The sequence below is a fragment of the Nanorana parkeri genome, unplaced genomic scaffold (assembly GCF_000935625.1).
Source record: "Nanorana parkeri isolate BGI_ZX_2015 unplaced genomic scaffold, ASM93562v1 scaffold744, whole genome shotgun sequence".
In the NCBI taxonomy this organism is placed as follows: domain Eukaryota; kingdom Metazoa; phylum Chordata; class Amphibia; order Anura; family Dicroglossidae; genus Nanorana; species Nanorana parkeri.
The window spans coordinates 595,183-665,673 of NW_017307012.1; the positions used below are offsets into that span (position 1 = coordinate 595,183).

Below are 70,491 nucleotides of genomic sequence, written 5' to 3' on the forward strand. Positions count from 1 at the left end.
TTTTATGTTACCTTTAGGAAATTAAAACAGGGCAATTGGAACAAATGTATTAAACGCGTAATTTCTACCAAAACGTGTGTATGTGTAGCAAAATTCCATAAATGCACTGACATTTCTGTATTGTGAAACTCTGCTTCTTCCTACTAAGCTCCAACAATTTTCAACTGCAGTCTTGTGTAACGTGTAAAAGGCTTTCCTGCCAAAGCATGTTTATGTGGTACTTTAGGAACTGTCAATGGTGCATCCTGTTGGTGGGAATCTAAATTCATATACATGTTCCTACTAAAGCAGGAGAAGTGAGACCAGGGCTGGTTTCCAACATTGGAAGCTGTAGAAACCCAACCTTTTAACCCAAAGCAGCACCTGACCCCTCTGCTAGACTTACCTCTTAACCAAAAGTACAGTTTCTCTTGCTGGCCCCAACACAGGGTAGACAAAGAGTAAATCAGCTTGTATGAAATGATTGTATTTCTACTGATGTTGGAAAAAATATTGCTGATAACTGTACAAAGAAAAGATGCCTGATTGCCCATGCCACCTATAGGCACAAGCCAACTGTACCTAATGGCATATTCAGTGAGACCAGAAGGGAGCAGAGATCTGCTGCTGCCTGCCTGAAATTTAGAAAGTAATGAGTGAGTTGGCTTTTGGGTGACTTAGCATTCATTGCCTTTACTTAGAATTTATTTATGGGAGTATAAAATAAGGCAATAAAAGTTTGTTTACTGCAGGGGGTGGGGTGGACCTGGGTCATTGCCCTGTAAATCCTGACAAGTGTGAAAAAGGTCAGAGCAAATATCTTTACAGCCTCTGATAATATAGTTTACTGCTTTTGCAGCATTACATAATTTGGACTCAAGTTTCAAGTCTTGGAGCAGCCACAGGGTTGTAGCCCGAGCGTCAGACTCTGCTTTATTTTTCTTTATCTTGGCAGAACAGTTTCCGATTACTGATTTTACGGCTGCTCAGACTTATGTACTTCTGTCCAAATGAATCAGAAGCTGCTGAACCCTCTGCAGAGAAGCAGGAAACAAGCTGCAGTCAAAGGCCAAGCCATTCAGATGATGTCATAGTTTGGCCACAAGCTGTTATTTCAGGTCCAGAGTGCTTGAGGCTGTATCTAAAGAGTACCTGTCACCCACGCACAATGGAGACAGGCTTTTTGTATAGCATTATAAATACCCTTTGTTGCACCCTTTGTTAATGAAAACCCTTTAGTGTACTACATAGTTCCCAACAGTTTCTCTTTTGGAACCAAAGCCCCCTGTAGCTCTTTCTGCCTCAGTTGTTCCTCTCCCAGGTCTCATGTACTGACCTGTATGGATTAATGTACAGTTTGACTGCCAGCTTTGCCAATGTTGCACTAAACTATAGATAATGTTACACTCTTATTTATAAAATCTTTATTTAGTTCTACCACAATTGAAGAAGAACTTCGGGCAAAACAATCATTAACCCTTGCAGTGGGGCTACCCCTGCACTGCAAGGGTTAACAGTCTAGGTGCTAAAATGTAAAAATTATATTCACCCAAACTTGGAGCTGGCTGGCTGTCACATTGCTCCCTCCAGGCCTGTCTCCTTCTGCGCTGCAGTGATGGTAAGTCCCTTGTTGTCCTTGTGTCCAGTACATTGAACATGATGACTCAAGGATCCTTAAAAGAAAACTATGGAGTAAGTGTTTTTCCCCAAAGCTCTCTTTAGGCTAAAGGGAGGACATAAACTAACCTCCTCCCGTGACCCAAAGTTCAGTATATAGCGGGCTATTGCCTGCGATATACTGAGAGCACCATCTATCTATCTAGAGGCAGAGCCAGCCGTGCCCGCCCCCTCCCCCATTTGTTCGTCCTCTCAGCGCTGGAGGATCAGAGAGGGGGGGAATCCCTATGGGGAGCAGTGACTGACAGTCACCACTCTCTGCAGGGGGACGATCGGGAAGTGAGCAGATTGTTGCATGTTCCTGCTCACTTCCCGATCAATAGAGCCGACCTGTGACAGCTTCTGTCACGGGTCACCTCTAACTATGAGGATGAGTGGAAATCTCTCACCGCATAGTTCTCCTTTAAGGTGCCCACATACCTTGCAATTATCATTCGATTTCCGAACGAAATCGGATTTATCTACGATAGTCGGCTATCGGGCAGACTAGAAAACTTTTTTCGAATCATATGAAAATCGATGGATTAGTGGCGTTTTCACACAATACTGCACATGTCGATCGCCGAAATTCATTGAGATAGTATTGATAACGAACAATAATAATCGACATTGGTCTGTGCATTCTGGGTATTCAAGCGGAAATCAAAAGAGGGTTCTTGGCTGCAACGAAAATTTCCGATTGAAAATTGTAAGGTATGGCCATCTTTAGACTGCTGCAGCAGAGGGGGAGAGAGGCTACAGGGACTGGTCTAAGAGCAAGTCAGGTGAGTATAACTTTTTTATTTTAGCACCTGCAAAAAAAAGCAGTTAACCCTTGCAATGCGGGGGTAGCCCCACTGCAAGAGTTAATAAAAGTTTTGCTCTACTTTAACAAAATGTTGCTTTTGTGCTATTGACCTGTTGTATAAAGGTGAATAATTTAAAAGGTTTGTACACCTAAATTAAATTTTTTCATTTAATGTTGTAAAGTTGAGCCATCTGACAGTTTATTCTTGAGAATACTTTGGTCTTGACTTTCTGGGTGTATGCATACCTGCCATGGCCATTATAAGGGGGTCCCTCTTCCCCTATAAAATTAATGACAACTCTATACATTCTGGAGTTGTGCTCCCCAGCAAAGATGTGAGTGCAAACAAATGAATTACCAGCTATAGCAAAATGTAGGCATCTTGCCGCAGCTCTAACCATGCAGACCATAAAGAATTCATAAAAACAAGACAACCATTTATTTAGGGATACCTATAAGTGTCAATGTCAGCAAAAAATAGAAACTACAAACAAGACATAAACAACAAATCAATTTAACACTGTGGTGTTTTTATAACAACCAGTTCCTCAATCCTTTAGATTGTAAGCCCTCACGGGCAGGGCCCTCCTTACCATCTTGTCATGAATTGCATTGTGATTGTAATGTCTTCCTTATATTGTTAAGCACTGCACAAACTGTTGGTGCTATATAAATCCTGTATTACAATAATAATAATAATAATTACAACAGCTTTTAAAAAATGTTAAAGATTGGACTTAAAATTTAGAGCATTACAACTATTTTAGAAGACAAACTATACATTGCTTTATACAAATCGTTATCTGAACTGCACAGTTGCCAATATTTTGAAAAAAAGTAGACGTGTCTAATAAAGTGGGTGTTGTATCATGGCCCATGGCTTGTATTGTCACTGAAAACAGTACTGCACCGAATACAGGCCATAAATAAAGACAGTCTAGTCTCTCTATACACCACACCCATGCAGTCCTTGTACTCACAAAATACTACAGTTTATGTACTCCTAAATTAACTGAGCTACATGTGAGAGTCTGACAGACACACATTGCCCTCAGGACAAAAGATTTTTTTTTTAACATGAAACCTTTCCATTACATTCTTTGCTGCACAAAGAATACAGCCATAGAGCTAACACTTTGTCTGAGCCTACCTTAAAGATGAATTTAATATAAATAGTCAGGCACTACATAGCAGTTAGCAACTGTTGAGACCATGAATATAACAGGAGAATCTAACATACAACACAGTGCATAAAGTGCAGTGGTCAGGCATACAATAACATATTGCACCTTACAGTAATGGTCAGAGGGTGCACAAATACAGCCCATCATTGGCATCAGTGTAAGTAAACATAATACCCATCACTGGTGCCAGTGTAAGTAAAAATAAGCACCACAGTCAGCGTCAGTGATAGAAAAAACATTGTCAGTATAAGGGCCGGTTCACACCACAAACTCTACTTTCCAGTGCGTTTGGCCTCTGGAACGCAATGAAACACAAGCCAGCCGGCTCCCTGCGTTCAGAGGCGGGAGGGGGCGTGGTGGTGCATTGAAGTCAATGGCACCACAGCCATGCCCCACGCCCGCAGTGAGATCACCCACACGCAGAACGCAGGCACATTAGTGTCTGCGTTCCGGTCCAGTGCGTTCTGCAAAAATAGTGTTTGCAGTATTTTTTTTTGCAGAACACACTAGACCGGAACACAGACACTAATGTGCCTGCATTCCGGGTATGGGCAATCGCACTGCGGACGGGGGTCATGGCTGCGGTGCCATTGACTTCAATGCACCGTCACGCCGGCCGGCTTTCGTTCCAGTGTGTTCCAGAGGCTGAATGCACTGGAGCGCAGAGTTTGTGGTGTGAACCGGCCCTAAGTGTAAGTAAAAATAAGCTCCATTGTCACTGACAGTGTCTGGAACCCCCATCTTTGGGAGCAAAATGACCCCAATCATTGATGCCAGTGGCAGCAAAAGGAACCCCATTATTGGTGTCAGTGGGAGTAAACTTAACCTCATCAATGATGTAAACGGTAGCAAAATTACACCCATCATTGGTGTCAGTGGGAGCAATATTAAACCTTTTCCTTGCATTGGTGTCAGTGGCAGCAAACGGAACCCCATTATTGTTACCAGAGGGAGTAAACTTAACCTCATCAATGGTGTCAACAGGAGCTCAATTGTTCATACCTTCTGCTCCCATGCTGCTGCTATGCCTCTCTCCTTCCTTTGGACTAGAACTATATTGTCGCTGTTGGGCAGATCACCCCACCCAACAATGACATCATAATTGCCGTGTCTGCCACTGGAAAGCTCTTGACTGTTATCTGGACCTGCAGGATATAAACACCACAACGAGACAGTTTCCAAAATCCTGGCACTGTCCCACAAGATCTGGGACCCTTGGAACCAAGGAGGTGTAAGAGGGACAATTGTGGGTGGCAATGGAACCACAGAGGGACTTGGCTTTAAAGGAAGGACTGTTGGGAGCTACAGTATGTTATAGCATGTCACTTTTTATGCTTTGATACAATGTTGTTTACTGTAATAATTCTGATATTGCTCTATTACAATAATTCATTCAATTATAAGCTATGTTTCCATTTTAGTTGATCAGAATCAATTATTTTGCATGACAAATTGTAATATCAATTCTATTTTTCCAGTGACTAAAAGACTGTTACTGGAACCTCACTGTCATGAACACATTAAAACATCATCATTCCAGTTAGATTATAAATGTGCCAATGATAACATTTTGTATATATGTTTAATGGCGGCAATGGTAAGTTTGGCATTACCTATACATGCTTTTATTAAACTTGATCACTGAGGCTTTATTGCTAGGCAACATGGCTTTAAGCTGGTTTTACAGACAAAGTAAGTAATTCATAGATCTACAGTACGACAGCATTAATCTTGCATGCATTATCTACTCCAGAGTTTAGTCCAAAGCACTTCCATTTGTCTGAATGCATTTTTTAGAGATTATAAATGATTTGCTTATGCGTCTCAAAACTTGTCAACTTCAGTATGTCATAATATTCAATAGATATGAGTGATGTGTTTAAAAATACTATTACAATGATTGTGTTTTTATTATGACTTATTAATAGAATAGACAATAAAACCTACTCATAGTGTAGGCAGCCATTTTTAACGCTAAGCAATAGCCAACCTTATTAATTCACTAACAACAGACAGCAAATAAACTGTTCAGGCAGCAGGCTATACCAGGCATCAAGCAGACCCTTATTGCCCTTTTCTGTTCCCACTTGCAGGAGCTATGGTGCGGATACAAGCTAACTGCCCTCAGGTGCCACCATTGGCTGTGAGAAGCACAAGCTTAAAAGAGAAGTTTAGCTTTACTTCTCTTTTGGGTCACAGGAGTACACTTACTAATGTCCTCCTGTGACCCGAAGTAAGCAGATGGCAGGCTAAAGCACAGAGCCGAGCAGAATCCTGACAATATTATTGGGGGGCAACCAGCTGTCTGATTGACAGCTGGCTCTGCCTCTCTAGAGCCAGAGCCAGCTGTGCCCACCCCTTGCCCTGTCTGACTCTCCAATGAGTGCTGGAGAAACAGAGAGAGGAGGGTAGGGGAATCCCTGCGGGGGAGTGACGACTGACAGTCACCGTTCTCTGCAGGCAGAAGACCGTGAACTGAGCGATCAGCGTTCTCATGATTGCTCAGCTCTCGGTCGATATATAGGATGTGTGACAGCTGCAGTGTCCCACAACGGCTCTAAGTTTGAGTATATTTTATTCTGCTTTAAAATCTAAGCTTGGTTGAGTGACATATTTGTTCTCGTGTGAGAGTGAAGGTGGGGGATATGAGCAGTGCTGGCATTTATGAGGCAGATTATGTTTGTAAAAATGTGGCTAGACTACATGCTCATAGTCGCTGCTACATGTTTAGGTGTGCATTCAGCCATAGCAAAGCACTACCTGCCGCTAGGTGCATTTAGAAATGAGCTCCAAGCACACCTAAAAGCATGTATTTTAATTTCTGGGTGGATGAGGCCTGTGGGCGCATGTACACGATGATGAAAATACATTTGTTTAATGCAGGTGCATAAAGTCTAATAGAGAAAGCTGATGCCACCCTCTTGGCTGTGCTGTCTAAACCTTAAGACCCCATTCACACTGAGCGACATGCAAATCGCGCGACATTGAGCGACGTGTCGCGCGACATCGCGCGACATCTTCCTATTGGGCTGTATGCAATCAGGAGCAATATCGCTCAAAATCGCTCTAAAAAAGGGTCATGTAGAAGCGACAAGCTACCAGCGACGAGCTACAAGCAATATTGAGCGATATTGACCGACATTGAGCGACGAGATGTGAACAGCTACATTGAAATGTATTGGTGAAGCTACATAGAGCGATATAGTGCGGAAATATGAGCGATATCGCTGCAAAAATTGCGCGATAAATCGCTCAATGTGAACGGGGCCTAAAGGTGGATGAACAGAATTACAAATCATTTGGCAGACAGCACTTGTATTTCTCATGTGTGTTTAGCCGTCTCCCCCAGTTACTTATTAACATGTTCAACCATAGTATGCTTGCAAGATTTCACTTTAGTTGCCTTCATGTTGCAGTGATTTCTCTGGCAACAAGCTTTGGCATTGGGACTCAAAACTTTGCAAAAGGTAAACTCGCACATCCATAAATAGAGTCCAATCAGAAAGTGTGGTCAGACCGGCTCTTCTGCTTTTGTGGGCAGTATCCTCAGGCTACAAATGGTGCTGATATTTAAAAAATAATATATTTATCAGCCGTCAGACAGGATCATAACGTCTGTACAACCAGTAATGCAGAGCGATGTCGAATTATCACAGACCACCTTGATATTGTTGCTGTCATACGTGCAGACATTGTATGCAGTGGCAAGTTACATCTTGTAGATAACTTTGCCAGATTTTCAGAAGTAGCTGTCGTATACAGACCAGCTGCTGGGTCAATATTTATGTCAGCATAGCAGACAGTATGTACTAAGCCCTGGGCCAGATATACATCTTGAGAGACTATAAGCAAAAAAACAGACCACACCCCAAGGAACACCCTTGTTGTACCATTTAAAACATTTTTTCTCTATGATTACCTGTGTGCAGAGAAAATCCCAACATGGGGCTTTTCCATGGTCCCTGTGTGTGTTGTATTCACCCCTCCAAGCTCTCTTCTGTGATGGACTATAATCTCAAATTTACTTTACTAATTTGTATTGTGATTGTAGCCCATCACATGTTAGTTTAGAAATATGGGTGAATATTGGCCCTAGAATTATTACTCTCACTCTGTCGCATGCGCTGATACCTAACATGTGTACATCATTTTCATACGTAGGGGCACCCGATGCATTTACATTAATATGTGCACACTCATGGGAGTGGGGGACTTTATTTTTACTTAATTTTACGTACATAACTTAATTTTTACATTTATTTCATTTAATTTTTTTAAACTTTTTTTTTTTTTTTTACTTACTTACTTGTTATCACATAATGGGGCTCACAAGTCCCCTATGTGATAGCATACGACTGGTGACAGGTGCTCTTTAAGGTGACATTAGAGGTCTATTAGAAACCTAGTGTCACCTTTCCACTAGAAAGAAGTTATTGGACCGCAGATCGCGCTCCAATAGCTTCGTCCCTGGCTTCTGTAGACAGGGAATGACAGCTGAGGGACCAGAGGTTATGCCTCCAGTCTTATTCAGTGGGGAGGAGATTGGTGAACGGAAGTTTGCCGGTCTCCTTCCCCGCTTCCTGCCAACACGCGTGATGCTGGTCCCAGGGCCGCAGGCGGGGCAGTGGAGCGCAGGAAGCAAGGTGGGTGTGTCGGGCGGGGGCATCGATAGTTTTAGGACGAAATTTTTTTTTTCCAATCCAGGGAGTTGTTGAAAGTGATGGGCAGACAGAAGGCAGTACTCACTACATAACATTAATTTTATTCAAGTAAGCTTTGGTTGCATTATCAAAAACAAAACAACTCTAGTATGTATTCCTATTGCAATGCTGATGTTATAACAGAAGAGGATATGCTAAGACTTTAGAACTCCTTTCATGCCTATAGGTAGCAGCAGACAACAGTTACTGGTAATTCTTGAGTGAACCAGCAAAATAATCAGTTTTCATTCTTTGGCTAATCATTATTGTTTCCGGGTGGTTGCTGGGGTCTGTCTGGCTGCTTTTTCCCTCACCCAGTTCCTTATAACAATGCAATCTACATCTAAATGGACTGCATATGTTTATGGTTATATGGTTATTAGGAGTGGGGTAGAACTTATGGAAGTTCACCCGTTACCCGCTCCGGATGACATCCTGCCTCTGGACACCCCTGGTTCTGAGCCACAGACCCCGAACAAGTGCGCAGATGAGAAGACAGAAGTCCTTATCCAAATACTAGTTCTGGGTCAGTGAATTGAGAAAATCAGCATGACTGCCAGACAACCAGCATTTTCGGAAGGAGAGGTCAGTAATGGAAGACTCTGTGATACGCACATTACTTAAAAATAGATGATAATATAGCTTTAGGGTCTGTGAACCTATACATGCTGTCATGACTTTCCAGCTCCCTGGTTAGCCCTATAAACCAGTGGTCCCCAACCCCTGTTAGGAACTGGGCCGCAGGCCGCCTCTGGCTCCTGTCAGATCCACAGTGCAGTGGCGGTGTGATCACTTTGGTTCGGATATCAGAGCGGGAGCAGAGCTAAGGAGAAGGAGACGGGGAGACAGCGAATGTGTGAGGAAGCCCGCTGCTGTAGAGCGCTCTGTGCCCTGCCCCTCGGACCTCCCTCTGCTCCAGTGAGATGTGTGGTGGAAGGTGAGGATGAACTTGTGTCTCCATTGATTTGTTGGTGCAGTCAGTGCGGGGTGATGTGTGTTCACTTACTGCAGACAAGGAGATGTGACTGCACCATAGACATTAGAACAGGCCCAGTCCTCATACAGAAACATGCAAGTTGTGACTAAGTTCCCTATTGGTGATGGGCCGAACAGGCCCGAGTTCGGTTCGAATTCAAACTCTAGAACACATCGCCGAACACAAGAACTGCTGATGTTTCAGTAGAACTCACGTTCGGCTCGAACATCGAGCCCAACCCTATTCCCTATATGTCAGCTATGCAGGAGGTGGTAGTGAAGGGTGAATCAGTACTCATATCCCATCCAACGCCCCCAAAAAAAATTTCTTACACGAAACCGGTCCCTGGTGCAAAAAAGTTTGGTGACTGCTGCTATACACTCTTTGCCTGGCAGGGCATTCTCGGAGATCTTTGCCTGGCAGGGCATTCTCGGAGATCTTTGCCTGGCAGGGCATTCTCGGAGATCTATTGGTTGCCTCTTTTCCAGAAGAACACAAATCCCCTAAGGTTAAAGAGCCAGTTACCATATTTTCATCAGTGCGGTCATTTGTCTTTCTAAATAATGTCCTGTGCAGAGCTGTGACAGTACCAGATGTAACTATCTGCAAGTCACATACAAGCATGATGTTGTTCTCTAATGAGGATGTGCTGTCCTTAACACTCACTCTGGGATGAATGCCTAGTCCCCATACAAATGAAGGTAAGCCTATACAAGCATGGGCACAATTACACCATTCATCACTTCTTGTCTAGGACAAATCACCAAAATTAAGCATCATTTTTCGCATGAACGAGCTTCTGTGTGACAAGCCGGGAATAACAAGGAGATGCAGATGTCCATATTGAGAAGTCTGTAAACAGGAGAATCACAAATGTGATACAAATGCCACTGTGTTTGAAAACATCTTGATCAGTGACGTGGATCCATTGAAGCCAAAATACTAAAGTATTTGAAGTGTATCTGAACTTACATAATGCACTGTAAACTGTCGCCACTCGCCAGAGTGTTAGTGCAGGTACCTGGAAATGCCTCTCCATATCCTTTGTTATCTAAGACCCCATTCACAAAAACATTTCTACAGACATTTTTGTAGACATTTCAGGCTTAAGCTTTTCTGTCCAGAAGTCTCAACATTAAGTAAGAGGAGTATAGTTCCAATGTAAGAAAATCCTCTTGGATATCTGTCATAGGAACAAAAGTCTCCACTGGAAGATTTACTCTTTATTCTTGTTTTTGGTGGGAAAACCAGATTTGGGATTCGCCCTTACTTTTATACCTGGAGACATTGGTGATCAGGACAATTGCAAAGAGCAAATCTCCCTAATGAGGGCACAGACCTGGCAATAGTTCTAACCATTCACCACTCTATTTAAATCTAAAAAAATAAAAGTTTTGCCTACAATGATACTTGACCTAGAAAGTGTGTTCGTGGCCCTGCCCCACCTGTCTTTTACAGTTCTCTATTGGTCAATAGAGCCAATGAGCCTACAGAGAGCCACAGTTGATAGAGTGAAGCTCTTAATTCCTAATTTAAATGATTGTTAATTTTAGAATAGCGGAGGTTTACGGAGAACCCAAACACTCTATTAAAAAAAATGGAGAATTTGGATGAACAGCATTGGGGATCTGCACTGTTACCTGTAACCTGTGCTGGGAAAACTATACTGGCTCCCAACGCTTTTGAACCTTGTTGTCAGATTGACTTCTTTTAACACCATTCGAGTCACTGACCTGGAACAAGTATGTGAATCAGGAATTCTGCCATCTCATCCTTCACGCTTGTTCTGGGGTCAGTGATCATTATAACCTATAATAGACTGGCAGAAGGTGCAATGGCAGTATGATATATTTCCCTCAGGACAAGGTTTCTTTAAAGTAGTCAGATATAAACAACAAAAAACCCACTCAAAGATGGAACATGACATACTGTACTTGTCTAGTTATTTCCATTTTCATCCTGGTATTCTGTATCTTCCCTAAGCCCTAGTTCACAATGGGTGCTTTGTGCTATACTTCTGATTGGCCTGTAAACCAGCCTATTACAATGAAGATATTACCAGGAGGTTCCAACGTCTTCAATGCCCATTAGAGGAGGTTACAGAGCTTAGAGATATGTATAGGGAGGCTGGCATTCTCCCTGGGAACAGCGTAAGAAGCTTCTTAAAGCAGTATTAAACTTTCAAACGTTTTTCAATAAGGAATCCAAATTAAAACAATACACATTGCCCAGTAAAATATTTCTTTAAATGTTTGCCCAAGTACTTACAGTCATCATGTTTTCAAACAGTTGACTCTAACGCTCTTAGCTTGCCCTCCCTGAACTTCATGTTCAGTACAAGATCACAAGGGATATCACAGTCTCCAACAGCTGTCCATCTACTAACGTGGAGAAGGGAGGAGGAGGGCGGAGGAGTGGGACACACAGAGCTTACTGGCACACACAAGGGTGGCTCTGTAGGACCATGCAAGCGAAAGGGACCACCCAAAACAGGATATCAGGACCAGGAGACCAGAGGATTTTGCAGGAAAGTAAAAAGTTTTAAATCTCAAGAAGCAGCAGCCATTATATGTGATTTAATCAGCATTTGAAATAGCTTGAAAACCTTTTGACTTTAAAGGAGAACGATGGGGTCACCCTAAGCTCAGTATACTGAGACGCCGCAGCCGGAGCGGATCCCGACCTGCACGTCGGGATCCACCCAGCTGCGTGAGTGACAGCTGGCTCTGCCTATCTAGAGGCAGAGCCAGCTGTACCCGCCCCCTCCCCCGTCCGTTCCGCCAGTCAGCGCTGGCAGATCGGAGCGGGGAGAGGAATCCAGCCCCTCCCCCTGTCACGGCAGAGAGCCGTGACAGGATCGAAAGGTGAGCAAACCTGGTATGTGTTTGCTCACCTCCCGATCTACTGAGCCGACCTGTGACAGTCTCATTGTCACAGGTCGGTTAGAACTATGAGGTGAGTAAAAAGCACTCACCTCATAGTTCTCCTTTAATATCACTTTAAATGTGTTTGCAATTGAATATATAAAACTTAGAGTAACAGTATATAGCAATTCAGAATACCACCAGCTATAGAGGACCAGCAAAACATTAAGACGGTATTGGCGCTTATTATCTGGGCATTTTCATGAGTACTCGTGAAAATGTCCAGTATCGGCCCCGATACGAATACTGGTATCGTTATTGGTGCATCCCTATTAAACGTTTTTGGACTTTGACTCTCATTGAACCGTATGAATGCATATATCTTCAATCCTGGATTCCCTTGTATGTGAGACATCCCGTTTTTGTTGAGAGCGGCCTCATCGGAGCCATTGGGCTTTAATCACATTTTGACCGATCTTTGGAATATATGAGTCCAGCACCTCACCTGTACTTGTTCCAGTTTCACCTTTCACCCTCCCACTGTATCGGCAGTTCTCATATTTCTATCTAGACAGGTTCTGTCATCAGGAGAACTGAACCTAACTGTAGTATGGAAACTGCTGTATGTACAGTACATGAACTATATGAACATTGTTTTTTACCAATGTGATCAGATGCAAAAGGAACATTTCTGCCTTTTTCACAGCCGACAATTAGGTAGAAGCGATCTGATGGTATGCATAGATTTAAAAAATAAATGTAGAAACAGCCATTTCCCCTTTAATCACACTGAGCCTTGCCTAAAAATAGCAAAATCTTGGCTGCTGATCAGTCAGGGAAAGTTTTTCATCTTCACAACAGATGTTATTAAATATATTTTATATTTAAAAAGTGATTTGTAGATTTCTTTGCTTCCATAATCCAGAACAACACTCCATTTGTTGACAAAGTCTACCTGATATTATTTGCAAAAAAGTAGCATGGAATGTATGTTTTTTTCAGTAAACTCCAGAGCAGCAACAGAATACCCAGCAAAAATATATACAAGAGATTTGTAATTCCGTGCAGCCAGTCTCGTTATCCACGCACCCCTGCCAGATAGCATACCCAGGTCCTTCATGATGAAGGCCCCACAGCTTGTTGAGGAACACAGGCCCAACTTGCTGATTGGACAGTGAAGAAGAAGCATGCTAATGAGCTTCCCCCTCTGCTCACTTTCATTGGTTATGAAGAATTGTGTGCAATTTTTAGTCCCACAAATGGAGTGGCAGTTGACTATGTGCTGCTGAGAAGGGGGTCTTAAAGTGAACTTCTTGTTTTTCCCCTGCATCGGAAAAACATGGGTTTGCTTTAAAGAACAATTAAACCCTCACTTTTTTTTGCATATTACTACTGCTAGCAAGCAGTAGATATCGTATATGCCAAAACATTAAAAAAAAAGGTTGACAAAAAGGTAAAAAACTTCCCTGTGTTTCTCCGCCGCACGCTCCCGTCCGAAGATCTGAAGATTCTCGGGCGGCCGCAAAGGATCATGGGGCGGGCGCATGAGCGTTAGAGATATTCGGTCTGGAGAAGAGGAGAGACACAAGGTAAGTCAATGCAGGCATCGCACAGACACCGTGGGACAGGAAGAGACAGGAGTCAGCGCTAGATCAGAGACCGACACCAGCGCTGGAGGGACTCCTGAAAACTACTGGAAAGAAGAAGATGATCGGATCAAGAGGCATTACATAAGGTAAGTCCTTACACCAGTATTGGGGGGACTTTTTGACATTAATATCACTTTAAAGTGTAGTTTAACTTTTTCAGTCAAATTTGAGAAAACCTCACTATATATTTATTATGTATTCCCATTCACACATCAGAACAAAAAAACATCCTTACCTAGCTGTTTCTTTGTGCAGATTCCAAGTTATTCTGAGCAGTTTGAAAGTGGAACCAGAGGGACAAACTCAGGCATAGACTGAACTTCCTCTCAATAACATACAATGCTTCCAAGTCTTTCACCCTTTGTTAGGACAGATGGTGTTCATCTCTAGTTTACAGCTGATAATGAAATCTTTCAGCACAGAACAGACAGGGTTACTAAGAGTAAACATAACTCTGCACAGTCCCCCTCCTTAACATTACATTGGGGGGGGGGGGGGGGGGGGGGCGGAGCTAGGTAGGATTTTTAAGCAAGTATAAAAGCACCTAAAAATGAAAGCAGCAATTTATAAATATTTTTTTAAGTACAATGTGATGGGAACATGTAACAAGTATAAGATAGGTGTCATCCCAATTTGGCTGCAAAAGTGGAAATGCACTTTAAGGTCCCTGAAAAAGACACATGTGCACCCTTTGACTGAAGGAAAAGAGGTTTAACCTCTACTTTCAGAAAGGGTTCTGATGTTTTAACTTTTTCTTCCACGGGATCAGCTGTGGGTTTATGTTTCTTAGGCCTCTTTCAGACTGGCTTAACACTCCACCGTCCTCTGATAAGTGATCAGCGGTGGATTGCTTTTCAGAGGGTGGGGGAGCAGCGGCTGCTGCCCGGCATTCAGGAGTCGATACTGCCACCTCCTGAATGCAGTTTTTTTTTATCCCAATGGGATTTTCTACTGCCTGTACCCACGCAGTTCTGGAGTGGTCTCGTACATTTCAATTGTCACATTTGACAAGTGGTACTGCCTATCAAACCCGACATGCTGTATATTTATTGTTGTGACATAAAGCATTGTGACGCAACGAATATATACAGCGCTGCGAGGCTGCAGTGCTGACGCTGCAGCGGGCGGCTGGGGGGCGGTACCACCGCCTGCGTGAGTGAGGCCTTACGATGCTAGGTGTTTTTGTAACTAGTTGAATAAGAACTGAATAAGAATGAGTCTTTTTTTTAAAGAGGAATTTGTATATCACACTTTTTATTTAAGGGATCTGTTTCATAACCTACTATAAAAGTTATTTCCCCACTTATAAAGTGTCTTATGTTGGTTTATTATACATTCCCCAAATCATCCTATTAGAAAGTTCTCTAAAACAACATTAAAGTTCCCAAATATGTGGACGTACCTAAACTATCCTATTCACTTGTACACCATCAAGCAGGCCCTTCCACTAAAAAAAATAGTTGGTAGTGCTAAAGAAGGTTGTATAGTCAGATTGCAGCATTTGTGCTGATTTTCTAAGACATTGTAATGTGTATAGCTGGCTAGAAAATCTGTTCAGTAGCAATGAAATGGTACACTGAAATAACACCCTCTCCACCCCAAATAATAAAAAAAAAAAGATAAACATTAGTATTTTTAGTATTTAGAGTCATTCATTCACGCCGTCAAGGTTTTCGATCTTTTTTTCACTTTGAGCATGGCCGTCTTTTCACCCTTCCCAAGCATATTATTTTACATTAAGCCTTTTGAATAATTGATTGTAAAGAAACATTTTCACCAATTGACATTTTGAATTATTCATTGCATTGCTCCATGTCTGAAAATATACAAAGATTAAATGAATGAACGCTTGTCTAAATATACAGACAAATGAAGCTATATCGTTACATTGTCATAGCAGGATAACAGGCCTCATGATGTAACTGGAAGTCTGGGCGAAGTATGGAGTAAGTACAACCTAGGAGGCTTTTATTAGAGAGGTCATTAGCTTTATAAATTGATTCCAGAGCTTTTAAAAACATGGAGGTCCCTTCTTCATGTCCAATATTTTATCTCTTGTAAATGGTGGGCCCGATCGAAGCCTATGGCATTTTGCCGTATATATATACTGGTGAGTCATGGTGACATCATAGCACTTAATTATACTCTCTTTGTCTGCTCTCTGACTGCGACTATTTAAAAATTGTATATGACACTCATATATACCATCTGAGCAAATGTACCCTAGAGTCTGCGGCACTGTACTGTGAGGTATCTGGAGGCTGCAATTGCTGACCCCTTTCTGAAAATGCTAGTTGCCTGGCTTCCTGCCCAAGCATGATACGCCAGGCATGCAGCTAGTGAAAGTAGATCTGCTGAGCTGAGTACACTTTCCAGGTCAGTGGTTCAGAAAGCATGAAAAAATCATGTGATCAGAAGAGAAATCCAGAGAAAAATATATAAATGTTCAGAAAATAAAGGTGGTTTTTGAGCCCTAGTGTGCGGTGGATGTGGGGTTATAGAGATGAAGATCACCAATACTCAGAGTATAAAATAAATCCAAATGTTCTTTGGTCACTATGTTTGCCTTGATGAAGGGACCCTGCGTGGTTCCGAAACGTTGGCTATACTAGACATGTGACATGCTTCTTTAAATAAAAAGAACATTTGGATTTATCTTATCCTCTGAGTGCTGGTGATCTTCATCTCTATAACCTTGGATACTCACTGCACCATCCGTGGACATCACTACAAGCACCATCCTTATTCTTTATAATCGGTCTTCATTGCTGTATGGTGTGCAGGGGGTTGCTTTGTTCACCAGGTGGATGTGGGGGTCACCCAACCTGGATTTGGGCTATAGAGTGGCTAGCCATCCTTTGAAATAGCAGGAACCCAGAAACCCAGGAGTCCTCTTCCACACGTGTCCCGCATGCCTCACGTGAGGTCACTTTCAGCCTGGTTGCAGAAGTTTGGGTTTGAAAGGTACATAACCAACCTCATCTCAAGATATCACCCAAACCATCCTCTCCTCTCAAGACCTCCTGCTCTCTAGCTCCCTCATCACCTCTTCCCATGTTCACCTCCTGGACTTCTCCAGGCTGTCTCCCATCCTCTGGAACTCCCTACCCCAATCTGTCTGCTTATCTTCTACTCTGTCCACCATTAGGCAATCATTGAAAACTGACCTCTTCAGGGAAGCTTATCCCACCTCCACATAACGGTTCTATACTTCTTCCATCAGCTCATTCCACACAATTATAGCTTTTTGTATCACTTGTACCTCCTACTAGATTGTATACTCGTATGAGCAGGGCCCTCCTAACCTTCCTGTATTTAAATTGTATTGTAACTGTACTGTCTCCCTCCGTTTTGTAAAGCGTTGTGCAAACTGCTGGCACTATATAAATCCTGTATAATAATAATAATAATAAAAAATAATGTGGTAGAAAATATCTCATCCAACTGCAAAGCTGTAATGACTGCCTGATACAGTACATTGTTGTCTGCAGCAGACTTAATGCAGCTTCCCCCATCCTGGTCTGGATTGATGGAGTCCCCAGAGGTAACCAGTGTTTCTTCTGTATAAAAGCCAAGCCAGTAAGGAGACTATCTCTGAGCTATAGGCTACAAAATACAAAACAGCAAGGAATGAAGGGGCCCATGCTAATGATTTACTCATTTACAATGCATGTGTCTTGTTCTGATATCATTATTACCGTAGGAATAGATATCTGGCACAGCACATGGCGGATGCAACAAACATGATAGACTCACTGATCAATATGCCAAGTCAGGCAGGTTATGGCACCCATGCAATACTATGTCTGTTAACTTCTCATCTGCTGGACAAGCTGCAAGCTAATAGTACCGTAAATATTTCTTCTGTATCCAAACAGCTCACTGTCCTGATCAGTGGTGTATTTAGGTTTCGTACTGCCCTAGGCAAGACAAAACTCAACACCCCCCTAATCTATATTTGTCCTACCCCTTCCTGCTTAAGACATTTTGCATAACCTGTCAGTCGCTGGATACAGCTTCTGACAGGTTGAACTTTTAGAGTAGCAGGCAAGCTGGGGGTTTCAGCTGGGCTGTAAAGTATCACTGGTGTGCTCTGCAGAGAATCAGGCTGATTCCATTAGAGACCCTGCAGATCCCACCATAGACCCTGTAGAGCCCACTATAGACCTTGCAAAGACCAGCTGAGTCTCAGCAGACCCCACAGCTCCCACCAAAGACCCAGCAGCGCCCACCATAGACCCCGCAGAGCCCACAATAGACCTTGCACAGCCCACCTGAGTCCCTGCAAACTCCACCAGGGACCCCGCACTGCCCACCATAGACCCCACACAGCCCACCATGGACTCTGTACAGCCCACCATAGACCCTGCACAGAAACTTTCAGGTGGGCTGTGCAGGATCTATGGAGGCCTGTGCAGGGTCCCTTTCCCTGCACACGTGATGGTCCACTTGCTTGCAGCTCCCCAGCCTGCCTTCAGGACATGCCGCTTCTTCCTCCAGCCTGGAGTCGCCTTCAGCTTCTTCCTCCTGCCTGGAGCCGCCCGAAACTTCTTCCTCCTGCCTGGAGCCGCCCGAAACTTCTTCCTCCAGCCTGGAGCTGCCCGAAGCTTCTTCCTCCAGCCTGGAGCCGCCCGAAGCTTCTTCCTCCAGCCTGGAGCCGCCCGCAGTCTCCACTGGCCAGGCCGCATCTTCAGCACTCACCTCATAGTTCTCCTTTAAGTGGAATTCCAACTTTGTGTTTAAAGGAATATCTTTAGTATACAATATATTATTTACTATAATCTATAGTGCTTTGGCATTTTTCAGGTAAGTGAATGATCAGTCTAGTATGTCTAGGTCGCTGTTTCTTTAGAAGTCTTGAGGCACCCAGTCTAAAATGTAATAGATTTTAAGGGGGCCCCACACAAAAACACCCAAAAAAGTGGGTTTTGCCCTTCCAATCAAGATTCTCCCCTTCACACCAGAGTCACCCTTTGTATCAATAGCCCCCACTCACATCAGGAGCCACCCCTTTTCACATCAGAAGCCCCACTTTTATATCAGAGTTCGCTCCTTTCACATCAGAGTTCCCCTTTTACATCTGGAGCCCCCTTTAGATCATACTTCATTCCTCCCTTCACATCTCCGTCCTACTATCACAAAATTTTGAGGCACCCCCGAGGAGGCCAGGAGGAACACCAGTGTGCCACGGCACCGTTTGAGAAAGGCTGGTCTAGGTTACTGAGCATTCTTTACCTGACGAGTACTGAAGCAATGCATTATGGAATTTTATGGGAACCTATCAAGCAAATAAAAATAAACCAGAGTGTTGCTTCAGGTTGGCTCATGTTTGCCCACCACAGTCAGGTGCTTCCACTGCTCATCACTGGTATTACTTTTGTAATACTTTTTTACAAAAGTGTATAGCGGCACTGTGGCATATCCCAAAGTCTGCTGCTTTATTGAGTCATAAACGCAATTACACAGGAGATGAACAGAGGCTCCTAACATGTTTTACCCACACAGCCACTTTGTCATAGAATACATTCTTCATTCCCCACTATGCAATTTACCTTCATTAAAGTAGACAACACTAACCCCCCGGTGTATAGCATTCATACTCCAGCCATGCACTCTCACAAGGACGGTCGGGGCATACTTATCAGTGTTGCATGCGGAAGCCATCAAAGTATGGTTAGGGCATGCCTAGAATTGCTATGGAGCTGAATTTGGGATCCAGATGTGGAAATTAAGTTAAGGCTCCTAATGGTGGTGGCTACATTCTGGAGAAGAGATTTTTTTTAACACAGATTTGTTTTAAACAGTAAGGAAGAAGACATTGTTTTCTTACACATGAGTTGTTTCTAGAATGAATGCAAAGTCCCTTAAGAGGTTTGGTTAATGTAACTAAAAATGCAAAGCAATTTATTGTGGCGGTGATTGCGCTATTTAGAAAACCAGTAAACCTAAGATACAAGTCAAAAGAGACCTTCCCTCCTCCAATAACACTAATGCAGTGCCATCTTATTGCGTTTGTTACAAGGCAATACTAGCTTTCCTACCTGCACTGCATGAAAAGTGCAGGACCCATCTGTGTTAAGTATATGTTAAATATGTGAATATGTTTCACTTACCTAACCATTCCAGCTTAATAGATCCAAAACCTCCTCCTCTCCTCTCTGTTTCCTTGTTGTGTCAGGTGGTGTCCTCAGTTTCCAGGAAATAACTCAGGACATTGGCATGTTGCTGCATGGTGGTAGTAGTTGGCCTAGCGCTTAAGCTGAACGTCATGCTTGTGACCTGTCTTATCTGTGAAAAGCTCTGTAATTTTGTCCAAGCACTTTGGGGATTCTGCCAGCCCACAGCCTACTGATTGGACAATGAAGGGACAGCAAAAACAATGAAGTCATTAACATTGTTCACTCTGCTCTATCCGTCCGTAAGCTCATGTGCATGCAGCACACCTTACTGACTCTTTTTCTTACAGGGCTATTCACAAAAGGGTGAAGAGTTTGGAGAAGTGAACAATCTAGGGCAAAATAGCTGATTTGGAAAAATTATCCAATTCAGCTCACTTTCCAGTTCAGCTATGCTGGCCTAGATTGTTCACTTCTCCTGCCTTCTCCAAACTCGTCACTCTTTTGTGAATAGCCCTATTAGTCATAGTGCTGCTCTGTTGGGGTTGACAGCATGCTGATCTCAAGACAAATTCAGGCATTTATGCTAGTGTAGGTAAAATGCATTTAATCATTTGAAAAGGAATACACAACTGCATTATTTTTATTCAATTATTTGGTGTTGAAAGGACAGCCCTGATCCATTAGTGAGGTTTTTTGGGGGGCATGTGGAGGTCAAAGGCAAATTGTTGCTAGTACTACAAAACAGTGTGGCATGTGTGTGAGGTGCCAGACCCAGGAACACGAGGCATTATTGTGGTGAACTTCTTAGATTGGCCTGTGGTAAGGCTCACTACAGGCTCCAATGAGTAGTCAACTTACAGTCCAGATGAAGCTCTATTTTAATTTCTGTAATATAGGCAGGCTGCATAAACAGTAATAAATGTGATAATTTTTTATGCAAATTATGGCCCCAGTCACATGTGCAAATTACATGTAGCATGTGCAATCACTTGCAAACAGCGTGCCAACTATTACGGGCAGTGTCAACTGTCATTGTATTATACAATGCCTCCTACCCATAGCAGATCACATGAGTCCCACAGATGAATTTGTAAGACTCGTTCTCATTTGCAGGTGTGAACGGGGCCTACCTGTGGAAGTAGTGTGGACCCAAATAGTCTGCATCCGGGTACAGATGTGCACAGGTTCTTCCAGTATGTGAAATAACCTGTGAGCGGTCTGCGGTGGAAGCTGGCATTGTATCCTACAGCGCCTCCATCCCATAGCTCATGAGTCGTACGGAGGAATCTGTGCACCATACACAGGTGTGAGGAAGCCTATGTGGGTATGGTATCTAATCTTCTTAGTGTGATAGCAAAGCTATCCAGTCCATTGGGGTGGGTGAAGGACAGCGCAAAACAGCTGGCCAAGGATGGCCGGAAGCAAAAATCCAGTGTGCCTTTCCACCACTGCCACATGGGTTGTTGTTGGATTAAATTATATAAAAACTCAATCAAAATCTCATAAAATATTTAACATTAATTTCATTTCATGAATGATGTGAATGTGCAACTTTGTAAAGTGCTGCGTAAATTGTCGGCGCTATATAAATACCTGTAATAAAGAAATAAATACAATTTCAAATGTGCAGCTGTGACAATTGCTGTGTTTGGAAGATAAAGTAACATTGCACCAAAATTCTAAGCCAGTAATAGTAACAGAAGCCTGCTTGTGATAACATGCTATATCCTTTACACACAATGTAATTCCTTCTAACAGTAGCCTTCCTACCCTCTGTGATTACTCTTCCTCACACAGCTGAAGGGATCTGAATTTTAACCTTCAGTGTAAGAACTTCTAGAGCTCACAGCAGAAAAATACACAGCAAGTGTCAGTGGTTTGTATCCTGAGGCTTGTTCTTTAACCTAGTTTTAATATTTTAAAAATTCTAAGGATTTTCAGACAACATCCATTAGCAGTTAAGAAAGTCCTCCACGTGTGGGTAAGAGGAAGGAAGGAAACTGACACACACAGAAGAAACCGAGACATCCTCTTGCATTTTACATAGGTTATAATTGCTCCCCAAGTGTTTCTATTCCAATGTGTTACTGAACACAGTATATTCACTAATACAGACTAACAAAGTTATTCACAAAAGGGTGAAGAGTTTGGAGAAGGCAGGAGAAGTGAACAATCTAGGACAACATAGCTGAACTGGAAAGTGAGCTATATTGGAACATTTTTCCAAATCAGCTATGTTGTCCTAGATTGTTCACTTCTCCTGCCTTCTCCAAACTCTTCACCCTTTTGTGAATAACCCTGAAAGATTTCATAAACCTAAGTACAATCTACTTTGTAAAAGAGCTGCTGACAATATTAAGAAATATGTGTGGAAAATCCCTATATTTGTACAAATATTCATATATATTTCTTAATGCAAAGTGCAGCCCTAGCCTGGCGCATCCCTTCTTTCTTCCGTCAGAGCCAGTTCCATAAGTGCCTAATGCAGTCTTCCTCAACTATGCTTCCTCCAGAGGTTGCTAGAGATCTCTTGAGCAGTGAGTAGTGATGGATTAATCTCCTGTCTGACACTGCCTGCCAAGCTGAATCACTAGGCACAGCAAGCAGTATGGAACCAGAGACCATCAATGTAAGTGAGCACTACACTGACCACCAATGTTACAGGGCATTATTTCCATTGACCTCCTGTGTAAGGGGGTCCTTCTTCCCCTTACCGTCAATGTTTGTTTCTTTTCATTCTTTATTCTGTGTTCCTATGTCTACAACTTACAGACATTCTTGCAGGGGGTTTTCTGGAACCTAAACTTATTTCATAGGGTTCCTCTATGGTAAAGAGGTAGAGAAAAGCTAAGCTAATGCCATGACCAAGTTGGTGAAAATAAGAATTTGCATTGCGATAACGTCTCCTTATGTGTCTCTGTGCCATAGGGTTGTTACTGGTAGGGATGAGGTTGGGGTTCAGCACTACCATGGGTTCAAAGAGAATCCCCAGGATTTATGAAGTGCACAAATTGTACATTTTCAGCTGAGGCGTTTGAAGGTTCGAACGTTCGTATTTGTGCTGACACTGTCCTTCTTTATGGAGGTCTTTCTCCAAGGTTGCTTCTGTGATGGACTACAATCTCATGTTCGGTTTACTTATTTGTATTGAGATTGTAATCTATCACAGGAGCAGGTTTGGAGCGGTTTCACGCCCATTATTTGATAAAAATCAGCATTATTTAAGGGTGTGGATTGCTTGGCTAGGTGCTGAAAAAGTCATTTATTACCCATTTCCAAGTGAGAGGGTAGCCAGCATTACTTGTGTCCTAACACTCAAACTTTTCTTTTTCGAGAAGGTAAACACTCTTCACTGTGTGTACTCCAGGGACTGGAAGTCCGGGAGGAGATGATGTTTGTACCACGCAGATACTCTGAACAGCTACTGCCGCTAACTTTCCCTGGAGTTCAGTCACTGGAGAGATCACTTCATCTTGTACAATTTGAGAATATTGTGAGATGCGCTAACAATAAAACTGCAAGATTGGCCATTGCTCTAGATAGGCAGATTAACAACTACAGTATATTGCTGAAATAAAAAACATAAAATGGCACCACAGCAACTCAGTGGTTAGCACTTTAGCTTTGCAGCACTGAGGAAGGATCCAGGTTTGGCACTAGGACACTATCTTTATGGCGTTTGCATGTGCTCCCTGTTCTTGTGTGGGTTTCCTTTATGTATTCTGGTTTCCTCCCACACTCCAGAGACATACTGGTAGGTTAATGGGCCCATGTATGTGAGCATATGAGACAAGGACCGTTGATTGTAAGCTCCTCGAGGACAGGGATTGTTGTGAAAGAATAGTATGTAAAGCGATGCATACATTGCCTGTGCTATATAAATGCCTATGATGAATAAATAAACTAAAGTCTCTCCTGCAAAGATATCTATCCACAGCATACTCTGCCAACAACATACCACCTCCACACACTGGCAAAAATTTATAGGAATAAATCACTGGGCATCATTCCAAATTACTCGTTCAACAACACATTTGCTAGTATAAGTCAAAGTATTCCTCATCCCATACAGAGCATACTATATCCCCAAATTAGCAAATTAGGCCTAAACCTATGTAATCTGCTTGGTAATATGGCTGGATATACAGATCTTTACCCTTGTGGCTAAGACTCAAGGTACATAAAACAACAAAAAAAGCAATGTCAATCTTCTTACAACTTGAACCTGTGTGAGAGACGTCTTCGATCTGCACAAAATTATACAAGATTGCCTGTACAAGCCATCAAAGAAGCCATAATCCACTTTTTGGGTTACAATCATCTCTGAACACAGTACATATAATTTATATACAATTGGGGGAATATTCAACAACCAGTAGGAGAGGTGCAGAAACCACAGATCTACAAAATGAATGGAGGAGGGAGATGCTTGCGTTGCACCTCTCACTCCAGCAAGGAGAACAGTTGCACAATATACACTGCAGTTCTGCCTCCTTTTTGGGACCCATTCACTCTAAGAATTTATTTATGGGTGTGGGACTGATCTATAACCATTTGCATTATTACTTGCCATTGAGGATGGTATATAGTTACTGTTGGGGCCCCACTGTATTTTAAACCAGACTATTTCTTTGTATGTAGGTTTTTAGCCTTATTAAAAAATGATAACTTATTTTAGGATAGCACTGTGTTCCCAAATCTCCTAATTGAACATACTTGGTGAATAATTTATTCTGAGTGGGAACAACAGTGTAAGTCTTGACTAGGATAGAATCCTAAGGCACAACTAATAGACTAGATACAAGGAGAATAGTGAGCAGCACAGAGGTGACATCACAGAATCTAACTCTGAATCTGAGGTAACAGGGCCTCTCACACTGCAGATATACAGAACAGAAGTGCCTATCATGCGCAAATAAAAATCTGGATTTAAAAACAAAATTTGGTTGGTTGGTTATAGTGAACACAGATTCCCTATATTTACTAAGCTGAACATTGGCTTTGCAAGGTTAACATCTCCAGCTCTTTTAGTAAATCAAACTCACAGTCTTGGAGAGTAAGGCCTTGTTCACACCAAATGCAGACCAGATCCGGTCAGGTTTCTGCACACGCAGTGTAGTGGGTTGTGCCGCGTTTTGGATGCGTTTTTGATGCGTTTAGGGCCGGTTTTGGTTAAAAAAAAATTGTATTTATTTTTTTAAGTTTAACATGGACTTTCAGGCACTTGCATGCGTTTTTGATGCGTTTTTGCGTTTTAGATGCGTTTTAGATGCGTTCCAGACCAGATCCAGAGCAGGTAAAATAGGGCTTGCCGCATTTTTTTCATCCGGTCTGGATCCGCACTCTGCGATGTGAACTGGAGGTCAAAATACCATAGGAATACATTGGACGCAGTTTTGATCCGGTCTGCACCTGCTCTGGTCCGGATCTGCTCTGCGCTTGGTGTGAACAAGGCCTAAGAATAAGCAGTACAATGACCATTGTGTAGCACTGCAATAGATGAAGCAGAGCCTGTGTTTGTAATGAGGAAACATGGCTGCCCTCATAATCCTTTATAGGATTTTTGTAAATCATGAATCATGAAGCAGTTCCTATGGAAGGACCCGGAGAATGGAGCCCTGTAGGAGCACAAGCAGACATGCACTGCGAGAAGCAATGATCAATCCGGACCAGAAGCTACAGACAGGAAAGGGACAGGGAAGTGACACAAAGAGAAAAGCCTGAGATAACATCATGTATTTTGTATATCCTGTATGTCGAAACTGGTCTCTATCTGTTCTTCATTCTCTTGAAGACAATTTCTACCCCAATAGTGATTGTATGGTTTCCAACAAGCTGAATCCCTTGCTGGCTTCTCATGCTAAGCACTCAGGCATTGATACATCACCAACATTTCCATTTCACTCCAAAAGCTACTACCATCAAATTGGTTAATTGAGCTACTTTTCCCAAATGCATTGTTATTATTAAAGAATAAGCAGATTTGGCCTAATGGAGCCGATGGTCAGAGCTGGCATTTAAAGTGTATGCCCAGCCAGAAAATACTTTTTAGTATTGGATAGAGTGTTACGCAGAGATTTGGTAGAGAGGTTTAGAGATTGCCCCTCACTTCCTGTTCTGCTAAGAACATTCCATTTTTTTGTTTTTAGTAGACAGGGGGAAGGCTAGAACACCAGTTATCAATTGTTTTCTGTGTGCCCTTGCAAGTGACCTGTGCTGATCTGCAGGTTGAAAAAAAAATTGTACTTTAACAAACGGAAAAATTAGTACAGAAGCAAAAGGGTTAAAGAATTTCTATTGCTTGCTGGTTTTAGTAAATGTAACCATGTGTTCTAAAAGTTTACCCATTTCTAGTCTCCAGAGAACAACAAGGTTTTGTAGTATGTTTACATCTGAAGCTCACATTTTTTCTTCTTTTTATATAGACCATCAGAGACCATTTTTTAAAATTGATAATTATTTCCAGATTGTGGACTGTAGCATTTTTTTTTACGTCGTAGACATTTGTTTCTTTTCCTATTTTCTAGATGATGTTATGACCTTACTAGTAAAATAAACCTTTGTAAAAAGAAAAAAAAGATATGCACACATGCAGATAAAGAATGACACCACACAACTCAAACAAGACAGAACAAAATTAGATTTAGCCTAGATTCGAGAATAGGATGTATTTAGCATGTCGGTAGCAGTGCTCCCCCTGCTGCCCCACCACAGGAATTACATGTATATGTGTTCCATAATTTTTGCATCTTCCTCTTTCTGTGGTATCTCTACCACTCCATCTTGTGATATGACAACAGACATGATCCTTTCCGACAGTTGCCTGTAGTTGTTGTTGGAGCATTCTTCAGCAATTTCCACCCATCCTTCTGCTGTGCACACTGCGTCATTAAGAATGACCTGTTCCAAAGCATCTGGGGAAAAGATTGTATGATGGCGTTAACCTTTTGATCAAAAATAAGGTACAGATTTTGCAAAGAAGCAAAACATTTTATATGGTATGGAAACATCATATACACCATGTTTCAGTTTAAGGTGCACATAAGTTGTTTGAATTATCCAGTAATTCCTGGAGAAAGACTCCAGTATTAAGACTGCTCATCTGGAGTTCCTCTCGCTGCATTACTATTCTTGTTCCCAAAGACTTTTTCAAAATAAAGTGTGAAGGTCAGATGATGTGCACATAAGGTAATCCAAATTGGTAAATCATATCTTTTTTTCCCCTTAGAATTAATGTAAACTAGCAAATTGTTTGTGTTTTATGTCAACAGAATTTGGGGTTTTCTATCATCTCAAAAAAACACACACACTATCTATTGTTTGTCTCCTTTTAAATTGGTACACGTGTTCAATTTCAGTTTAAATCAAATTATGATCATTATTACAAACATTTCTAATCTGATTCTGTTCCGAATTATGTAATAGAGGAAAGCAGCTCTTTCACTAGGAAGAACAAATGCTTCCAAACCCACTGCTATGCCTCAATCCTGGGCCATTGTGACAAGGCTCTGACACTTCCTGGTAGTCTTTTCTTCCAGCCTCCCACTCATTCCTAGTGGCCCATTACTATGATGGGCTGCCTCACTTGCCAACAGGAATGTGTGTGCGCCAGGACTGGATGGTTTCTGAACCTCATCATTATGTGGGGCATTAGAGGCGGGAGCTACTAGTGGGGGGACACAGGGAGTTCAGAGGGGAAGAGGGTTGTGAAGTGTCTCATGGTGGGGCAAAGAATGCATCAATGTGTCATCTTAGGAATGCAGGACAGCAGGGATATACAGTATGTGATGAAGGCAAGGGGACAGGGTAAACAGAAGGTGGACAGAGCAGGGACGTTTATGGAGATTTGAAGAGCGCCAGAGTTCTGAAGATCAAAAGAGGACTGCGCTCTTCTGTTACAGAATGAGAAAGTGATAGAATATAGTAGGAGAGTTGAACAAAGATGAAAACGGGGCATTTGAGATGAGGAGTTCAGTGTCAGGGGGACCAGATTATAGATCAGCATAGTGGTGCTAAGTATGCAGCAAGTGGGACTGGATCAATGAAAGATCATTGTTGGGTAGGGTAGGGTGACAGAAGGGGATGCGTCACTGGTGAGAAACCACAGAGTAGGTGCCATTTTTTCCTGTGGGCGGAAATGACAGTTAATGCCCTTATGCGCTCACTTGTGCAGCTTTCTGCACCAAACCACAACATGAAATTAAGGTGGTAAGTCTTAGAATGGGGTAAAGACTAACTGCTAATAGGACTATGGCACATTATTATGAGTAGTGGCAAATTTCATTTGTGTACCTTCAACAACTGCAGTCTCTCAATCTTCATAAATGAGATGAAAAAGGACTGCAGAGACAGTTGAGATGTAGAGAGCAGGGCCATCAAAGGATGGACTTCAGACACTGAGAACTTTTGGAAGGAGGAACACAGGATATATAAGAAGCACTTGTCTAGTAAAAGCGACAGAGAAGGTCCAGAAGAGGGAGAAAATATTGGGTAGAAGCAGCAGAATTGGCAAAGAAGAGCAAATACAGGGGAAACTGGGCAGACAGAGCAGAGTGGGCAGAGAAGAGCAGTGCTGGTAAGGGACACATTGGAAAATAGGGACAATGAGTACACCAACTATAAATACATCTTTTGGAAAAGAATGTCTACAGAGGAGTGTAGAAAGGAAGCAGGAGAAGAAAAACAGGAGAGAGTGCAGTGCTGAGGATGAGCATGGAGTGGGGAAGCAAAGGCCACACAGAAAAAGAGTGTATTAGAGAACCCGCCAGTACAACATTGAGGAGGACAGCAGAGAGGTTCTGCATAGTACCTGAGACTGTACAGCTGAAAAGGACAACCTAAGCACGGGAGCCTTAGCCAGCAAGATCAAATGATTTGTAAGTAATGCTATAAAGCAGTTGTTACTTTACAAATGTCTACAACATGAATATGAAATATCCAGCATGACCATTGTTTACTGGCATACGACAAATGCAGTCCCAGGTATTCATATCACAAGAACTGGAAACATCTATATGCGGTCAGGAGAGGAACAAGATCTGTTAATTCAATTTCCTTTCTCATTCTTGGAACTCATTATTATATACAGGGAAACTATTGTAAATATTTTAATTGTAATTCTAATCAATTGTTTCCACTCTGTGCTTTCTATGAACAAATGGCAACAGCCAGATATAAAGGTTATGTGCACTCATGATTTGTATGGAATCTATCCAGTTGTTAACACACTTCAAGATCCCAGCAATGTATCTTTCCTCTCAGTTCCCGACTGTGGCTGCAAAAAATCCTGTTCACACCTTCTGCTACAATAACACATGGGGACTTCATCTTGCCAGCAGCACTACTCTACTGTCTATATCCTAAAAAAGATGCCACATAGAGAAAAGGGAACTAAGATCTTGGGGGAGATGACACTTTATAGGCCCAATGAAATTTAACAAGGCAGTGAGCAATAGGTTCAATCAAGTGTATGGAAACTCCAACAACTTTTTTACTCCCTTTTGATCTGTTAAATATACTACTAAAGGTGTTTGGTTTTACCTGTTCTAGAAGTGCAAAATGTACCAGTTCGATCTGCCAGAAGTTTAATAAGCTCATAACTTTCTATGCACTCTGCAGTGTTATCTCAAACAGTTTTATCAGCCCTGCCCAGTTCCCCTTTGTGAGCTACAGAACACCCCTTATGTTATGGAGATGAAGAGCGAGGCGGTTTGTAGTCTTAACATACTCCTAAGGTGACAATGCTGCCCCTCCATAGATACAGTACAGTGAGTAAGCATTGTCACCCTAGAAAAGGAAAGTGTGTTACTGGCAGGATCACCAGGTAAAGAAAAAAGAAAGAAAAATAGCCTGTAAAGGAAACTAATGCAATGAGCACGTCTAAGGACTGGTAAGCTGCAATATATTACATTTTTGTCCTTGGATTTCCATGTGCATTCAGTAATCAGATCAGCGTGAACATCCCTTTTAGGCCCCATTCCCACTAAGCGGATTGCCGCGTGATTTCCGCTGCGATATCACGCATTTTTGCTGCGCAATATCGCGAGAAGTCGCCGGCCAATGATTTTCAATGGAGCTGTCTTCATGTACAGCTCCATGTCGCCCGTTGCGATCGCAAGACACTCCTACAGGACCCTTTTTTTCGGCATCCCGACCTTGAAGGTTACGCTACCGTCGCTGGATCGTCGTCAGAACGTCGCCCCTTAAGTCGCGCTATCCCAGGACGCACGGATCCGCTCCAAAAGGTATGTCGCTTAGTGTGAATGGGGCCTTACGCAGTGAGCTAGTGAAAAGTAAGCTTGTCATAAATCCGAAGCTGGTCTACTCACTTTCTCCACACTGGTTGATGTTCTCCAGAAGTCTGAATCCATATTCCTTGTGATCTGTGCACAGCAGAGATAACACAGCCTGACCTACAGACAATGGGGCTGGCTTCCCGTCCCACTCTTTGGTCAAACCATTAATAAGTTCCATAGTGGGACATTTCTTAAGGAGAAATAGGTAATCATCTGTACAAAAAATAGACAAGGCATTTATTTACTAACAGTACATATAACATTTTCTCTGATTGTTGACCCTTATGTTGGAACACATTACGATAACAAACTCTATGACCCTACTGTGTAACTCAGCTTCGTTTGTTTATCCTTATATCCATTAATAAGTGATAATTTTGTCACTTTTGTTTAATCATAAAAAGCAAGTTGTATTCTATGCACACCGATGACCCGACATTTGTTTACATTAATTATATTGACTGGGTTATTCAAAAAAGGATGAAGAGTTTGGAGAAGGCAGGAGAAGTGAGCAACCCTAACGTTAACCCTTACTGTACTCCTCACACTAACCCTACTTGTAACCCTAACACTGTAAACCTAACACTAACCTAAACCCCGTGATGCACTGCGGAGTGCGGACTTTCGCATGCAGTGTCTCTTGCAATTTTCACTCTGGCGCATCAGCTTGCAAGAGAACGCATAGCTGAGAGTGCCGAGATGAAAACTGTCATCTTCAGCCAATCGGCTCGTGCGTATAAACCCATGCATCAGGATGTAAAGTCCATTGAGTTGTTACGCATGAGCCGATTGGCTGAAGATGAAGACTTTCATCTGACCACACTCTGCTATTTACTCTCACACACTGCATGTTAACGTACGCACCTCGCAGCTTTGCTTTGTTCCACACCACTTCACATGCAGTGTGCCATGTGCTTAACACTAACCCTTCCTGTAACCCTAACAGTAATCCTCACTGTAACCCTAACACTAACTCTCCCTGTAACCTAAACCCTTACAATAACCCACTTGCAAAGAAAAACCTTTCTTTTGATTAAGAATACCAGTGCCAATATTTAATGGACAAAGGATTGTTATAAATTGTTTTTAGTTAGTCATGTGATCTAGGTACCACTGACAGACAAGAAAACTAATTTTCTCTATTGCAGTTAAGCATTACAGCTTGATCGTCATTCTACCTCCAGCCAGTGACTGCACATTGCTGGCCAAACACAGCAAACAGAAATGTAAACGCTGCAAGTATTTACCTTTGATAGCCCTCCTTTACCTCTCACAGCAGAAGAATGGGAGGAAGGAGGATTTTCAATGAAGAATTTAATAAATGAAGGGTAGGCAGCAGCAGATTCATGGTGGGGAGGGGGGGAGTTCAATAATTTGATGATTCATTTTTGGAATTGTTTTTAACCCATTCACTCCCTCCTCTTCTCTGAGCATGAGCTGTAAATCTTATCTCCATCCTGTCTCTGACCTGTATATTAATGCCTCCACCTCCCTTAGTATTATTATTATCATTATACAGGATTTATATAGCGTCAACAGTTTGCGCAGCGCTTTACAATATAAATCCTGCACATTAATCCCTCATCTCCAGTCTTCTGTCCTAATGACCTATACCTTAACCCCTTTACATCCTCCTCCCTCTGTGTATGACTGTACATCAATAATGTGCTGTATCTAGTGCACCGTTACCAAGCTCCATGGTTTTTACCACCTCATTCAATACCGACATGTTTCTTCATTTCTAAAAGAATTGTGGCAAAAATAAAGATCACCTTGGAGTGTCTACTTTCCAAAAAGGGTAATTTTTGGGGTGTATGTACTGTCCTATAACTTTCATTTTATACGTTTTATAACACAAAGTAAGGGAAACTTTTTTTTTTTGGTCTTCTTTCCGTTATATACTAAAAAATAAAAAACAGTCATTAAATATCACCAAAACAAAATCTACTGAGTCAAGCTATCACAGCAAATGAAAACTGAAAAGTGGCCTGGTAATAAAGAGTTATACCGTAGATAGGTTATTACACAACTGGTTAAGCTAGCTGTAGTTAAAATACCTTTACTAATTGAAAAGAATAACTCAATTAAATGGTGTTTTCTTTATGTCTGCCTAACGTTCAGCTTTAATTGTGCCACTGCCTTTTTTCCTGCTAAAAAGATAACATATGACTTTATTTGTAATAAAATGTGTTACCTAATAAAAAGCGTTTGCTCTGGTAGGTGTAGTCGAGGGCCCCCTGGATTTGTCCTTGTACACACATAGAGAGAGCTGCCTTCCTAAGGCTAGAGCACTTTCTGTAGATCAGCTGGGCCAGTGCCAGACATGTGACCTTGTGCTGTGGCTCTTTCTCTCCATAATCCCAAATCACATCGCCGAGAGGTTCAGAAAATGTCACCCTACACCACAGAGAGACAAAAATAAGCTTGGACGGAAAAATATGCCGGAAAAACAGGACAATAAGAACCTTCATTTACAAGGAGCAATCATTAAATAGTGAAAATAATAGAACCAGTCAATATATACGGCCAATCACCAAACTGTCCAACGGCTATATAAAGCTTATTTCTGGTACGGATCCTTACACTATTGTTCTGGGTAAGCCTGCAGAGATTATAGTGTGCATTGCCTATTAAAATGCAGAGAATCTCCTGAGCACATAGTCAGCCTTTGCAGCCAAGGCAGAAGAGAAAGGCCATAAGCTGACGGCTCTAGCAGAGCTTTCCAACTCCAGTCTTTGTGGGCAGATTACACATCAGGATTCTAAGGTGGACCCAGATAGTGAGGTTAGAGAAATATTTCTAATTTGTTTGCCTTTTGCACTATGTTACAAAAATTAAAAGAAAAAAACAAAAAACTGTGTTAATTGTGTTATTGCTAGTAACAGACTGCATCATATATGTAATTTGTCAGTTTGGCTAGGTACACTTTAAATGCATATAAAGCCACACGCAAAATGCTTTGACGGATGTCATGCTAGTGATTCTGTGACTGGCAAAAGGATTGCTATGCAGAGCAGAGGAAATACTCATTGTTTCCATGTGTTGCTGAAACGCTGTAGTAGAAATTCGCCAGTCATGGTCAGCTCATTGGGCTTTGGAGGGAGAGACACGTGGATCCAGGTGAGTATTAACTCTGTACTACATAGACATCCTGTTGCAGCCTCAGGATTGCTAGTGGGACATCAGACCTATGAGATCTGTGCCATTACAATCAATGACACTAAGAAGGCTGATTTATAAATCTTTCGCCCAACATATAACTTGGAAAATGCCGTTTGCACCGCACTGCTGCCATTAGATGGAGACGAGGAATATAGGAGATTCTTATGCGCCTTTCTGCTATCTAGTGGCAGTAGTGAACTGCCTTCACCCAGTTATACACTGCGCAGAGGATTTATAAGTCAGCCCCAAAGGCTGCAGGATATACCTTTGATTTCTGACCCCCTTATTCCTTCCTATTTGTACCATCTCAGTGGGGGACTGATTTTGCACATAATAAGAGACCAAAACCATGGTAATATTATCATTGGGTTTACTGATGTCTCCTTGAATAAACCTAAAAACACAAATAAATCCACTATAAGTTGATATTGTATTTCTTACCTTTGCTGAGTTACCCAATGTATGACTAGCTCTAACTTATCATTGGATAAAGCACATTTAACTCCCTCCAGTGTGAGTGCTGCATTAACAGGATGCCGGGCCAAATTACTGGAGCCTATGACAGCTTCGAAAAACAACAGCAAAGGAGGATCCTGGTCTTTATGTTGTACAACAGCTGTAACAAGACAGCAAACACATGAAATTATGACACTTTTATCTCACAGCCATTTTAACATGGGGTGGCTGAAATAATATTACATAGAATTTGGTAACTGCAGCACAATATAATTCCATAAATTCACTTTAAAGGGTTTCTAAACCCTTAAAAGTGCTAGCAAGCAATAGATATAGGCAAAAAGTAAAAAACAAACAAAACAAAAACGCTTTAACAGCAGTTTACACTTACCCCTGTCTTCGCCGCGCGCTCCCGTCCGAGAAAACGAAACTGCTCTGGCGGCCGCAAAGCATCTTGGGGCGGGCGCATGTGCAATTCGGATTTTCGGACGGGAGACGAGCAGAGACGCAAGGTAAGTCTATGAACGCGTGCACCCGCATGGAGACACCACTGGATCGGAAGTGCCTGCAAGGACAGAGGAGTCAGCGCTGGATCGGAGAGCCTCCGCACCGCTGGAGGGACAGATGGAAACATCAGGAAAGAAGAGGATGATTGGATTAAGAGACATCATTTAAGGTAAGTGCTAACATTAACATTGGGGGGGAGGGAAAAAAAATGCTGCCTTTAATGTCACTTTAATACAATAGGAAAATAGCATTCCTAGTACACAGTAGCAAACCTACACCCAAGAATCAGAACTCAAAAATGATGAGGTACAGAGACATCGTCCTAAAGGTTCATCCGACCAATGGTATTGTGTCTATTAATAGAAACAGACATTTTTTAAATCACGTTACATTAAAAAGCAGCTATACAGTGGTACAAAATTGTGACGTGGCATATGAGTGGATGCCATAACTTCCTGCACATAGCTTATATAGTAAGTATCTTCCAAACAAAAAAGTCTTCATTTGCAAAAATAGGGTCTAGGTTGATAAATTGTTTTTATGAGATACAAAATGCCACTCTGTGATTGGGCGAGAGGCCGCTTACATGACTTAGACAGGTCATTTGATTGGGATCTCCTCTGTGATTTTTTATTTACTACATCCATTGATTTTAATAGCGCTCCAGCCAAGCAATAAGCACATCTGTAAAGCTCACTGCTATGCTTTATAAATGTACCAGTTTTTTTTATATTTTGCATTTGAAAGCGATGATGTGTAAGTAAATGCTCCTGCAGTCATGTGAACCTGTTTGCCCACTATGGACACAGTTTTTACTGTTTAATGCGGCATTACAAAAAAGTACAGGATTTGTCTTACCTTTAAACCTCTCCATGGTTTCTATATTTCTGAGAATCCCCCTGGGACTGTGAGCTGCATAGACAGCCGCAGCCTTGTACTGTCCGCTGACTAACAGCTCATTAAATCTGGGGAAGGACAAAGCATACATTCTGAGCTCTGGAGTATATAACATTGTGTTCAAAAAGGACAGCTTATTAGCTGTCACAACGGCATCACATTTAATAAGGTTAATTAGCTTTGTCATGTCACTATCACTGTGTTTTGTGCCAAGAATAGCATTTTTTATTCCCAAAAGAAGAATGTTTGGCAGCTTTGTCTGTTCATTTTCAATGGTTTTTAAATAGACTTCCAGGAAAGAGTTAAAATGGATCTCTACTCACAACAAGAAGTTGTCTTTACCCTGAAAAATGCACCCTTTGATTTTCTGCTAAGCCCTTCTTCGATATGTTAAATTGCATTGATGCTGCTGCCCCTATAACCTCATAGTTGCATATCTGCAAGTGAAAACATCTAATGCATATCCCACCCATTCTTGCCCCTATAGGCTGCTATTCTCATGAGATCTGCGGTGTCTTCCTAACCACTGTAGTGACAGCTGGTGATGGCCCTGCTGTGCTGCTCACTGTTCTTCTGAAAGGCGCTGGAGAGGAAGTTGTGCCTGAGGACCTGCAATGGAATGATCTCCCTGCTTCTGCTTCATTTATTCTGTGGATCTGTGCTTTCTCTACCTCTTCTGCTGTTTTTTTTTATCATCATCTCCACCAGTAATTAGTTCACCAGTCATCAGGGGGAATATGTTTGATATGAACAAGCACAGTCCTTCTCCTCAACAAAGACGGTCACCTCTACATGGACACTCAGTGTGGAACAAGGCATGGCAAATCAGTCCTGGGCATAAGGTCAGATGCAGGACCCTTTCTAGCAATATTGGTTAGTAATCCTATGCTTTCCCCTTGACTTTTTTGGGGGGTATGGATTCCATTGTATGGGTCCTCTTTCACACAGTCCTACACTAAAATCACGTTGTCCATGCATACTTTTTAGAAAGTAAAATTCTTGCTTGGTTAAACCATCTGGAATGTGGGGCATCTCAAGTCTGAAGGTGATTCTCAAATCTGCTACTCTGTATCAATAAACGGATGACTGCACTCCAAGGTCAGCATTGCGACTTCTCTATTCAGAAATCCAGCAAAGGAATGCAACAAGCGGAGACTTCTCTTAAGTGTTTCATGCTCACAGGCGCTAAAGCATAGAGCTCCATGATTATGTGCCTGTGAGAGCGAAATGCATAAGACAAGTCTCCTCTTGTTGTATTAGGCCTGGTTCACACCTAGGCGTATTGCATATGCACGTCTGTCGCGCGTTTTTTTACCGCGATTCGCGGTAAAAAAATCGCGCAACAAACGCAAGTTTCCGAGGGCTACTTGGCTGTATCCCAATGGAAACGCGCAACAAAAACGGCCCAAAGTAGTACATGTACCTTTTCGGGCGTGGGCCGTTTTGTAGCGCGTTAGGGACGGGCTGAAATACGCCAAGGTGTGAACCAGACCCATTGAATACAATGGGATTTAGATGTTTGAGCGTTTTGTTGAGCGTTCGTCGAGCGTAGAACGCGCTACAAAACGTTCAGGTGTGAACGAGGCCTTAATTTGCCAGTTTTTGAATAAAGAAGCCACAATGCTTACTTTGGAGTGCAGTGATCCATTTAGAGATGAGCTAGACTGGCATCCGCTGATTGAAAGGATAAAGGTAGACCAACCTGGAGCAGCACTGTGTTTGGACTATGCCAAATCTGCTAGTTGGCGGCAATCAAGAAAACAATCAGAAACAAAGGCTAGAAAACCTATCCCAATCACTATTGTTCTTTTGTAAGCCAATATTATTGCTTCTAACCTCTTTATAGAATGTACTTGTGAACCTATCCCAACTGAACTTACAGATCCTCTACAGGTACAGCTCGCTGCGGGAACTTTGCCTGAAGGTATTCATACTGTCCCTGCATGATAAGCCACTTCTGGAGCCAGTGGAAAGCTTTAGAGACCAAAAGGAAATAAGCTTTTCTAGAATGCAAAAGACCACTTAGAAAACGAAATAGCCTTTTGGTAATGTGAAGTCAACTTCTTAATTTAGTGCCCATTCATGGTGATTATTTTGAGTTAGGATGTTGATTTAAGCTGGTATGTACAATCATGGATATCCTGTTTCACCCCTTGGTTGGGCTATTAGTAAAAGACAATCAGCCTATGTAAAAAAAAAAGGAGCAGTGGATCTATTTACATTGCTGTCTTCCTAATTGTGACATTGTTTTTCATTATAATATATGATACTAGGAATGACAAAGCCATGTTTTTACCTTTCGACATATTCTAGTAAGGATTCAGCTTCCATACTCTTCTTTGGCTCCAGATCATCAAACACATTAGTTGGCGCTGACTCATCTGTAGCTAAATACAAGGTCATAAAAAGGACTTCTATGAGAAAGCCAAAGTCCTTTACTGACAGCACAAATACAATGTGTTCTCTCACAAATGCTTGCAATTCTGAATATGGATTTTACAGGTAAATAATGTGTTCAGCTCTAATAATAAATCGGATCTGTGCCCAGTTGAAGATCTAATAAAAATACAGATAACTCTGCTTCGTAAGCGGCATTTTTTTAACTGGCTTCTTATGTTCTTCACAAATAAAGAATTTGAAAACAAAAGTACAGATAAGCTTATAGCAGCATATACTTTATATATGCTGCTGTAAGCTTGAAAATACTCTAAGTATTAATTCACAGTACCAGTCAAACACTGCAAATTTCCCAGTGTCTGCTGCCATACTAGGTCTGGCATAGAGAGCAAGGGGGAAGGAGCTGGCTGCCATTCACAGCCAGCCCCCCTCTGGGACATGGTCTAGTCTGTATAGGAAATCACACTAGAGTTGGGAGCCTGTTCACTGCCATAAGAAGTGATTATTGAGAGAAAACGCATAGGGTTCCTTTAGGGAAGGTCCAACCTTTCTGTTGTGAGGAGACTGGCTTGTCAATCTGGTCTAACATGATAAAGGTATAAAAGGGGAGGTGGGTGAACTTAGAAATGGCCCCCATCTTGCTGGGAAGTGTGCAGATGGGTTTCCTTGTTTGGTGGGGTTAGAATAGGACTGCAACTCTTCATGAGTAACCAATTTTAAAATTATGGAGCTTTTTTTCTCAGGATTATGTGGAGCAGGAGCAGTAGAAGGCACTCCAAACAAACATTTAAATAGGTCTAAGCACTATACATTTAAAATGTATAGTGCTAGCAGTCCCTGTTTAGCAGACTGAGTCTGTTCACTGCAAACTTACTACTGATCTGCAGTTTCATGCATGCTGTCATTCATGGCATCGAACTTAATACACTTAACATGGAATAAATAGATACAACTGTGACATGTTCCAGTGCTATTAAAGTCACGGACGCATACAAAGTAATTGTCACGCATATTAACAAGTGTTAGTACATAAGAACATAAGAAATGATTCAAATGCATATATATTGCATATGCATAAATACCTTTCAATTCACTTTCCTTCTCTATCACTTCCACTAATGTCTCATAGAGACTAATACTTTTATTAGATTTTGCCCACGACGATATTGCATCTACAATGACTCTCTTCTTCCTGTATCTAAAGGAAATGGGAAATCATACCATTACATCACATAAATTATACATGACACAGAATAGATAATACTAAATATCAATTTACAACAATGTGTACAGGTGAAACTCGAATAATTAGAATATCGTGCAAAAGTAATTGCAGTAAGTGCTGCAAAAGGGGCCCAAACCAAGTACTGAGTACATATGCATGGTTATACTTTTCAGAGGTCCGATATTGTTCTATGTACAATCCTTGTTTTATTGATTGCATGTAATAATCTACTTTTTTGAGGTTGTGGATTTGGGGTTCTTGGGGTTTTCATGAGCTGTAAGCCATAATCATCACAATTATGACAAATCACGGCTTGAATTATCTTGCTTTGCATGTAATGAGTCTATCTCATATATTAGTTTCACCTTTTAAGTTGCATTAGTGAAATAAATGAACTTTGCACGATATTCTAATTATTCGAGTTTCACCTGTAAAACACCATAGGTGGCCAGCTACAAAGTTTCAAGCATTTACTTAGTAGCAGGTGTTATCAAATTTCCCATGGAGGGAGTAATTTAAAAGGGATGGGGGACTCATATTTTCACCATGATGCCTAGCCTAAAACCAGTTTCATAATTACATTTTCAATATACTGTCAGTTGTATAAGCAATGCAGCTGATGTGTTTTATGCTCCTATCTCTCTTCAGAAGACAGCTTCTGCAGTGCAGATATAAAGCTGATTTCCTTATGTGGGAGAAAACTGGCTCAGCCCCTTCTGGTATATGTCATGAAGCAGCTGTATATACTCAAAGATAGAGGTGCATGCAGAAAAGAAGGGGTGTGGATTTATTTTGGCCAACTGATGATGCTGTAAAGTAGCACTAATATGTATTAGCTCTCTTTCCGAAATGAAATAGCTATTAAAGGAGAAGTTTAGAGAGAGTCATATATACTCTTCCCAATACCTGGAGCCAACGTGGGACCGCGGCTGTCCCACACTGTCTCTATATATCAGGAGCTGATCGATCACAAACCGTTAATGACTCATCTCACAGTCTCCTCCTTGCAAAGAGCAGTGATTGTCAGTCACTGCTTCCCATAGGGATTATTCCCCTTCCCTCTCGGTTCCTCCAGTGCTCTCATTGGTGGGACAGACAGGGAAGGGGGCAGGTACAGCCCAAGAGGGGCAGAGCCAACTGTCAATCAGGCAGCCAGATGGATTCCGATAATATTGCTAGGATCACTCCTGCCTGCAGTGCGGCTCTGTGTTGTCAGCAGGTACTGGGCAGCAGCCTGCTGTATCATGAGTTTAGGACACAGGAATACATTAGTAACTGTACTGCTGTGACCCAAAAAAAGGTTTGGCTTTACTTCTCTTTTAAAAGTTCTAAGCGCAACATAAGGACATGTAATATAGATATGTATTTTTTCTACAGGCTATGCAAGCATGTCAGTTTAATTCTATTGATATTTTGGAAGCAAACACTGGATGATTCCTTTAAATGAAAGATTTAGGGCAGACCTTTACCCATATATTTAAAATAACAACAAAAACATGTAGAAATGTATAGTAATGATAATCTACAAACACATACTTCTAGATAATTGCCGGCTTTGTATTCTTTGCATACCTTATTTTTCTTTGCTCCCCCCATCTTCTGGCAGTGGCCATGTTTACTAAGGGCAGATTACTAGCTCTCCTATTACTTCCTGGATTACTGGCACATGTGACTAGACATTCGACTAGGAGATGTGACCATGCACATCATCTCAGAGGACGAAACATGAGATCTCCTAAGATTGCAGGTGAGGTTTCCCAGCAATGCTCTGCTGATGACAAGGCAATCCCAGTGTGCACTGCTTTGCCAAACTGAAACACTCGGGACGGCTTATACTCGAGTATATACGGTACCTTTTGTTTCTCCTCGTCGCCGAAAATGTGAACTGCGCATGCGCCCGCCCCAAGATGCTTTGTGGCCGGCCAAGAATTTTTACATTTTCGGACGGGAGTGCGCGGGGAAGACACAGGTAAGTATTAACCTCTTTTAAATCTTTTTTTTTCTTTTTTACACTATTTGCATAGATCTACTGCTTGCTAGCAGTAGATCTATTCAAAAAAAAAACCAGAGGGTTTAATTATACTTTAAAGTTAACAACACATTATATTGCTTGTATTATGCCATAAATGGTTTACCTGTCCACCAGTTTCTTGTTTATTAGTTCAGCTTCTTCTCTTTCCTGCAGAGCAAGGCTTAGTTTTAAATCCAGTTCCTGTTTCCTTTGAATTGGAACATATTTGGTAATTATGCTGGCATTTAATTGTTGCTTCTTGTCATCTAACTGTTGCTGGTATTCTTCAAGAGCGGCCATATCAAGAGAATCTTCTATAGACATACCTATAAAATGGAAACAGTAACCCTGCAGGTCAATACATGTGATTTAACAATTGGGGCCTTCACATCTTCAATATTGTGTTATACTTTTCACTGTAAATAACATACGTCCATTTACTGTATTCCCTACTGTAAAGTGCTACATGATATTATATTGCCTTATAAATAAAATGTAATAAAATTAGGAGATTTTAAAGCCAAAGGTTAATCGGCTTGCCAGCCTTCACCCAGAACTAAAATATCCATATTAGTGAAACTTAGCTTGAACATTCACGCTAAGGTGAAAGCTAAGGTGACAAATTATAAAGGATTCGCTGTGCATTTGCTGGACATTCCTCCATCTGTATTTTATAGCATTTGCCTATCATTTTAAAAGAGAATGTGTAATGCGGTGACTGATACGCAAATCTTATTTGATTTCAACGTAACAGGGGAATCTTGATAGTAATTGGAATCTCTTTATTATATTGCATGAATGTTGATGGGTGAATCCTCTATGAAAATGATAGGCACAGTCAACAAGGATCACAAAAGAGGAGTGATATTCCGTTCTGAATGACGTCAAGTCTAACAACACAGGGGTTCACAATTATCAGAAAGGCTCCACTGCCCTCGAAAACCACCGTTCTTTCATCAGCCTGTGGGCTGAAGGAGAAAAAAACGCTTGATTCCCTATCCATGCTAAGACTGGCCATACACCTGTATATTTTCATACCTTTATACAAAACAATTAATGAACATTCGATAATGCCATCAGAGAATTGTAGAATGTTGTTCCAAATTTTGTTTTATTTTAACATTTGATTTTAGGATGATTGGAGTATCCATAACAAAAACCACATTCACTGAAGGAATTTTGTTTGTTCAAGAAAAGTTTTCCATCTTTTATGTCAATACGGTTAAAAATGAGAGTCGATTTGACCCTATTAACTATTAAAAAATAGAAGGAACGTTCCAAAAATCTTTTCTGTGTTTTACAAACAAAATTCTACTGGTACGTGGATAGGGGAATTCCCCCGCTGGTCCATAGTATTCTGACAGTTGCAGTGTGCTGCTGTCAGAATACCCCAACGGTAACTGCAGCTGAAGTCACTGTTTGGCCGATAATTTTTAGACTGGCTCAGTCAGTTGAAAAATCAACTTTTGTTAAATGAAGGGGTGCTACTGAGGCCACACACTGCTTGAATTTTGGTTAGCAGAAGTGACTGAAATTCCAGCAATGTATAGCCAGCTTTATTCTCTTTTTTTCCCATTCTACAACTAATCTGTCAATAACCTCTTCAGGTAGGTGCCCTTTATCCAACAGATACATATGCCTTTATTATACTGCACGAGATCAAGGAATTCAACCCTTAACCACAGGGATAAACTTGAAGACTAACACAAGTACTCACAGGCACACATCAGATTAGATTTGATGACAAACAATGAAGCCAGATGAGGTTCACCATAAATAATCATTTCTATATACTGACTATATTTCCAACATTGCTATTTATTGGTAAGGTTTTAATTCTTCTATTGCTGATCCAATGTATAATCAATCTCTTTTCAGAATGGAAGGAAGCTGTGGATCACTGTGAAGATATCATGTCACTGTGTCACAAACTGACTAAGACTTTGATGGATTGCTGAGTACAGCAGGAACATACCTGGGATTGGAGCGGAGGGGTTTATTTCCTCCTTTTCAGGTGTTTTCTCTTTTACTTCAGGGCTTTTCACTGTCTTTTGTTTGAGCATTTTTGGGAATTCTCGTTCAATTCTACTAGAGTCCTGGTTAATGATTTCAATCCTAACAGAAAGACGCATAATGTTATACCAGAGAAAAAAGTTTCTCTGCATTCAAAAATATGCTGTTCATTCCATGTGCACCGGTACATTTCAAAGCAAACCTACTTGGATTATTGAAAGTAAAATAACACAATGACGTCACTGCATACATCGCAAGCTGCCTATAAGTACTAATTGTCATCTTGCTAAATCCTGTACTGTACATCCAGAGCCCGATCCTGGGCAGTACATTAAGGCCTACTTCACATGGGAGACCAAAGGGCAGTAAAATGTGGTTGATCCACATTTTTACCACCCCTTGACCACCCACCTAAAACTTAAAATAGAGCCCACTCATGCTTGTACACGTACTCCAGCCGTGCTGCTCCATGTCGAAGAAACTTTTACACAGCATGTCATGTTTGCAGTTGGTGCCACTTGCCAAACACAACCATTGCAATCAATTGGACCGTGCCACAACTGTATGGGCACACTGTTACAGTGCGGTATGGGAATAGAAAATCCCCACTGGGATAAAAAAAAAACAACATTCAGGAGGCTGCAGTATAGGTAATTCTTATGCTCCTCGGCTCTAGTGGCAGTAATGTATTGCGAATAACTATATGCTAGAAGAACCCTCTAAAAATCAATCCCTAAGCTGCTGCCTTGCAATTAGCAGCAGCGTTGTCAGCCTGCTATGTGGGCTATCAGTTAAGCAGCCCAATGGCCAACTGAAGGAGCACTTTTAGCACGCTGTCAATGTGGCTGCTAATTGAAAGGCAACAACTTAGCATTGTGCCAACTGCTAGTTGTATGACCTTGCAGTATCTGACAGCTGTCCTGTCCAATACAGCAATTAGGAAACAATCATCATGACAGACATTCATAGTGATCCAATGGCTTTGGTTCCAAACTAGCTGTTGCTGGACAGTCGAACTGCCATTGTGCTTAGCACAGAAGAGGGCATTTTAACAGATACAGCCAAAAGGTTGTAAAAAATACATTAAATACAAAAATGCATTAAGAAAAGGTTAAAATTAATACATTATTATAAGCTCTTAAGTGTAAATGACATTTTTTTTACATTTCTCATTTCTTAATCAAACTGTTAAGCGATGCATGTTGATGCTGCTTAATTTGGTCTGAGAATCTAGGTATTAATTACCTCTTGTCACAAAAGGGTTATTAGGTATTACAATATACTACCCTTTGGCCCCCCCAGTTCAGCCAAACTAAGCTAAATTAAGGAGCATATCCTCTGTTTCTGTATAACCTGACGAAAATAAGAAGGGGACTATTTCATTCATTCAGGCCTCTCATACCCTCACCTATTTTCCAGCTCGGCTGCCCTCTTCCTGTAATACATGAGTGTGGTGGGTTCAGATGTCAGGCTTTTCAGCTTTGCCTGGAGATGGGTGGCATCTATTTCTCCCTTCTTGATGGTCTGAATAAACTCATCATATTCTTGCTTGATTGCAGTAAGAATGCTGTTATATTCTGTGCAATACTCAATTAACTGGAACAAATGAGAGTGGCATAAAAAAAGAACACAACAAGGTAAAAAGGAGAATATTTACTTTTTAAATGAATAAATAATGAACACTTTTACCTACTTTCCAAGAGATTGAAAAGCTGCTAATGTGCACCAGAACAAGAAAAACCTTACAAACTGTAAGTAAAGTAACTGTTTGCCCATTCAAGGCAAAGCAACAGGTTTGCCAGCCAAACATACTTTCCTTTTCCTCCGACCAATCCGTTCGGCCTCTGGGATTGATGGGAATAAGCTGATTTTAAGTATCAAGTAACAGCTTGTGATAATACTGGATGCCTGAGCAATCAGTCACCAAGCACCAGGAGGACAAGGCATGAGCCACATACTCCCCCATACTTACAGCGTCTTACTCTTCACCCCGTGCAGCCAAACAGACCAGTGGGGCAGCAAAAGTAAACATGAATATGTTCTGCTAGTGGGGTTACTATTAAAGTGAACGTGTTGCTTTGCCCCACACAGACAATGTACAGGCTTGCTTTATAGTGTACCTGAAGTCAGATACACATAGATAAAGCTTCATTAGGCATGCACAAACACCCAAGGTATAGTTACAGGCTGTTTTATTTTATTGCTGTGTACTTTAGTGTTAATCTTATACACGTGTTTACATCTGCATGTACTTTTATAGATTTTTTTAACACTTCTCTCAGACTACTTTCCAAATCCCAGAGAACTCTATCATGTTAAATTTGACCAGCTCTCGAGTGCCCTTTTGCACTTCCCGAGTCTTAATACTGGCCTATGGCTAATGGGCAGTCTAACTGGCATAAACTAGGCCTCAGGAATTGGAAGGGGAGTGCACATAGTCTCAAAAAATGTGAAAAGCTGGTCAAAATGTGCGTACTGAGCTTCGACTCAATCAGAGAACCTGGCAGTTGTGTCTTACCACTACATAAATCCCTAGTGAGTGTCCTGGAAACACTGCTTCCTGTTGGTGACAATAAAGTGTCCTGTCTTCTTATGATCGGGACTTATCACAATATAAAGGACTTCTTACTTTTGCCTTATCAAGTTATGCAGAGCGAGCTAGGCTCCTGTGGTTTTATGGCAGCTGATTATTGTGCCTAATTCAGAGAAGAGGTGGTTACACAAGGAGAAAATATATTTCTGCCCATGTACAGTATCTGACAGATGAGAGGGGAAATTGCATGATGTATGTTTTGTTTCTGTTTTTTTATGGAATATAAGTTTCTGTTATTGTCTTCCCTCCCCATATCTTACTTATTGGATTATTTTCCTTATAGCTTTATAGAAAGCAGTTGGGGGAAATATACTGGGGTTATGTTAAATACTTTCCTGCAATTCTTTGAAATCAGTTTGCAAATCAAAAAGACTGATAGGATAATACTCTCATTCCAAAGACGGGATTTTCCTTTCTTTCTGTAAGCAGAGTTGCCTTATATTAAAGTATATATAAACCCTAACAATGAACTTCTCTAATTTGGTCCATTTTGGTCTGTTTAATATTCCATTGGAAGCTTTATCTTATATCTGTTTGTTAAAGTGACATTAAAGTAAAAAATCCCCCCCCCCCCCCTGCTGCCTCTTGATCCGATCATCTTCTTCTTTCCAGTAGTTTTCAGAAATCCGTCCAGCGCTGACTCCTGTCTCTTCCTGTCCCACGGAATCTGTGCGGGTGCACGCTGCTGCATTGACTTACCCTGTGTCTCTCCTCTTCTCCCGGCCGAAGATCTGAACTGCGCATGCGCCCGCTCCATGATCCGCCTGACAATCTTCAGATCTTCGGACGGGAGTGCTTTTTTTTTCTTCATGTTCTTGCATATATCTACTGCTTGCTAGCAGTAGATACATGCAAAAACACGCAAGAGTTTAACGATCCTTTAAGTGCAGAAGACTGTTGATCTGTCAGAAATTCAGAGCTGTCATGCATTTCTGGCAGATCAATGGGTATTCTTCTGTACTTGCATGGTCTTTAAAGGAGAACTATGAGGTGATTGCTTTTCACTCACCTCATAGTTCTAGCCGACCTGTGACAATGAGACTACAGCTCGCGGTATACTGAGCCTGGGGTGACAGGAGGATGCTAGTTTGTGTCCTTCCGTTACCCTAAGGAGAACTAAGGGGAAAAGCCTTAACCCCATAGTTCTCCTTTAAATGGATCAAACATGGGGAAATGTGTATGTATTGCAGAGCTATACTACATGTTCTTTAAATAACAAGTAAAACATTTCTCAGTGGTGATGCCATCTTGTGGACCACTAAGAAACAGCAGCATGTCAGCAATATCAGCAATGGAATTTTAGTAAAGCAGTATACTTGTGTGAAAAGCACAATGTGTTATGCATACTACTATTCTTTCTTTCTGCAAACTACTGGTCTAGTATGAGTCAGGGAATAGCTGACTGATGGGGACAAGGGCCTCTTCCCCACAACCCTGACCCGGTGGTTGTGGGGGTCTGCGGGCAAGGGGGCATATTTGCATCGGGGTACCCAGATGCCTCCCCCCCTTGTGAATGAGTAAGGGGTTCACTAAAGGGTTCAAATTCAATGTAAATAAACAAACCACACTTTTAGAAAAATTTTTTTACTATTCCTTTAATTAAAAAAAATGTTTTAAATGGCTCCATCCATGTAATCCAGCGTCAATCACGATGCACGACGCCTGCCGACCCACCGAAATAAAAAAAGTCCTGCTGCGCGACGACCGTACGAATCCGGCGAAAACTCGCCGCAAAATGACATTCAGCCCAAAAGTAAACAGAGGGGCGGAGCGAGCCTTGAAGTTATGGCTCTCTCCGCCCATTTGACATTCTCACCTGTCAAATGCAACATAGCAATCGGGAACTCCCGAGTGCTATTCGTGAGTTTCCGAATGCTATTCAGGTCTGCGGGCAGAGGTGTCAATACTTTTCATATGGAACGAACGAACGAAATCAAAACGAACATTCGTACAGACTACCGCTAACGAATTTCATCCGAAACTAATTGACTTTCAGGACCCGAATATCTAGCAAATATATTGTTGTACCTTAATAGAATGATCCTGGTCCCATTTAGACCTCCATCACCATGGACCCATGATTGATAGTGACAGGTTAGCTGATCGGTCCCCTGGTTGGGGCCCCAAGGATGAGGAGAGGGGACCCATCTAAACTCCATCAGCTGGCTTGATTGGGATGACACCAAAAGCTGATCTGTCCCATGGGCTCAAGAGAGGTGTTTGTCTGTGTAGTTAAGCTGTCCCATTCAGACCTCCCATCAATGTGAATTCTCAGTGACAGACATCGCATATGATCTCTGCTGTCACATGTACACATGTAAACAAAGAGGCGAGGCATAGGAACACGTACACTACTCACTTCCCCTGCCAAGCTCTGCATTAGATGAGTCATAGTCCGGCAAAAGAAGTGATTAGTGTAATTTGCTCTGCCCTGACCCCTTGTTTAAATGTGATGGGTGCACTGTGTGACACTGCGGGGCCGTGCTGACAAGAGGTCTGAATGGGGCGTAGCTTAACTAAAGGGACAAACTCAGCCACTGTCCCTGAATGGAACATCGCTCATCAATCGGTGCCCAGGGCACATGCCCTGCCTGCCATACCCTGGATAAGCCACCGTCAGCTCCCATGTTTCTATGTTCACAGGCTCACTTTAAAGGAGAACTATGAGGTGAGTGCTTCTCACTCACCTCATAGTTCTAGCCGACCTGTGACAATGAGACTGTCACAGGTCGGCTCAGTAGATCGGGAGGTGAGCGAACACATACCGGCGTTCGCTCACTTCTCGATCCTGTCACGGCTCTCTGCCGTGACAGAGGAGGGGCTGGATTCCCCCCTCCCCGCTCCGATCCGCCAGCGCTGACTGGCGGAACGGACAGGGGAGGGGGCGGGTACAGCTGGCTCTGCCTCTAGATAGGCAGAGCAAGCTGTCAGTCACGCAGCTGGGCGGATCCCGGCATAATTGTCGGGATCCGCTTCAGCTGCGGCATCTCAGTATACCGCGAGCTGTTACTGAGCCTAGGGTGACGGGAGGACGCTAGTTTGTGTCCTCCCGTTACCCTAAGGAGAACTATGGGGAAAAGCCTTAACCCCATAGTTCTCCTTTAAGAAAGGAATATGTGCACACAAGGGTAGTAACCTTCATCCCTTCAGGGTTCATTATTTGTTGTGCCTTTACTTTCAAAGTGGATTTAAATAACTTGAGCTTAGCATACTACTATTTACCTTATCGAAGACTTGTCCATAGATAATATACTGCTGCTCAGCATCCAACTGACCAACAGCTAACAGTTTCTCACTCTCTGTCTTTACAAATTGCTCAATATTGAGCAGAAGTTTCTTATCCCTGGCACGGGGGATCGGTGGAAGGATCGGATTCTTGGATTTCCTAATGGAGGGATTCATTTTTGTTGCAGATGCACACAGTACTTCTTCATTTCTATGCCGAAAACATACAAAGGAAATAAGAAAGGGTTCTATTACCAACATATTAAAGCATATGTACATTTGTAAAATATGTAAATAACAATAATGGATTAAAAAAGTGTACATATGTGACTTTGATTTTCTTTCCCAGATTGTAAGGTTAGGTTTAATAGTAAGTGCCAAATGTCAGTGAAACTAGTCATCGTGACTGATAATGCACTCCTATAACTGAACATCACCCACAGTCAACTGCAGATTCTTCATCATTGATTACTAAACAATGACGCCCTAAGGCTTGTTCAAATGGATGTCTCAATGGGGTGCCTGGCAGGTGAATGAATGGTCGGATCAACAGGCATGATGTGGACTTGAATACAATGTTCAGGCCATGGCTGGGTACTGTTTCTTCTGGAGGGGCCCACTCACCAGGAACACATTATCAATGAGGGCACAATGCTACCCCAGCATCATAGCATAAGGAGTCAGCTTCAGGGTACAGAAACAGAGAGTTCAGTTGTCACTGCTGGAACTCTCCATATCTGACCCTGAGGAAAATATATTGCGCATATAAGAAATGAAAATTTGCCTGTGTGGTGCTCAGAATCCTCCACTGTGATCTCTAAAAAATAAGCTTACTATAGAGTTAAAGATAAATACTGAACAGATATATCCAATGCAGCCACTCTCAACCAGGATTTGGTTGAGGCACCTTTTGACTCCCAGATAAATAACCACTGACACCAATGATCTTTTTAACTTTCATTAGCTAGAAAGATGTAATTTATTCCACTAAGCACCAATGTAAGGAACATTCCTCCCACTAAAAACCAATGTAAGGGGCATTCTTCCCACTAAAAACTAATGTAAGGGGCATTCTTCCCACTAAAACTAATGCAAGGGGCATTCTTCCCACTAAAACTAATGTAAGGGGCATTCTTCCCACTAAAACTAATGTAAGGAGTATTCCTCCCACTGACCACCAATATAAAGAGGCATTCTTCCCACTGACCACCAATGTAGGGAGCCTTCTTCCCACTGACCACCAATGTAATGGGCATTCTTCCCACTGACCGCCAATGTAAGGAGAATGCTACCCACTGCCCACCAATGTAAGGGGCATTCTACCCACTAAAACTAATGTAAGGGGCATTCTTCCCACTAAAACTAATGTAAGGAGTATTCCTCCCACTGACCACCAATATAAAGAGGCATTCTTCCCACTAACCACCAATGTAGGGAGCCTTCTTCCCACTGACCACCAATGTAATGGGCATTCTTCCCACTGACTCCCAATGTAAGGAGCATTCTACCCACTGACCACCAATGTAAGGGGCATTCTACCCACTGACCACCGATGTAAGGAGCATGCTACCCACTGCCCACCAATGTAAGGGGCATTCTACCCACCGATGTAAGGAGCATTCTACCCACTGCCCACTAATGTAAGGGGCATTCTACCCACTGGCCACCGATGTAAGGAGCATTCTACCCACTGCGCACCAAAGTAAGGGCACATTATTTCCACTTGCCACCAACCTAAGGGGCATTCTTCCTAATGACCACCAATGTAAGGGGCATTCATCTCAATGAACACCAATGTAATGGGGCCTTCTTCCCACTGACCACCAATGTAATGGGGCCTTCTTCCCACTGACCCCCAATGTAAGGGGCCTTCTTCCCACTGACCACCAATGTACAGTAATGGGGCCCTTCTTTCACTGATTTTCTCAATAACCACCAATGTAAGGAGATCCTTCTCCCATTGATCGCCAATCTAAGAGGGACCTTCTACACTGACCACTAATGTAAGGGGGGCACTGTTCTATTGACAATCACAACATGCAGGTATATCTCCACTGAACACTACAGTTTTCACAGTCAGCATTTATTTTCTTGCCCATTATTATTCATTTCATTTGTATCTCTTTTGATCATTTTGTTGAATAGAGCAGCTCTGGGTGTCAAATATGCTAAGTCTGCCACATACCTTATTCCTATATTATACAGGCTATATGGCATCTTACTGTTCACACTAATGTACCATCAACTGTAGATATAGTAGTTATTAGCAGGGCTTCCCTGGTACCGGAAAGGTATTTTAAAGGGATGCTCCATGATAAGGATTGGAAAGGCTGAACGCATGTAAATAAAATCTCCACGTTGGAGGAGCCGACTCTGGACATCAGCCCCAAGAGTTCCTTGGTAGGTCCCAATGGCCCAAATACAGTAATGTGCTCCAGAATAACTGCACCTGACTGGCTGGAATGTCTCAGCTTAGCATGGCACTGGTTTCCACAGCTGTCAGCTATGATATGACTATGTGCTATGACTGAGCTGTGAGCCCTGCACACCTTACCCTGCTCCTGGCTCAGTCCCTGCGCACAGGGTTTTAGGCAGAGCAATCTGTATACTGTACATACCTGTTACTAAGCTGGTTGGTAGGGGGCGTTACCAAACTAGAGGGGCGGAGATGACTGGAACGGGGATTGTGCGCTCTGCACTGTACTTCTTAAAAATATCCATCTTTTAAAAAATAGCATTTCAACTCGTTGCGCCATGTTCCTGACACCGTGCAACTCTCCCTAGGATGTAACTGTATTGTTTTGAAATGAGTGACAGGACTTCAAGTCCCAGAATGCATTGCGACACAAAGGGCCCTTCAACGAAGACATAAAGAAGTGATTTTTTTTTATTAAACACTTTTTTTTATTGTTATACAAAACACACTAAACACGTCTTAACGTCAAACGTGCCCGGAGCTGAGAAAAACGCGTAATATTTTACACAGGCATTGCCGCGACAGCTCTCCCCGCCCACCACCCCTCTGGGGCAGCTAGGAAAACCCCGTAGCGACCGGAAGGAGGCCCTCTCTCCAGGATCCGCCATTAGCAGGAGGTGAGTGTGGCGGAGCTGCTCCGAGGGATTGAGGGGTAGGAGGCGGTGTGCGGGGCCCGGGAGGGGGAAATATGGCGTGTCCTCGGTGTGTTTAACGGCCTCGTCTCTCCTGTCACAGGTGGATCCGCCTTCACCATGCAGATCTTCGTGAAAACCCTGACGGGGAAGACCATCACCCTCGAGGTGCGTGTGCCGGCCATGGCTGGGGGGGTTCTCTATGTGAGGACTGGCGGGGAGAGGTGTATGTGCAGAAAGCGGGGACAGGCCGCACACAGAGCCCCCCCACGTGTCTGCTCCCTTCAGGACACACGTGCGTAGTGCCGGCTCTGTATAGACAGCTTAGTGGGGGAGGGGGTGATCAGACATACACTGTGGGGGCTTATGTACTGTGTGTGGATCATGTACATCCTGGCTTCTTTCTCCATAGTTGCTCTGTATACTCAGAGCCTGATTGTCTTGTCTTCCACAATACATGACCACCTTGAACAAGGCGATCTTCCTCTTCTTTTAGTATATGGCTGGGTGCACACTGTTGTGGTGTGTAATGAGCCAATAAAGTAAAGCTGTGTGCTATGACACATTGGTATGTGGTTCACATAATGTGTTTTGGGGTACCCATAATAATGAATTGCAATACAGCATTCTAACATTACTGTAGTGCAATACTGTGCACCGAGCCATGACATGCGGCCCTTTTATGCTATGCACACCAATGTGGGGTGATCAGGGCACACAGAAGTTGGGGGTCATAAAGTACAGCAGTTAGTGTTATAACACACCAGCACATATATACACTTATGGGCCATGACTGTTCCTGGTTCACAGTAAAGCATCTGATCCCCCACATACCACTCATCTTGTAGTGCTGGCACATAATGTGTAACATTCTACAAATAATAAAGCTGAACTCTGGCCAACAACTGTCTTGACACATGGACTGTACAAATCCACACTAATGGTGCGGCTGTGGCGTGCCATGCCATGCATCTCTGGCTTTCACTTGCCCTTGTACAATGCAGTTGGTGCCAGATGTCCTGCGCTGAGAGTTGGTCCACTCACACCATGTGTCAGGGCTCTGCTGGCTATTGTCTCCAGTGCAACTCCAGCACAAGACAATGTCATTTGCTTTGTCAGGGATGGGTACCATTACACAACTGTGTTGTGATGGAAATGTGGTGGTGTGCGCTGAAATAGAGTACGGCATGCCTTTTCTGCGCAGTGGGATGTGACCTGGAACAACTGTCTTGCATCCTGGTGTGCCCATGCCACTTGTGACATTTCAATAAAGTTCTTTAAAAAAAAATAATTACACCGGGTGATGTGCTGGGATCGGTGCGTCAGCTGTTGCTGTATGTTTATGCAGCTCTTGGTGTTGATGGACCCTTGTAGTCCAGGCCGGAGTACTCAGATCACAGTGGGTCGCTCGCACCCCATCTCCTCCATTCAGTCAACGTCTTGCATTCTTTTCAGTGAATTCAAGGTGCGCTGATCGGAGGAGGGGAGATCACGGCGCTCATCACATTTCTTTGCCCCCCCCTAGCAATCTTGTCACTGTTGCGTTGCTGTCAGTGACGGGAGTGTTTCTGTGACATAGGCCATACTGCGTACAGGACCCTCTTCACAGTACAACACAGCCTAGGACTGCCATCGGGTGGGTTATACATAGCAGGTTGGAGAAATTGCTTTAGCTCCAATTTAAACTATTTGTAAGTGGAAAAGCCGTTCCTGACTGGTCACATTGTGGTCTCCTGAAGGTCTGATATCCATGATTGACCAAAAGCCATTAATGAGCTTAGTCCATGGAAATTGCTTCAAAATGATGGTTAGGCAATACTTGTCACGCTGCTGTCCTGGAAGATCGGGGAGCTCTATCCCCATAGTATATTAAAGGGAATAACTACTTTGGTAAGAACACATAGAAAATAGAATTTCTGTCCCTTCAGAGAAATCCAGTGAGCAAAGACATTTTTCCAATGAGAGTAAACATTGTATGGTTTCCCTTTTATTAGATTCCACCTCTGAAGGAAAAATAATTTCTTTACTTTGTACTGTCAAATAATATTTGAGGTGTCTTCATTCTGCTGATGTTCATATAACTTTCCAGGTCGAGCCTTCTGATACTATTGAAAATGTCAAGGCGAAGATTCAGGACAAGGAAGGTTGGTTCTCTTTAATGTGTAAAGTACATGAAGCTCAATGAACTTGTAAAATGACAGTATATAAATGTAAGTCAGGTTTTATGTATAAATGCTGCAGCACTGTCCTGGGACAGTCCTCTGAGCCTCCCGTCTGGAATGGAAGGTTTGACCATCTCTTGAGAATGTGCCTTGTTTTACGAGGGTGTCTAGAATAGGGATTCAGTGTACACTGGAGAAGTACATGTTCAAGTTGAACTCCAAGCAAATGGCTAAATACACAGACGAAATGCATGAAGGAAGCTGCCTTTCCTGCCAAAGGATTTCTGTCCATCCCCTTTGAAATGTACACAGCCATGTCTGACAGAGCAGGAGATCTCTCAGTTCAGTCAGCTGCAGTTCAGTAACACATGTCAGTCTGTGACTGGATATTGTAAGGAGAAGCAGCACAGTGATGAGCTCAGCTGTCTGTCACTCTGTTCTCTCCTCAGATTGCTTTTGCACAGCAGTGTGATAGGCTCCCTGTGCTGCTTCTCCCTCCCCCCAGTCTGAGCTTTGCTGTACAAGGACTTCAGCAGGCTAATACCAGGTCTAATTTAGGTATTTGCACTGCTTCCATGTAACAAATTGTAATATTAATGAATACAGAGCTGTTTTTCTCTTCCTGGAGTTTAGCTTTAAGGTTTGATGCATTACTCTGCTATCTCTAAGCAGTATTATGCTCCGTCCAGTTGAAAAACTGTATTGGGTTTTTCTTACTGGACAATGGAGTTTGTGGAGATCTGCCTGCTGTTCTCATTGTACAGTCACAGGTATGGACCCTGTCACCAGGGTAACCGGCTGTGGACAAGTCTTCTATTCAAGTCAATGGAGATCTTGGAAGATTTTGAACATAAGCTGTACAGTGAAGATCTCCACGAAGCTTTGTTGTACATAAGTAAGACTTGTTATAACTTTGCCCAACTTTTTTTTTTATATGCTTTTGCTTAAAATGCAGATTTTTTTTTCCTTTTATCAGAGGCACTCCAGGTGACATCCGGTGTTTACACTTGCAGCAATGTAACTGTAAATTCCTATGTCCTTTAGTTCTAGTGACAGGAATGCTTTGGTTTAGGATATCTAATGTGTGCTTTTTCCTCCAGGTATTCCTCCTGATCAGCAGAGGTTGATCTTCGCTGGCAAGCAACTTGAAGATGGCCGCACACTCTCAGATTATAACATTCAGAAGGTGGGTATTTGTTGGCAGTTTTTTCGGTCTCTTCCTCTGTGATATGATTGGTTGCTTTCTGCTGGGGAAGTAAAGGTATTATCCTTCAGTGATCAGAGATGTCTACTCTGCAGTAACCGTACAAGGGGGAGCATTGCAAGGGAAGGAAGGACAACTTAACCTGGCTAGACACAAGATTTTTTTATTCTCCACCTCTGCAGACTGTCCTTATAAGTGTGTAATAGTAACCCCACCCCCCACTTTTATTTGTATACCTACTCAAATGACAGCTTGATATGATGCACAATGCCCTCTTCGCTCTCTGGTGCTGGACAGCCATCAATGATGTAGAGAGCAGTGTGACATTATGCAGCATTGTGAAGCCTAATATGACCTAAAAGGTTTGCGCAGAGGTTACCTTGATCGATAACTACCTGTTTAAGGGCCTGTTCACACGACGTCCGTTTTGTGTGCTGACAGGATCCGTACGCTGCTGCGCTCAAAATGTATACCTATGTGTTTTATGGGCTACAGTTCTTACGTGCGCAGTCCGTTCAGGTTACGACAGAAAAATACTGCATGTCACATTTTGTACGGTCAGGAAACGGAAACGCATCAAAAACGCACTGCAGCTAACATACTAACAGCCCCACTCCAGCAAATTTTTTTTTTTTACTGGAACGCCTCCAAAACGTGGCAAAAACGCACTGCATCAGTCTGCTGATCAGGACCTGATATCATGTGAACAGGCCCTAAAATGGTACATTGGGAAATCTAGGTAACCAGAGTTGCATGCTATATTCTGAGTCTTGTAAATTGAGCTTGGCTGCACTCGCATACATCACAAGGCTCTCTATTGTTCCTTTAATGTAATGAGCAGAGCGAGGCTCATGTGGTAGAAAAGTAAAAGTAAATTTTGCTTATCAATTTACAGCTATGGATCAACTGATCATTTTGGAAAGTAAATTTTAATTATGGCAACCCACTTTATATCTCCCTGCTTGGATTGAATTTTCCATATTTATAGTTTTCATGTTTATAATTAAAAGTAGATCTGCATCTTGTTTTATGCGTTAGAGGGTTAGCGTTAGGCGCAATGCGTTATAGGGCTTTAAAATTTTAGTAGGTTATTTGCACCGCCAGACAACAACTATGTATTGTACCAAATGTTTTATCCTGAATAGTATTGGGCTTTATATCTGCCTGTGTATCCTATAGGAGTCCACACTTCACCTGGTGCTGAGACTCCGTGGTGGTGCTAAGAAGAGAAAGAAGAAGTCTTACACCACCCCCAAGAAGAACAAGCATAAGAGAAAGAAGGTCAAGCTTGCTGTGCTCAAATACTACAAGGTAAGATAGCTGCATGTTTGAGCTGCAGCGTATGAAATATTTCATTCACACTGTACAATCAATTGTCTTTGTGACCTGCAACTCTAAAGCTGCTTTAACTGAGAGGAAACCTTACACTTTGTATGATTTACCGGAGAGACTACACTAAACTACTACCCACTGCTGTACTAATACTTTGCCATTAGAATAGTCCATTATATCTGTCTGGTCTGTAAAAGTGCTATAAAAACAATTGGGTCCATACCAATAACTGAACTTTCCAATGCTGCTTATTAAGGTCCAGAGAAAACTGTGGTTTTAAAGTACCCGGTCACTGCATGACAAAATAGCACAAATCAGTCAGCAAACGGCTATCTAAATTCTGTACAAATGTTAAAGTTGTTTTATGTCTTAAAGGGAAAATCACTCAGCCTCATAGTTTGAGCTGACATGTGACAATTAAACTGTCACACGTTGGCTCATTAGATTGGGACGTGAGTGAACACACATACCGTCGCTCGCTCACGTCCCTGCAGTGATTCCCCCGCTCTGATCCTCCAGCGCTGACTGGAGGGACGGACTAGATAGGCAGAGCCAGCTGTCACTCACGCAGCTGGGTGGATCTCTACAGTAATGTCGGGATCCATCCCGGCTGTGGCGGTCTCAGTTTCCCTCAAGCTGTAGCGCACGATATACTGAGCTTTGGGTCATGGGAGGATGCTAGTATATGTCCCCCCGTGACCCTTAGAGAACTAAGGGGGAAACACCCCATGGTTCTCTTAATACATTATTTGCATTAAGGTAAATGCCCTGCTACCCTTCAATGCGCCCCCAACACAGGGTCCGCTGACTCCTGGAGGATCTGCTCGGTTTCCCCAACGCTTTGTGTTGAGGGGCAGGATCCTTAGGCCACTGAGGTCAGGGCAGCAATAGGCTACAGCACCTGCCTGTCAAATTACTGTGAAGAGGCGGGAATGGGGGAGTGACTTGTCAAGCGCAGTGTGTGCATGCGTGGATGCACACAGCTCGGCTCAGTTCCCAGCCGGGAGCACGCAGAGGTGTTTCCTTTGCAACCTGCTAGGCAAAGGAGACACTTGTAAACAGGAGGGAAGGGGGCAGCAGTATGAAAGCTGCTAGAAGCAAATTAAATAGAGATGCACCAATACTGTTTGACCGAGTACTCGTACTCGCCCAAATGCTCGATACTTAACCCCGATAACGGAACTTCTGGTCAGAGGGAGATGTCCTCTTACCGGCAGTACCGCAAAGGAATATGAAGCCGGCTTCTCGGCCAATCAGGCTGGAAGCTTCCTGTTTAGCCGGGAAGCTGGCTCCATGCTCTTGGAAGTACTGGTTTTGGTATCGGCAAGTACCAAAAGATAAATATCGGTCCTGGTACTCGATGGCGAAAAACTGGTATTGGAGCATTCCTAATGGTACAATTTAAAATGAGGAGAAAAAACCCAAACTCCTTAAATAGCCATATACAGTGCTGATTTCAAATAAAAGGGGTTTAATGCCACTTTGATTTCTTCACTGTGGGCACATTAATTTTAACAGTTATAACTCGTCTGGTGCTCTATCAACCGTGTACAAGGTGGCACCAATCTTACAAGATTTCAGGTGCGCAAGAGATTGAGGACATAGGCCAGTGGGGAAGTGACTGCATTATTGTGGGAAATACTAGGATTGGTCACTTCCAGATGTTTGTGAGACAAGCTGGGCAAATAACTTGGCTTACACATTTCTGGTGCCTTTTGTGCTCTATCTTGAAATGTGTAGATGCTGAACTGTAGTGACAGGCTCACTTTTATTAGTAGGTTTGTCTTTATCTGCTGTAGGTGCAGCTTGTATGAATGGCATTGTTAATATAATCTCATATGTCTTGCAGGTTGACGAGAATGGTAAAATCCACCGCCTGAGGCGTGAATGTCCATCAGATGAGTGTGGTGCTGGAGTCTTCATGGCCAGTCACTTTGACAGGCACTACTGTGGAAAGTGTTGTCTGACTTATTGTTTCAACAAGCCTGAAGACAAGTAAAATGTACATGTGTTAATAAAACCAGTCAACAGATGCTGCGTGTCCATGCTTTTTATTTATAAAATGTCTGACTTTTACAGAATTTTACATTAGACCACAAAGGCCAAAGCACTTCACAGCGCCCCCTCATTCAAAGTGCTGCACAGGATTTCTTGTAATGGTCTGAAGCCAGCAGTGAAAAAACTGCAATTACTTTTCTTTAGTTATGGCAATGATCAGGTTGTAGATATTTCCCAGAGTTCTTGTTGCTCTTAGAAGACTGAGCCTGGTCATACTTCAGGCATGCCCTCAACACTGACCTGGGGATTTGGTTCTTGATAAAATGTCTGCAAAGATGATATAATGGGATTAAATTAAGTTTACTTAGCTAGATTTTTGGGCTTGGTTGTTGCCTTCAACTGACTCTTGGGACACTGCCTATGGTTAACATGGAGAGGAGGAACATTTTCTATTCCTACCAGCCCGCTTTAGATTAAGACTCCTGCTAGGATAGTACCAGACATCCCATTGGTCACTTGTCTGTAAGGGCCTATTTATGCTTCTGGTCCAGTGATGGCATGAGCCATTCATTTTCACTGGCACCACAATGCATTGAGGTGAGCTGCATTAGAAAGATGTGTTTGGTTTTCCCAAGTAATCTCCCAGGACAGCATCTGAGAGACAGTCTCAGATGCTGTCCTGGAAGATTCCTGGAAACAGAGTTACCAGGTACCTAACTCAGTTTTTTTTGGTGTTGGCAGCTTATTATTATGAATTGGTGCCTTAATGCAATGCATGACAAAACACAGGTCAACGCAGCAATGCTGAGTGAGAATGAGACCTTGAAGACATCCTGTCACCAGTGTAAAAAAACAAAGGTCATGGCACAGAATCAAGGATATTATACACTCACCAGCCACTTTTATTAGTTACACCTTGCTATTCCCAGGTTGGACCCCCTTTTGCCTTCAGAACTGCCAGAATTCTTTTGTGGCATAAATTCAACAATGTGCTGGGAACATTCCTCAGATTTTGGTCCATTGTGACATGATCACATCACACAGTTGCTGCAGATTTGTCAGCTGCACATCCATGATGCTAATCTGTTCACCACATCCCAAAGGTGCTCTATTGGATTGAGATCTGGTGATTGGAGTACAGTGAACTCATTGTCATGTTCAAGAAACCAGTTTGAGATGTGAGCTTTGCGACATGGTGCATTATCCTGCTGGAAGTAGATGGGTACACTAGTCGTAAAGGGATGGACATGGTCAGCAACAATACTCGGGTAGACCATAGCATTTAAACAATGCTCAATTGGTACTAAGGGGCCCAAAGTGTTCCAAGAAAATATCCCGGACACCATTACACCACCACCAGCCTGAGCCATTGATACAGGGCAGGATGGATCCATGCTTTCATGTTCGTCAAATTCTGACCCTACCATCTGACTGTTGCAGACTCATCAGACCAGGCAATGTTTTTTTCCAATTTTGGTGAGCCTGTGCGAATTGTAGCCCCCTTTTCTCCAATCATCTTCCAGGACAGCAACCTGAGAGATGATTGGCTCTTCAGTCTACAGGAAACAATCAGACAAGGTTAAAAACCCCTCCCACCCCCCTCCTTGATTGTGTTTCTTACCGTCTGGGTCAGCGCAATGTTTGTTTCTTTGATCCTGACTGGATGGCCTTGAGGTCAGCTGTCACCCTCCGTGTGGCTCTGCTGGGGTACTGGGTTCCTGAGCATTGCCTTCCTGTATTGCAGAGGTTGTTTCCCGAAAGACAGATAGCTGGGTCTCTCCCAAGCCTAGGGGTAGAATCTCAGCCTATCTTTCCCCCAGGCTATTTGCACCTCTGGGGGACAAGTCTGCAGCCCAATTAGCAGTACCGCCTTCTGCCTCAGCTTCTAAGGCATTGAAGAAGAGTTGTGGCAGTTGCAATATTAAGTTGCCTCTGAATTGCTCCTTTGTGAACAATGCATACAGAAGGTTATGTTGAGTGAATCTTCATCAATTATGCAGGACTTCATGGTCAGTATGCATAATGAGATGGTGGCTACTGTGCAATCTTTCAAAAATGTTTTTTTGGAACTTTTGCCAATAACTACCTCCTCGATTGCCTCCGCTGGGCCATCTGGAGGTTCGTTTCTGCCTTGTTCACTTTCTAGTACTGCTTTTACTTGAGTAGAAGAGAAAGAGGAGCATTCTGGGTTAGATACTGACCGTTCCCTAGAGGAAGGAGAGACTGTCGAAGGGAATGTGGAGGTTCAACCGCCACGTCACCTTTTTGCTGTAGATATGTAAGATCTGTTGCAGGTTATTTATACTACTGAGCAGATTCCTGACCTTCCTAAAGCTTGTTCTGTACAAGATAGGCTTTACAGGGGATTGCAGGATTCAGAGGGTAGAGTGTTTCCTTTCCATCAAACTGAAAGATTTTGTTTTGAATGGAAGGACCCTGAGAGGAAGCATTTGGCCTTTCGATCTTGGAAAAGGCAGTTTCCTTTTGGGAAAGAAGAGAAATATTTTAAATGCCCTAAATTAGACGCAGCATTATCGCAAGTGTCTAAGAAAAAGGAGCTCTCCTTTCTGGATCCAGGAAATCTGAAGGATCAGATGGATCGCAAAGCAGAGGCCTTGTTGTGAAAAGCATGGGATGCAAATTATTCTGCTATGACCCCGGCTTTGGCCTCCACCTGTGTGGCTAGGAACTTAGACTTGTGGTTGGAAAGGGTTGCACAGCATGTTTCCCTAGGGGCCCCGACGGAACAAGTTATAGATTCTCTATCAGTTGTAGGTAAAGCAGTTGCATATCTGGCTAATGCTGCGGCTGAATCAGTTAGAGCATCGGCTAGATCAGCAGCTCTTCTCAATTCGGCTAGGGGAGCCATCTGGTTAAAATCTTGGGAGGGGGAAGTTTCCTCTAAATCCAAGTTGTGTGGGTTGTCCTTTGAAGGGAAGTTACTTTTCGGTCCAGGCCTTGAGGACGTGTTAACTAGATCTTTAGAGAAAGGGAAGAAATTCCCTGAGAAAGAGAAATTTTTTGAAACCGTAGATTTTTTTCGAGGCTCCCAGGACTAGAAAAAACGGAGGGAGGCCTCAGGAGCAGAGGAAAAGATGGCCCTTTAGCAAAAAATAAGCAAAAAGTGGATTTGCTCTTTACTCCAACAAAGAGTCAAACATTGAAAGGGACAAGGAGACGCCACATTGAAAGTGGGAGGGAGACTCTCTTTTTCTTCCCTGTTGGGTAGAAGTCACACAAAATCAGTACATACTGGATTTGATAAGAGAAGGTGTGCGGTTAGAGTTTTAAGCTCCCCCTCCACAAACTTTTTTTCTTACCCCTCTGCCAAGAAATCACTTAAAGGCAAGATGTAATTGTCCCGGTTCCACAAGATCAAATATTTCAGGGGTTCTATTCCCATATTTTTCTTGTACCCAAGCCAGGGGGCAAGTTCAGGTTAATACTGAACCTGAAAAAGTTGAACAACTATCTCCTGTTCAGAAGGTTCAGGATGGAGAACATATATTCGGTCCACAGGATTTTGCAGAAAGATGTGTTCATGGTGACCTTGGACTTAAAGGATGCGTATCTCCATGTTCCAATTTGGTCAGGTCATCAAAGATTCTTGAGATTTGCCATACAGACAAAAAGGGGGATTCTCCATTTTCAGTTCCGGGCCCTGCCTTTCGGACTCTCGGTCGGCTCCAAGAATCTTTACAAAGATCCTTTCAGAGGTAGTCTCCTACCTTCACATACAAAGGGTTTCCCTGATTCCGTATTTAGACGGCATCATCCTGTTCGCCCCTTTCCGAGGAGAAACTTTTACGGAACTTGGTGATAGTCAGGGAGACGCTCGAGAGTCTGGGTTGGCTGATCAAGCTGGAGAAATCCTCGCTGATTCCGTCACGTTGCAGGACATTCCTGGGGTTTCGGATCAATTCAATATCCCAAAAATCCATAAGGGCGGATCTCCTATCCTTAAGGCAGGTTATGAGGATCCTGGGGGTCATGACTTGTACAATTCCAGCAGTGACATGGGCTCAGTTGCACTCCAGGCACCTTCAGTCCTTTCTGCTTTTCCATTGGGATCACAAGAAGGATTCCCTGGAGAATCAGGTCTCCTTACCCGTAGAGTTACGTCATTCTCTTGAGTTGGTGGTTAAATCCACTGACCTTGACGCGAGGCAGGTCTTGGTGTCAGCTGACTCCCGTGAAAGTCACTACGGATGCGAGCTCGCAGGGATGGGGAGCTCATTCTCTGGGGTTACAGGCTCAGGGGTTTTGTGGATGCGTCCTCCAACCTAAGAGAACTGTTAGCAGTAAAACAGGCCTTGTTGGCATTCCAGCCCGAGCTGGAAGGGCGGGAGGTTCTGATTTTTTCGGACAATGCTACGACTGTAGCATATCTCAACCGTCAGGGGCGGACCAGGTCTCCCAGTCTCCTGCAAGAGGCAGTTCAGTTCCTGTGGGTGGAGGAGCATTTCGTCTCCATTTCCGCAGTCCACATAAAGGGGACTTCCAACGTGATAGCAGATTATTTAAGTCGAGCACCCATTCTTCAGGGTGAATGGGAGCTTCATCCCGAGGTTTTCTCCCAGATAGTCGACAGGTGGGGAATGCCCTCGGTCGACGTCTTTGCGACAAGGAAAAACAGAAAGGTGCCTCTCTTTTCTCTTTCAAGGGAGAGGGATTCAAGCGGGGTGGATGCTCTGCCACAGGACTGGGAGTTCCCTCTAGGCTATGCGTTTCCTCCTCTTTTTCTTCTCCCTCAAGTGATTCAGAAATTAAGTCGCTCAGATTGCAGGATCATTTTGATTGCTCCATGGTGGCCCAAAAGGATGTGGTTTCCAGAACTTCAAAAGAAGAACAGTTCAGCCTCCATGGATCTTACCCTTCAGGCCGGACCTTCTGCTCCAGGGGCCGGTATTGCATTACGATCCGAAATTCTTTCGCTCTACGGCATGCATGTTGAGAGGAGGATCCTAGAACATAAAGCCCGTTCTCAAAAGGTAGTGAATACACTGCTAGCCAGTCGGAAGCTAGTGACACGGAGGATTTACAGCAAGGTTTGGAAGGTGTTTTCCTCATGGTGCGCAAAGAAGCAGATCTCTAGCCCAGTTCCAGTTATTCTGGACTTCCTTCAGGAGGGTGTGGATAAGAAGTTGGCACTAAGTACCTTGAGGGTGCAAATCTCCGCTCTCTGTTTTTCTGGACAATAGATTAGTGGAAGATGCATTGATTAAACGTTTTTTTTTATAGCAACAGAACGCATTACGCCTTTGTCAGGTAAATTGATTCCTCCTTGGGACTTGTCCCTGGTGCTGACTGGTCTTACAAAGGATCCCTTTGAACCCATTGAAGACTTGCCTGTCAAATGTTTATCCTTAAAGACGGCTTTTTTTGTTAGCTGTGACTTCAGCCCGCAGGGTGGGCGATCTCTCTTCATTGTCTGTTAAGGAGCCTTATATTACTGTTTTTCCAGATAGGATTGTCCTCAGACCGGACCCATTATATCTGCCTAAGGTAGCCACTACGTTTCATAGGTCCCAGGACATTATTTTGCCTTCGTTTTGTGAGAATCCAAGAACACCTGGGGAGGAAAGATTCCATTGTCTGGATGTCAGGCGATGCCTGCTGCGATACATGGAGGTTACTAAGGACTTTAGGAAATCCAGCCAGTTGTTCGTACTTTTTGGTGGTTGCAAGAAAGGTAGCATGGCTTCAAAAGCCACCATTGCTAGATGGATTCGGCAAGCCATCTCTACGGAGAAAAGAAAGAGGATAGGACTATCCCAACTTCATTGAAAGCCAATTCAACAAGATCTATGGCAACTTCCTGGGTGGAAAAGACCCGAGCATCCGTGGATCAGATCTGCAGGGCTGCCGTTTGGTCCAACCAAGACACCTTTGTTAAACGCTACAGGGTGGAAGTCCTGTCTCAACGGGATTTGGCCTTCGGCAGGAAAGTTTTGCGGGCAGTGGTCCCACCCTAAGGTAGGCTTGTGTATATCTTGCTTATCTCTCAGGTTGCTGTCCTGGAAGATGATTGGAGAAATCTACAGTTAGTCTTACCAGTAACTGTATTTCTCAGAATCTTCCAGGACAGCAAGCCCACTTCCCACCCTTACTGGATTTTTAAGTTGTCTAGTGGTTCCCCTCGTGCACTGGTGGAGGTATTCTACTTTAATCTCAACTGAGGGACGAGGGGGGTGGGAGGGGTTTTTAACCTTGTCTGATTGAGTTTCCTGTAGACTGAAGAGCCAATCATCTCTCAGGTTGCTGTCCTGGAAGATTCTGAGAAATACAGTTACCGGTAAGACTAACCGTAGCTTTCCTGTTCTTAGCGGACAGGAGTGACACCCGGTGTGGTCTTCTGCTGCTGTAGCCCATCTGCTTCAAGGTTCGATGTGTTGTTCATTCAGAGATGCTCTTCTGCATACCTCAGTTGTAACGAGTTATTTGAGTTACTCTTTCCTTTCTACCAACTTAACCCCTTCGTGACTGACGACGTACAGTGTACGTCGCCAGCATCGGGGCTGTTTAAACAGACTCCCGGTGACTTTTGCCGCCGGGACTCTGTTTAAACATGTAGAGCCGACTGTCGGCTTTACAACAGAAGCGATCCTGGCGACTTACCTGTCGCCAGATCGCTTCTGCGTCCCGAAGAAGGGGCCGCCCCCCCCCACCGTGCTTCCCGGGCTCCGATCTTGGTGTCCGCGGGGAGCTGGGGAGGAGGTCGACGAACTTCCGTTCATCGATCCCCTCCCCGTTCTATGGGACCGGGAGCGATGCAGATTGCATCACTTCCGGTCCCTGGGCTGTCAGTTCTGGGCTCCTGCAGCCCAGCTATAAGCTATTGAAGTGCGATCTGCACTTCAATAGCTTATTTCCAGTGTAAAGGTGACACTGAGGGTCTTTTGGACCCCCAGCATCACCTTAAAGAGGACCTGTCACCACCATCTGCTATTACATGGGGGGGCTTGCAAGCCCCCCCATGTGATAGCAGTCAAAGTAAAGTAAAAAAAAAAAAGTTTTTTAAATTAAATTTAAATAAAATAAATCTAATAATAATAAAAAAAATTTAAAAGTCCCCCGCCCCCGCGAGCACGCGCGTCGCCACGTAAACACGCGTCGGGTGCGCCTACGTATGAAAACGACGAACGCGCTACACATGTTGGGTATCGCCGCGCACGCCGGAGGGAGAGCAATAATTCTAGGGCCAGTATTTTGGGGTATCTCTAAATTGATGACCTGTGGGGACTTTTTGGGGTACTGGGGTTTTTCGCCGTTTTACGGATGCACGCAATTTGTGACCTGTTGGGTATCGTTTTACTCGTTGTAACCTCATCTTTTATATTTCATTAAAAAAATTGGTATTTTGTTGTGTTTTGGGGCATTTAATTAAATTTTTCACTAAATATTGGGGTTTAATAAGGAGTTGCGCTAATATTGCGCAACATAAAAATTTGCAACTACCACCATTTTATTCTATAGGGTCTTGGCATTCAGAAAATATATAATGTTGGGGGGTTTTAAGTAATTTTCAGGCCTAAAATGTGTAATACAACATGGGGACAAAAAAATGAAAAAAAAAGGCCTCAGTCATGATGGGGTTAAACCAGTCTGCCCATTCTCCTCTGATAAGGCATTTTCATGGTTGTGTGTAAAAATCCCAGTAGATCAGCAATATTTGAAATACTCAGACCAGCCTGTCTGGCACCAACAACCATTCCACGTTCAAAGTCACTTAAATCCCCTTTCCTCCCCATTCTGATGCTCGTTTTAAACTTCAGCAAGTCGCCTTCACCACATCTAGATGCAGAAATGCATTGAGTTGCTGCCACGTGATTGGCAGATTAGCAATTTGTGTCACCAAGCAATTGAACAGGTGTACCCAATAAAGTGGCTGGTGAGTGTATATCTTTTAATGCACATTCATAGCTGTAAAAGCCTCCCTTGTGTAAACATCAAATCTCAACAAGACTGCTACTGTGCCTGGGAAGGTGCACAGCTCTAGAAACGTAACATTGAATAAAAGGAAGAGGTCCATTTGTGGGGCAGTTGCAATGTTCTGAGTAGGGGCACAGGACATGAGGAGAAATTGAAGGGGATACAGTGACCTATCAGTCTAAAGCTGCCCATACACCTTGCGATCATCGGACAACACTTTTCGTCAAACCATCATACGATTTTCAATTATCGCAAGGTTGGAATAGGGTAATTAAAAGAAAGCACCTGGACGAATTGCGGTACTGTCTGCGCATGTGCAGTGTAAATCAAACGAATTTTGACGTATGGCACCACCAACCTTGCCAAAATCGTATGATCGACCAAAGTTTTCTAATTTGCTGGTTAGTCCAAAGTCTATCGATTGTACAGTATTTGCAGTTTTACACTGCCCATGAACCTTACGAATATCAGACGAAACCGCGATCGCATACGAAAATCAGCCAATATTCGTAAGGTGTATGGGCACCTTAAAGGGGGCACGCTGTGCACCCTAATGCTGAAGAGGCAAAGGACCGACTAAGATACACAATACCCACCCAACCCACATAAAGAGGTGGGGGCCTACCTTCATGCAGAAGGCATTATAGAGGGGTTGATTGACTGCAAGTCCTATGTGTTTAGGGCTGGTTCACACCTGGGCGTTTTACAGTGCGTTCCTACGCGCTGTAAAACGCTCAATATGTGAAAACCAATGATTGCCTATGGGCATGGTTCCCACCTGGGCGTTTTACAGCGCGTAGGAACGTGCTGCAAAACACCCTACGCCCAAAGAAGTACAGGAGCTTCTTTGGGGCGTATTTGCCGCGCATATCTATTAGGATACAGCCGGATAGCCCTTGGAAAACACGCATTTGTCACGCGTTTTTTTACCGCAAATCGCGGTCGAAACGCACGGCAAACGCTCATATTCGGTATGCCTAGGTGTGAACCCTGCCTAAGTGTAAGTTGGAACCTCTGGGCACCTAATGCAGAAGGGTGGGATTTCTCTGACCTTACACGTCATGACCCGCCTCCTGATTGGGTAGGAAGCATGGCTTCCTTACCAATCAGGAAGCTGAGACGCAAGTCATGACGTGCCACCCGGCTTCCTGATTGGCTAGAAAGCCAGCTCCACTTGTTGGTAAGCAGCCTGGCCTCCTAACCAATCAGGACATCATGATCTGCCTCCCTTGCTCCCTCTGCCTGAAAGTTCCAGTATCGGAGGTATCTAAACATTTGGGCGAGTACTCGCCCAAATACTCAGTATGGGTGCATCCCTAGGGACCAAGACTATTGGCCATGACAGGTGTAATTACAGGAAATAGGCCCTGACATATAGGCCCATACAATTGCAGCCTTTTACAGATTTATTCTCAGTATCTCATCCAGGATGACATTCTTCTTACCAGACATTATGAAAATAAATATTAATCTGACCCGTCTCACAGAATTCACAAACATCCGTTTTATGTAACATGTGGAACTGCATTTAAATACATCTTGGATATAGACGATATCCATCCTTCATGTAGAAAAGAGCATGTTTCTAGACAATTTCTAGGATTATATAAAAGAGACCCTGTCACCAGTTAAAAGCACAGAACACTTACTGTGTATTTACTTTTCATAAATGAGTTTTAATTCACTTGCAATGTGCTAAAGAAAAAGAATAAAAAACAGACTACTCAAGAAGAGTAAGTTCCCTAGTACAGCCCCCTTCCCTCCTTGCACATCATAGCCCTCTCCTCTAATGAGGGTGTCTAACTTTTGTCTGTGCTGACCCAGCTCTTCCACCCCACCCCTCACTACATAACCTTTTATGTAGCTGCCGGGGGAGGAGCAAAAGTGAATACTATAGATTGTTAATTGAGTGACAGCTCTGAGTCTGCCGATATCACATGCAAGATGGCGATGCGGCATCTCGGGCTGTTTGGATGTCTACACAACGGAGGCTTTTACAGGTAAATAACATCAACATACATTAAATATCATCTTATGGCAAGATTGTTGTAGAAATGAATGGTCTGGTGACAGGGTCTCCTTGTCCTATAGAAACCAATCAGAATTTACGTTCCCTTTCTCTGACTCAATGAGATTGAAATTGGAATTGTGTCCATTACTTAATTCTCACTGCCAAATAAAAGAAGCCTCTTTAGCTTTATTTTAACAATATGCTACAGAGCGCAACAATATGAGGAACGCCAAGCGCATAAGATGTGACCAGGACACATGTCAAGTCCTTCTGTACACATGCAGGTATCAGACCAGTGTGTATGTCTGAAATAAACAGCCCTGGTCTCCTTGCTTATCTTGAATGAAGATATCCAAACTGACTCAATGTTTTCTTTCTTTAGGTCAAAGCATTGGCGAATCTCCAGACCTTCGGGATTGGCAGAAACACTGAAAAATGCCCTGTGAAGATAGAACATTTGTGAACTTTCAATTAATAAGACAGCTGAAAACAAAATACAATAGAGGAATGAGGTCTTGTCTTCCCAGGAACTAAACCTGCAAACCAAGGGATCCAATAAAAATGTGTACATTGAAGTCAGGTGACTGGGATACAAAAAGGTATAGCATTCAATGATGACTAAAGCTGGCCATACACCTATAGATTATCTGCAGATTTTCTATGGTCAGATGGAAAAAGTGCAACAGATTCTTCCATCTACGCTAAACTGTGTGCATGGCGGAATCTCCCGCTGGGCCCAGCTTCAGTATCTTGCTAGTCGGCCCCGCTGGCTGTCAAAATACCTGAACAATCTGATTGGATGCAGGCATTGTTCAGGTATTTTGTGAGCCAGCGGGGCCGACTATCAAGATACTGAAGCTTGGCCCAGTGGGAGATTCCTCCATACACACAGTTTAGCGTAGATGGAGGAATCTGTTGCACTTTTTCCATCTGACCATAGAAAATCTGCAGATAATCTATAGGTGTATGGCCAGCTTAAGAGTCATTTGTTAAAGCTGAAGTCACATAGCGAGCACTCCAAGTGTAAGCCACTATTTTCACCAAGTTTTAAACTTATAATAATATAACAATAATCTTCTGTTACATGGTTCAGTATACTTAAAAAAGGGTCTAGTTATAAAGCCAAAATGACCCTGCGAATTTCTGTTAACGTTCGTTCTGTATAAATAGAGGCAAAAATAAATGTTCTGGAGCATACTTTTTCAGGTTAAATGTAATGTAATACCACATTATGGCCACTTGATGGAGCTGAGGAGCATAGCAATTAAGTATTCCTCTGCTCCATCTAGTGGCCATAATGCGGTATTACATTTAACCTATTCACACAGAACAAATGTTCACAGATTTGCAGGCGAATGAAATCAGCAAATTGTTTATAAATAGACCCCAAAATCAGTTTGTTATTCCATACTGGGAAATGATAAATGCAGAAGTTGCTAACATGCTAAACTAGCCTTGGGCAGAGTTGCGGATGCACTTTAAGGTTTAGTGGCCTTGTAAGACCATTTTAATGCTTTAATGACAGAGTTTGCATGTTAGGTTAAGGACTTTTTTCATCGATAGTAATGGTTACAAAAACGATTAACAATAATGCTTCTACAGGCCTTTGCTGCCCAGCAACATAACCTAGTAATATGTGGTAGTTCTGGGACTGCACAGTGCAAACACCTTTGAGACAGTTACAGCAAGATGGTTGAACCTATGGACAGAGCATGCCTGGTTTGCTAGAAACTCAGACTATGCAAATGGGACACCTATGCAATTAATTTCAGACCCTCCTGGAAGTGTGCGTGTTCATTCAACAATTTCTTACATCTTCAGACACTGCCATCAGGAGATTCCACTACACCGAGGTCGTTATAAAGCCTGAGAAGGTGCAGTGTGACTTCCTTGTAATGACTACAGAAAGTGGGAGCTCAGAGGCCAAGCACCACCACCAGAGTCTTCAATAAGTATAATAACCTGGTTGGAAATAAACCCACTTCTAGCTTCCCAAAAAATATATTTCAGGAGGACACTCCATGATCT

At 42.8% G+C, this 70,491-nt stretch overlaps 2 protein-coding genes across 2 annotated transcripts; one reads left to right on the forward strand and one right to left on the reverse strand.

The window, feature by feature from the left end:
* Positions 1–26,652: 26,652 nt before the first annotated feature.
* Positions 26,653–48,922, reverse strand: CLHC1 (clathrin heavy chain linker domain containing 1). The gene is made up of 11 exons (XM_018564328.1): positions 48,714–48,922; positions 44,307–44,494; positions 42,861–43,000; positions 41,010–41,211; positions 38,732–38,847; positions 37,549–37,633; positions 35,214–35,320; positions 33,834–34,008; positions 32,425–32,627; positions 30,264–30,443; positions 26,653–26,849 (listed from the first exon to the last, which is right to left on the reverse strand). The coding sequence occupies exons 1-11, from the start codon at positions 48,891–48,893 to the stop codon at positions 26,653–26,655; spliced, it is 1,773 nt and encodes a 590-aa protein (XP_018419830.1). The 5' UTR covers positions 48,894–48,922.
* Positions 48,923–51,717: 2,795 nt separating this feature from the next.
* Positions 51,718–58,554, forward strand: RPS27A (ribosomal protein S27a). Its single transcript, XM_018564318.1, has 6 exons — positions 51,718–51,809; positions 51,928–51,992; positions 53,914–53,968; positions 55,087–55,172; positions 56,370–56,501; positions 58,372–58,554. Exons 2-6 carry the CDS (start codon positions 51,945–51,947, stop codon positions 58,519–58,521), a joined length of 471 nt encoding a protein of 156 aa, XP_018419820.1. The 5' UTR covers positions 51,718–51,809; positions 51,928–51,944; the 3' UTR covers positions 58,522–58,554.
* Positions 58,555–70,491: the final 11,937 nt, after the last annotated feature.

Coding starts and splice junctions, on each gene's coding strand:
- CLHC1 (XM_018564328.1), bottom strand. CDS start 48,893: ATGAATCCCTCCATTAGGAAATCCAAGAATCCGATCCTTCCACCGATC. Junction 43,001..44,306: donor GCAGCCGAGCTGGAAAATAG/GTGAGGGTATGA, acceptor TCTTTCTGTTAG/GATTGAAATCATTAACCAGG. Junction 41,212..42,860: donor CCCCTCCGCTCCAATCCCAG/GTATGTTCCTGC, acceptor TCCATTTTATAG/GTATGTCTATAGAAGATTCT.
- RPS27A (XM_018564318.1), top strand. CDS start 51,945: ATGCAGATCTTCGTGAAAACCCTGACGGGGAAGACCATCACCCTCGAG. Junction 51,993..53,913: donor GGAAGACCATCACCCTCGAG/GTGCGTGTGCCG, acceptor ATAACTTTCCAG/GTCGAGCCTTCTGATACTAT. Junction 53,969..55,086: donor GAAGATTCAGGACAAGGAAG/GTTGGTTCTCTT, acceptor TTTTTCCTCCAG/GTATTCCTCCTGATCAGCAG.